The sequence below is a fragment of the Tasmannia lanceolata genome, unplaced genomic scaffold (genome assembly GCF_043159265.1).
Source record: "Tasmannia lanceolata isolate RefF3 unplaced genomic scaffold, GAP_Taslan_0.1 ptg000012l, whole genome shotgun sequence".
Classification (NCBI taxonomy): Eukaryota; Viridiplantae; Streptophyta; class Magnoliopsida; order Canellales; family Winteraceae; genus Tasmannia; species Tasmannia lanceolata.
Window position 1 is genome coordinate 48,152,957 of NW_027518689.1, and position 72,089 is coordinate 48,225,045.

A 72,089-nucleotide genomic window follows, 5' to 3' on the forward strand; every position below is an offset into this window, starting at 1 on the left:
AATCAGTAAAATATTATGTTCCCACGAAATTTCATTAATTTTAGAATCTGTTTGGTATATAATTTAATTTTTCTTCGTCAAAAGATGTTTTTTGAAGAGTTTTCCATTTTTAAAACACAATTTGCGGAAAAAATCAGAAAAATTCGGAAAAATACAGAAATATTTTGAGAACAATGCACCTACCTGTGGTGAAGATCTCCGCCCAATCCAAAAAAATATAAAAAATCCTGCCGCCGCCGATCCGCTCCGCCGTCTTTCGCTTTCTCTGGAGTGTTTAGAGGGAGTGATTGAGGGAGTGAAGAGATAATGGAAGAAGAATATTAGGGAGAGGGATGGAAGAATATATTGAGGAAAGGGATTGGAGGGAGTGATTAGAAGAGATAATGGAAGAGAAAGAGATAATGGAAGATAAATTTCTCTTTTCCCCTTTTTTTTATGGATGGGAAGGAAGATATATATAGGGAGAGAAAGAGAGAGAGAGAGATATGTTGGTGGAGAGCTCATCATGTTGTCCCTCTTAGTGGAGAATCCATCATTATTGTTCTTAGTGGAGGGCCCATCATGTTTCTTAGTGGAGAATCCATCATTATTGTTCTTAGTGGAGGGCCCATCATGTTTCTTAGTGGAGAATCCATCATTATTGTTCTTAGTGGAGGGCCCATCATGTTTCTTAGTGGAGAATCCATCATTATTGTTCTTAGTGGAGGGCCCATCATGTTGTCTTAGTGGAGAGCTACCATCATTGCTCTTCATAAGAGGCCTCACAAGAGGCCCCATTGAGGCCCCACAACGCGGGCCCCACAACGTGGGCCCCACATCGCGGGCCCCACAACGTGGGCCCCACAACATGGGCCCCACAATGTGGGCCCCCGGTTGATTCAATTTTAAACAAATGTTCAATGCGGGCCCACCAAACGGGTACAAATTCTCCCTTGCTCGGATTCTCACGAATAACCCTTCTCCGCACTTTAGCGGAAAAAATCAGAACAATGCAGAAATGACCAGAAAGATTTGAGAAAGCGTAAGGGACGAACACCGGAATAGAAAACATTGAAAAATTGACAGCGAAACCCTAATTTCTTTTTTAATCAAAGCAGAGCAAAATGGGGTGTCTACAAGTGCGTGTTTGGCGTACCGTTTAAAACACCGTTTGACATTTGAAACACCGTTTTGGGGCCGAACGGCCGTTTGGGAGTGTTTGGGTGCGCAACCACCGTTTGAAATGCCGTTTGAAACACCGTTTTGAACCCTCAAAACGGTGTTTTGCAAACGGAGGGGGGGAGGTCCGTTTGCAAAACGCCGTTTTGAACGGAGTTTTTAAGCTGTGGGTTTTTACATGTTTGCCCTCACCAAAACCCATTTTTACGTATATGCGCGTGATTTTATGCATTACGTCAAATACCAAAAAAGTGGGGGTGTTAATATCATTCTTGAGGACACAAATTTGTTAAATTGTTAATATATAATTCAAAACAAGGGGCGACTAATATCATTATATGATCTCTTAATTTTGATTTTCTAAAGACAAAACAATTAAAAGAACCCTAGTTTCTTACTTTCTTCATCTACTTTGCAAAATTGCAAACCCTCTCACGCCTCACTGCCTCAGCGCCTCCACTCGTCCGTCAAATCCGCCCCACTCGTCCGTCAAATCCGTCAAATCCGGCCATTGAGAAAAAGAAGGAGAAGAACCTCAAGGGTATAGCCATTTATTTTTTTGGCAGTGATGTTTAATTTTAATAGTGTTTGAATGAGATCCTAATGACCTTTTAATATTGGGCCTAATGAGAGAGTAGTTGAGTTACATTGAGGCCAACCAAACAATGCCCTTTTTGGTCATTTTACCACTAAAACTCCGTTTTGGGGCATTTGCAACCAAACACACAATACCTCCGTTTGCCGTTTATAACGCCGTTTTGATCTGGCCAACCAAACATGAAAACTCCGTTTGGCAAAATGCCGTTTTGCAAAACGGCATTTTAAACGCTATTTCAAACGGTACGCCAAACACACCCTTAATGTCCCAATTTTGTTCCTAGAATAGGTTAGGGTCTCATTGAGGTCCCCGTAAAATTTCATCCGAATCTGTCTCGGTTTGCCTAGCAAACGAGCGAAGTTTGTAGTATAGTGTGGTGTAGGAATAAGGGTGGCGATTTAGCCAGAAATGGGGGTGCGCTGGAACCTGGAAAACCAGTTCAAATTTTCCGTAATGGGCTGTCCAGGGAGATATAGGGGTATGCGGATTAGTGTGTAACATAATTATGGGGTGTATTATCTTGAACCCAGGGCAATTTCGTAATTTGCGAAGATGCTTTTCTTCCCCTCCAAGTCACCATTAGGCCCTAAGCTAGGTTAGTGAGAGGCTTAGGACTAGAATTAGTTAGAGGAGAATCTTAGGAAGCTTCCTTGAAGCTTCCTAGGTAGTTAGGCTTCCTTTGATCCCAGCCCTTAAACAAAAAGCTGATTTGAAGGGCTAGGATCAAGAGGAGGGAGATATTTTCCTTAAAATTTTCCCCCTTCATGTATGTTAGAAAATGTACAAAATGCACAGGTAGGGTCTGTCCAAAGGAGAAGAAAGAGGTATAATAAATCATTTTTCTCAAGACCATGTCTTACCCAAGGCACTCCCCCTACTGGTATAAAAAAGTTTTAAAAATACACTAGAATGGGCTGTCCAGTAAAGATAAAGGGAGGGTCGAATTTATTTTTTTTCCCCATTTTATAAAATCCCAACCGATTAGGGTTTTGAGGAGGATCTCATTTATTTTACAGAGAGAAAGAGAGAGAGGGAGAGAAAGCAGAGATTGAGAGGGAGCAAGGAGGAGGAGAAGAAGAAGAAGAGGAAAACCATTTTCTCCAGCCAATACCCTTGCCACCACCATCCTATTCGACCACCAACTGCCACCATCTTCCACCTCTGTAACCCACGGCCGAAACCCATCTTCTCCGACCTTTCGAACCTCTACCTCCACCTCCAATCAGAGATCCGACCACCAACCGCCACCTTCTTCTTCATCACAGCCACCACCTTGTTCTTCTTTTTCTTCATTTGCTTTTCTATTCCCAAAACCCATTTTGCCCAACCCCTTTTACCACCATCCTATCTGACCACCAACCGCCACCATCTTCCACCTCTGTAACCCACGGTCGAAACCCATCTTCTCCGACCTTTCGAACCTCTACCTCCACCTCCAATCGGAGATCCGACCACCAACCGCCACATTCTTCTTCATCACAGCCACCACCTTGTTCTCCTTTTTCTTCATTTGCTTTTCTATTCCCAAAACCCATTTTGCCCAACCCCTTTTACCACCATCAACCGACCAAACCCACATCCACCACCATTGATTTCGGCGAGAATCTTGCTGGAATCTGACCATAATCGTCTTCCCCCACCGACCCTGAGCGCCTCCGTCCGGTCAGTTGGAGATCCACATCGCCGACTGATGACTAGAATAGGATGCGTTAGTCCACCCTTTGTTTTCCTTAGGGCATACAACCTAGTTAGGGCATACAACCTAGTTACACGTAGGTTGTAGGAACCACCTGCATTAGCTTAGGGCTAACCTGCATTTAGTTACGGCATATAGGGTGTCATAAAATCCGCAATTCACTGAAATTTAAATAATCACGCAAGAAGTTTTAATAACTAGTCCGATCTTTTAGATCGAGTCTAGGATAGAGATCTAAGTGTCTTAGGCATCATAACTTAGAATAGGCTCGAAAAACTACGTTGCTCTGATTCTCGTGGAGGCGGGGATACGTAGGCTACTTTGGATGAACATCAGACCATCCGAGGACTCGGGCTCAATCGTTTAGAGTCTTAGGATTTGTTGTATTGTCATCTTGTTTATTTTGGTTTGTTCTCTTACTTTCATGCGCATACCGTATACCTTTAGCTGTAGCATGCATGCGTTTGAACACCAGAGCTTAGACACCATTTAGGCATGTCACTCATAACTTAGCTGTGTTTAGGTGACACGCTTCTTTAATTTATATTGTTTATGTTTATTATTTCATCCCCGAGTCATGCATGATTAGTTAGACGTCCACTCGGGGATATTTGTTCCCGTTTCACATGATTTTCGCCCAAAACTCTTTGAAGTTAATAATAAATGGCATAAGAGACCAAGTGCTTGCACTCGGACGAATTTGGGGGTACTCTTCGGACCTTCCCCATTCGTAATCAGGCACGGACCTTTGTATCTCTGGTTATCCGTTGCAAATAGAGTATTTGTTTTGGTTCCTTGGCGTATCCATGGACGGCGACTCTAAGTTATTTTTAGGTATATCTTGGTTTCGAGCCTTGGCTCCGGATCAAGATGTATCTCATTCGTTTTGTATCGCCACTCATGCTATGCTGTGAGAGTGGCACATATTTTGAGAGTTCCTTGGTAGAGCTCTCCTTCACATTGTGGAGATCTTTGAGGATTGCAGGGGGATCTCGTGTCCCTCGGCGCAGTCGTCCTCTCGGATTGGGGTCCCAACTACCCCAATCTACTTCATGTTTTGGATCATCAACTTTTTCGGCTACATTTCCATCATTCAATTTCACACGACAATTCTTTTGTATATACCCAAGTTTACCACATCGGTAACACTTGATACCCTTTCGATTTCCATTACCCATAACGGATGATCCTCCTTCATCTCCACCTTTACTTGGAATATTTTTCTTCTCTTTATATTTGTTGGAAGGCTTCTTGTTGCTTGAAAATAATGCTTCTCCTTCACTCCCGGATATTGAACAACCCGCCATTTGTCTAGCTAAAGACTCTTGTGAAGCAAGAAGATTTTTAAATTCTACCAAAGGTTGTCGATCCCACCCTTGAATCGACGTAACATAACGAATATAATATCTTTTCAACCCACGAATAATATGCCGCTTCATTTGTGCCTCCGAAATAGGCTCTTCCGAATCCAATAAAGAAATCTCCGAACAAAGATTCTTGATCTTCAAAAAGAATTGAGAAATAGAGAGACCACCTTGTGTAGTATTTGCCAACTCATTTTCCAACATTTGTAGACGAGCCATATTCTTCTTGTTGAGCAATCCGTCAAAAGTAGTCCAAATCTCACTTGCCGATTTACACCCAATGATGTGCTCAAACAAGTCATGCGAAATAGACCGCTTCAAAAGAAATTCGGCCTTAGCATTCTTCATCCTCCACGCCTTCTATACATCGGCATTTTCTTGTGTATCTTCCGGAGCTACAACGGCATTGCCACAAACAACCTCCCATAAATCTTCTACCACAAGATAAGACTCCATACATGTTCTCCATATCTTGTAGTTTGATTGATTTAGCAACTCAATGCCGAGTCCACTAACCCTTCCACTCATATCCATCTTCAAAGCACCGATTGAACTTCTTCACCAAGGATATCTTGACAAGCACCAACTACCACCCTTGTGGCTTTGATACCATATAGAGAAAGACGGATTTCACAACACCGGAAAATCCTCTTCTCAAATAGTGAAACCAAAGTTTACACTAGCCCAAGAACAAAACCAAAAGAGAAGAAGAACAATCACCACAAGATGTAATCCAATATATATATGATGGAAGAACACAATACATGACAAGAACAAAAAGAAGAAGAAGAAAGCTTCAAAACCAAGCTTGCACACAAGAGAGCTTCAATGGAGCTTCAATGGAGGTCTAGGTAGTGGAGAATCTCTACAAAAGTGAAGTAATGAGAATTAGGCTTTGTCAAGGAAAGTAAAGAGAAGATAGCTTAGGTAGGAAAGTAAAGAGAAGATAGCTTAGGTAAGTGATAGTGGGTATGGGAAAGTGGTGTCTTCAATGCTTAGGGAAGTAGTGGGTTTGGAGTTCCAAGTAAATGTTTGAATTTGAAATAGGTAGGTAGTGGGAAAAGATGGAGCAAACATGTGTGGCTCACATATGTGCAAGCTAGGCAAAAAGACCAACATGCCCATGGACACAAAAGCACATATTTGCCCTCACTACAACACTCAAAATAAAAATAAAATAAAGCTACCCAAAAAATACACTTTAAAATTTAACAATTTTGACAAATGGGAGAGCCCTTTACTCTCTTTTTTGCAAGGGCTCCTGCGAGTATAAAGAGAGTTTGTATTCCTCATGGATACAAACTAATTTTCATCACTAAATTTTTTTTTTTTTTTGGCAACAGATCTTTAGCAACGGTTTATAAATCCATCGTTAAAAAAGGGTGTTCCTAGTAGTGTCCTATTATGCATTGTGGTTTACAATACTAACAGAAGATGCATATAAAAGTAATAATTAGAAAAAAAAGTCAAACTAATCATGGAAAATGAATGAAACAAAAAAGTAACAAAAAAGCAAAATAGGAAAATTGATAGATAAACATATACTGAAGAAAAGTGCACATGTATAAAAGAAAATCCAACTATAGAAAACAAAAGAAAAAATAAATAAAACATGTCAAACACAACTATAAGAAATAAACGCAAAAATAAATGAAACATGCCATTTGGAAGCTGGAATAAAATAACAAAATCCCAAGCAGCGGCAGAGCCAGGAAATTGCTCGAGGAGGAAAGGGTGGGGAAACAATGGCTATGGGGCCCAACATTTTACAGTTCAAGTTTTGATATGTGTGGCCCACCACCTCCCCCTAAACCTATGCATGAGGTGAGGCCCACAATTTACAGCTCATATTTTGATATAGTGGGGTCCACTATTTACACCTCATTTTCAGATGGGTAGGGTACACTCAAGTATTTTTCAAAGACAAAATATGTACTATCGGCTCATTTCATAGGATGATCAAAACCTATCATTTGTTGGACCACAATGTAAATAGGTTACACCTCGTAAATCATCTCCAAAGGTTGAACCTAACCCTTCGAATAGGCAAATCCCATTGTAGATGAGGGGTTAGGATCATCTTATGGAAATGATTCATGGGGTACAACCCATTTACATTTGTGGCCGAACAAATAAACAGTTTGGATCATCCTATGAAATGGGCATGTAGTATGTTTTGAAAAATACTGGACTTTTGGTGAATACTCAACTCAATTCAACAAAGCCTTTGTCCAAAACTAGTTGGGGTCGGCTGAATGAATCCTTTAGAAAAATTTCATGAAGAAAGTGAATGGAATCTTCCCGGCTCTAATCCTGGCTCTAGTTGGGTTATTCTACGTGGATCATTTTCTTCCGTTCTATCCTATCCAAGGTCATGTTCTATGTTATGTACCTAGCTATCAAGTCTTTCCTCACTGTTTCTACCCAAGTTGTTTTCGATCTGCCTCTTCCTCTTCCTCTTCCTCTTTTGACTCCATCAACTTGGCACGAGTCACCTCTTCTCACTGTATCATTGAAAGGCCTATCCCATGGATAAAATGGAGCCCACAATATGTTGTATGCACAAAAAATCCTCCCACACCATTTATCAAAGGAATATTGCTCTATCAACTTAATTAGGTGGAACCATTCCCTTATCAATAACAGAGAGAGAGACAGAGAGGGACTTTATAAAAACCCCTATAATATAGGAACGAGACTTTATAAAAAACCCTATGAGTTAGGGACTTCACAGGAACAATTGCTACCATAACTAAAAATCTCGAATTCAGATGGGCAACTTTACGAAAAATAGCTAACTAAACTTATCGACTTGTAGGGTATTCTGAATTTCAAAGAGCAAGTGGAATTTCTAGGGGGGACAAGATTAAAAAAAAAAGGCAACTCAAACATATCGGAATGGGAAAATCCTTATTTTAGGGGTGGCAATTGCCCCCCCCCCCCCCCCCCGTCCCCCTCTAAGCCCAAGAGAAGAATTGTACAAGGTGGGGATCCGATTTCCACTTCTTCTTCCTCTTTCTTTCTGCTTCTCTTCATTTCTTCTAGCTATCAATCAATCGGTTGCAAGGACTAAAAACAACAAAAAATGACAAAATTTTTAATGAAAATAAAAATAAAATAGTAAAAAATTAGAAATATAAAATAAAATGAAATGACATCTTACCACTTCTTATTCTTGTTCCTTTTCAGGAGATGGGGTCCAAGGGGAAAGAGAGAATTTCGAAAATGGGGTTTCCCAAGTGTATATTTTTACAGGAATTCATACAATACCGTTGATATATTATAATTTTAGTGGTAATTTTTAATGACTATCATCAAAAATGAACATATACTGATAATTTTATTTGATCGTCAATATATTAATTTATTTATTTTTGGTGGTCAAATAAAACTACCATAAAACTAGAGTAGAAAGCCATGCAGAAAACTAGAGTGAGTAAAGTGGATTGAAAAAACCAAAAAAAGGAGTTTATTGATGTGAATAAGATCATCTGACAAATGACTCCTAAATGGGTTTAATAGAAGATAAGAGACAAATGTAAAATCTATAATCCCATTCAAATCTAAAAAAAAAATCTTTAATGGGAGGAGGGTGTAGGTAGGGGATAGGTTAGTCGTTTTGGACGTCGGAGAACGCCGGGGGACTTGATGAGCAAGGCCTTACTCCCAACCAAGTTTTGTAACTCACATCAAACACCTAAGTTACCCATGAGGTCCGGGATTTAGCTCAGGGACTCCCCCAAAAACCGATTTTCTGATTAGAATGCTCACTCGAGAATCCTTCTCAAACAGGTAGCATTTCAAAGTTTAAATTGGGTAGCTCCTTACCCTCAAGAAAAATGGATTATATACCCTTATCTCATGGAAAAATAAGAAAAAAAGATAACATAGAAAGATGATAAAAAGGAATGAACTGCCACTACTGTTATTTGAAAAAGTTATTGTTTTTAAAAGATCTTTACAAGATGTGATGACCACAGTTAGAAACCTTCTGTGAATACCCGAAAACCCCCAAAACTAAAATTTGTTTTTCCCTTTGGGGGAGGGGCGTTTTTGACCCTCTTGTGTTTTATTTAATTAGGGCTTCTCAAAGAAAGCATACAAATACATCTCTTGGGAGTTAATTAAAACCCTAAACACGTTTTCTAAAGCCCTAAGAGATGATTTTCGTGTGGGAAAAGAAGAAATCCAAGTTTTGGAATTAGAGAGTGAAGATCAAGGTAAAAACTATGTTCTTTATTGATTTATGTTATTATAAACCCTAAAATAAGAATTTTGTGATCTTAAAATGATGAAAGCGGAGTTTTGATTTCGTTTTAAATGTGCCTTAGGACTGATCTCGGGTTCCTTAGGATTCGCTTTGTTATGGAATCCCTAAAGAGCCCAAGATCGGATCATTTTGGTTTTTAAAAAAGTTTGTCTTGAAGGGTTGAACCAAAAAATTTAGATTATTTCTACAATAATTATATGTTTAATTTGAGTGTGAAATTGATTTAGATGGATTCCCCTCGTCGATACAAATTCAACGGATCCGACCACGCGTGAATCGGAGCTAAAATGAGAACTCCATAGAAGTTTTGGTAAAATCGATGACGAATGTGGAATTATCACAGAAATTTTGTGAAACTTCTTCATTTTTTGTCTATTTTTCGACGCTCTTGTACTTTACAGACTCTGTAATGATGATAATTCCAAAATACTAAAAAGTACCCAATGACGGTTTACCAATTCTTTTCCGATGGGGCACCAAATGGTGTCTTGTGTCTAAGGGTGGCAAAATCAACCGAACCGAACCGAACCGAAAATTTGGTTTCGGTTTGGTTTGGTTAACCAAACCGAATCAAATTTTGGTTCGGTTTCGGTTCGGTAGAACCAAACCGATGATCGGTTCGGTTCGGTTTCTGTTTCGGTTTCGGTTCGGTTCGGTTCGGTTTGGACAATGATAAATGTGCTTCTTTTCATAGGAAAAGGATAAATTTGCCCCTTTTTATCGGTTCGGTTTTAGTTCGGTTTGGAGTGAATGATCGGTTCGGTTTGGAGTATTTCGGTTTTGATTCGGTTCGGTTTGGTTTCGGTTTGGAGGTAAGAATGTTCGGTTCGGTTTCGGTTTGGGGGTGAAACCGAACCGAAACCGAACCGTTGCCACCCTTGTGTAAGTAGGAGGATATATATATATACCCTTGTGTAAGTAGGAGGATATATATATATATATATATATATATATATATATATATATATATATATATATATATATGCCTGATAAGATTGAAATTAATGGTGAAACTCATGGAGAATATTCATACTCTTGATTGTAGTTTGATTATGAAAAGGAAAGTAATTCGATATTAAGGTATGTAATTTCGTACTACTTTAGTGATATGATTCGCCATTGAATGATATGCCTTTTGATTTGTAACCCTCTAGTCTCTTTGAATATGTGAAACATGTGATATCTTAGCCTTTGATTTGGGTCTTGCATGCTTATCCTTTATTGAATACAATCTATTGAATTTTGTACTCATTGATAGCCAATGATTTTCGCATTGAATATGTGACCCTTTTGATATAAGAACCTTTGATCATTGTATACCCAACTACTCTGAAAAATCTTGTGGAACCAATGTGAAGCACAATCTTTGGAACTTTGTACGTATCTTTGGACCTTTTGTATATGTGGACACCTTTTGTGGAGGCTTAGATTTATATGTGAACTATAAGGACTCGCACCAATGGGGGTAATAAATTGGCTTTTGGGTCCCGTCAGTGGGTGCTATTCGTTGACCCTGTCGATAGGTATATAAACTCAGAAACTAGTTTTGAACCGTGGGTAGTCGGATAAATAACTTTCTTTTTGGGCTAAGCCGATGACCTTTGGATGATTTCGTACCTTTCTGATCGCTTTTAGTGATCTCTTAAGACTTTGTGACTTCTCATATTGAGACCTTCTTTGAATTGATACTTTGAAATATGACTTTGTAAGATTTGTTTCTCAGATATTCTATTTATATTAGTCACCTCATGTGTAGCTTTTACCATATTCGTTTACCTATTGACCCTCTCTATATAGCAGACTTTTGAACCCTCTTTTGTAGTGCGCTATTATGTACTGAGCTTTTCAACTGACTGTGGTTATATTAACATTTTTAGAGTTTGATCCTCGTGAGGTGAACGGGAAAGAAAAGCTTAGTTTTAAAAGCTGTAGGAGCTTGGAGATTTTATTTAACTTATTTGCTTTTATTTCAGACAGTGAGTATTGGTAAACAAATGTGTAAAACTACGTCTATACTTGTTCATTTTGGTTCATGGGAGAGTTGAGATTTGATTTGGCTATGTTGGGTCCACATTATTTGAGAATTTGATATTTTAGTTATGGAATGCTAGGTTTTTTTATATTATTGCTTTGTAGCCTTGTATGCTTGTGGGATTTATCTTGCAGGTATACGGTGCTGCCACGTCCTACGCCCAGGGTGGGGTTTGGGGCGTGACAGAAAAATGGTATCAGAGCCTACCCTTTAGGTCCTATGTATTAGAAATTTGAAAAGTGAGGTTGACTAGAAAATTTGGATGTTAGAACTGAAATCCCAGTTGGGCAACCAGGAGGGGGGGGGGGGTTGAATTGGTTATCTTATAAAAAAATTATCCTTTTAAAAAACTTTTGCAAGGTTAGTTTTCAAAAGTTTAAATAAATATTCTCTCTTAGACTTTTTGACAAACACTTGTTAGGTGACTTTTGAAAATCCTATTTGATTATTTCCTTTTAATCTTTTTAATCAAAATACTTGGTGGCTGATCGAAGATTACAAATAAAGTGCAAATCCCACAACAAGATAAAAGAATAAGATGAATGGTTTCTTTTGGGCTTTTTATCAAACACTTGGTAGAACCCTAGTTAATTTACTCTCTTCAGTTCTTTTGACAAACACTATGTGGATGATTCATGCAAGGAAAATTAAATAAGAACAAACACTACAACAAGATAAAGTAAAGTGAGTGAGAGAGAGAACATACATAAAAGAAACTTAGAGTGGTTCAAGAAGGAGAAGATTGCAAGTAAGATTTATAGTGGTTCGGCCTTCGATCCAAGGCCTACATCCACTCTCCTTGAGGTCGCACTCAAGGGTATCCACTATTCGAAAACCACACAACGCCCGGCTTCAACGCTCCTTACAAGTCAACTTTGATGCAAGAGGATGGCTCTGCGTCCTCCACACTCCCCGACAATCTCTCCTTAACGGCCAAGATTAAAGCCCTTCTCTTCAAGTCTTTAAACTTCCTAATGGTCGCGACCCTTCTTTTCAATGAGTGGAAAAGGAAGATGAAGTACTCTTTTGCCTATTTTGTAGGCTATTACAAAGATGATAGCTCACAAACTCTCTAAAAGATTAATACAATGGATACTTAAGGAGATCCTCTTCAAATAGATGTGCAAGTGTAAAGGTCTTTTTAGAATTCTAAGAAAAACTTGTAGATTTGAAAGTTAAGGCTCAACAACGGTGGCTCAAACTTGTAAGAGTTGTAAGAGATGTACAAGGTATGATTTAGGGTTTTTAGAGATATTTATATAGTTGTAGTTTAAGAAAAATCCTAATTTTTGGTCTTCACGGGCATCGTGGACGAAGTCCGGACGTCTGGCAAATATGACCAGTTGAATTTCAAAATCGCGGCTGGGTCTGTCACGGACGTCCGCTGGTTTCCTGGACATCTGGCGTCGGCTCGACTATTTTTATTATTTTCAGCCCATTTTGTAAAATTCATATCTCACTCGTTTCTTATCGGATTTTGACGCTCTTAGACTCGAATTGTATGGAAACGATGAGATCTATCTATTAAAAATATTGAAAAAATATTGAAAAATACTTTGGACCAATTGAAGTAGAAATAAAATCTGTTGTCCACTATGTAAGTGTTAGTTTGATGTCATTTCTCAACTTGACAATTGGGCTTTGGTTCTTGGGGTATGGGCTTTTGTTTTAACAATGTTTAAGACCTTTGAAAATGATTTTCCATGAAATTGAAATAGGTCTCTAGGTTGGTTTTGAAAAAGGTTTGAAAACACTTTGAAAAAGATCTCCAATACAATTTAGAAAAATATATGGTGCTTGAACTCCCTTGGTTGTCTTAGCTTCAAATATCTTCTTTATGCTCTTGAACTTGTAGGTGAACTCTTTTGAATGCTTTGACCATATGACTCTCCCTCTTGAATGGATTCTTCAACTTTGAGACATGAGAAGGTCACCAACACTTTGATCCTTAAGTCATGTGTTGTGATGTATTATGCTAATGTGCTAATTGCAATATGGCATGTGAAGTTTCTGTCTAAGTTACAACTCCAAGGCAACTCATTAGTCCATAAAGACTAATCAATTTAGGTCTGCTAGCATCAAAACAACAAGAAAAATGTGATTAGTGAACCCATGGGGAACCCTTGGGCTAACAATCTCCCCCTTTTTTATGATGGCAAACCAAATTGATTAGGAGGCAGGAGATATGGAAATAATAGACAGATAAACATCAAATGATATAGAGACAATGAAGTATTACTACTCCTCACTATATGCACATGTGTCGTATGATCAAATAAAAGCAAGATGCATATCGAACATGGACTATCTAATCAATTCCAGAATTCTCCCCCTTTTGCCAGCAACAAAAAGGGAGGGTTTAGAATTAAAATCTCAAAATATGATGCCAAGATGTACAATGAGCACTCCCCCTATCTACTTATCATGCATATAAGATGCTCAAGGTGAGAAATACATGATAAGAGTAAAGCAACCATGAAAATTTAATCAAACATCCATTTTTTATGTATGTAGGGATTTATAGTTTAGGCACAACTTAAGGGTTTTTATCACGATAAGAATTTCAAAGACAACCCTTTGAAGCATTTGAACACAAAAGATTTGACAGTTAAGCGATCCCCCCCCCCCCCTAAATTTTGTTATGCATACACATAGATCACTAGAAAATATGGCATAACAAACAAAATGATTGAAAATATATGACGTTTATGGTTTTACTAGGAAACTTATCATGAATATAGGGTAATCAACTTGAAATAAACATGATAAGTATAGAGAAACATAGAGATAGAATGAACAATGCAAGGCATTCCTATGTTTGATATTACATATCATTCTATAATGATTGGGGATAGGCAAAGGGTATAAAGTCAATACATAACTCTGTGACCAATGAAAACATGAGTGATATAAAATTTTAAGCTCCTCCTAATGCTTATCACAAGAGAGTTAACAAACAAAATCAACCACGGTTCATGTTAAGCAATTTTGTTTTGGTTTAGACTGTAAGATTTACATGTAAGCACAACTACAGGGGTAATAGACAATGTGAGCACATCATAATGGTCCATGTAAACACAAAAATGAGACAACTAGGCTCTTCCCCTAAGTATTTGTGATTAGCCTCGGGTAAAACCTAGGAGTCAAGGTGTAAGCCCAAGGGTTCCCATGGGTTCAATCATTCACCTTTACCTTCTTGTTTTGATGCTAGCAAACCAAAATTGATTAGTCTTTATCGACTAATGTGTTGTCTTTGAGTGTTGTGCCTTAGACATGAACTTGACATGTCATATCGCCTTTACACAACTCAACATAACACATGGCCTGAGGATCAACATGCACAATGGACCAAGGAGCATGCACATACTTTGAAGACATCATCCCTAGGAGATGTTCAAGTTCAAGAGCTCAAGTTGAAGATCCCACAAGCATGCCTATCAATGTGCCAGTAGAAGCTTGGAGTTGAACTAGCACCGGTGACCTTCTCATGAACCATTGAAGATATTCAAAGAATGGAGGAAGTCACAAGAGCCAAAGTAAGTCGAAGAGTTCAGTCGCAATTCAGAGATGTCCTCTTGTTATTTGTATTTGCACTTTCAAAAAGGGTTTTCAAAATGGTTTCATTAAAACATATTTGATTTTTTTAGAAACCATCAACACTCCCCAAAACATGTTTGAAAACCTTGGACAAAAGCCTAAAGACCATGGCCCAAAGTTCCTAAAATTTTAACTTTAAAATGAAATTTTAAACAGGGCCGGTTGACCGGGGTTCCCCGGGGGACCGCGGCAAGGTGGCTGAAAATCTAGCACTTGCCAAAACATAGCGGGCCGGTCGACCGGGGCTTCCCGGGCGACCGCGGATGTGTTTCTGAAAACTCAGAAACAATCTAGCATGGTTGGGCCGGTCGACCTCCATAGGGCCGGCCGACCGAAGATAGGGATCTGGACAAAAAAAAATGTCAAGGTTGCTCTCGGAGGGCGACCACGATATACCCGGTCGACCGCGGCGATAAGAAATTTCAAATTAAAAAGAGAGCGCCCGATAGGGTGGGCGACTGCGCCGGTAAGGAAAACTCCGTTGGGGCCTGCGTCGCTTGACTTTTTCAACCCAATTTTTTACGGTTTTGCCCCCAAACGGTCATATTTTCTATTGGGCTATTTATATCCTATCCTAGATCAACTAAGCAACCTTTTGGAGTATAACTTTCAAAACTCTTTGAGCTTACACCTTCAAATCTAAGGTTTTTAGTTTTCCTCTTCAATGCTTTAATTTGTGTATTTCCATTTAATAAGAGGACCTCCATATGGCTTTGATTTGCTTATCTTTTGGAAAGTATTTGTGAGCTATCTTTGTAATCCGCCTATTAAGAGGCTTGAGAGTTTTTCTTTTTCTTTCTTCATTTGTATTGAGGGTCTCCGATTCGGCCCGTTAAGAAAGGTGAATCTTGGAGTTGTGAGACGGGTTTTTACTTCGGCCTTAAAGAGAAGCTTGATAGTAAGAGGGTCTCCGATTCGGCCAATTAAGAAAGGAGAATCCGGAGTGAAGAGGGTTTGTCTCCTCGGAGCTGGAGAAGGCGTTTGTAACCAAGGGCTCATTGATCCAGCCCGTTAAAAGTGGAGGATCCCTTAGTGAAGTTTCAAGGAGGTCTTGAAGAGCGGACGTAGGGCTTAGACCCGAACCACTATAAAATCATTGTGTACCTCCTATTGACTCTTCCTCACTCTATCTCTCTCTCCCTTGGTGATTGGTAAATCTAACCCTCTTGTGTGTTTATGTTTTAATTGAACAAGGGTTAGTAAATTAATACTTGATAGTAATATCCAAACCCTAACTCTATTGTCTTAATTATTTGAACAAGGGTTAGATTAATTAGTGCGTAATTGGTAACTTGATTTTAATAATCCACCTATTTAAGCCAAGATTTTTAATTGACCAATTCACGCCCCCTCTTTGGTTGCCACACTTGTATTTCATTTGGTATCAGAGCATAGGCTCTTAAATAGGTTTTTAATTTAAAAATCTACAAGAGAAAAGATCCATGGTAACCCAAATGGATTTTGAGTTAGGCCGATCCACTCTAATTCCTCCGTATTTTGATGGAACAAATTATAGAGCTTGGACAATTCAAATGTTAGCCTATCTCAAATCCATAGATTGTGACATTTTAAATGTCATTGAAAAAGGCTATACTCGACCACACTCTATTTGCGATCAAACCATAACACCCACGATCACTCCACCTGGCCTTGATGATAGCTTTAATCAAAGCTCTGATACCACTTTCTTGACAAATTCGCCGGGCAAATCTGATCCTATCCCGCACAAATTAACGGAAAAGTAAAATAAACACATGCCAGACGATGAACATCAATATTTACTTGGCTCGGACAAGCCTACATCCACGGGCGAGAAACACGATCTTCTACTTGAGAAAACAATATACAAGAATTATAATGGATTAAATCCAAAACTCACAAACCCACAAACCTTTCCTTGCTTCTCAACCTAAGACTGTGCACTGATAGTAACTCAAGAGAAAACCCTGAGAAGAATACCCCAAGAGGAACCCAAGAAGAAACCCTCTTTCCTCTTCTCTCTTTCTCTCTCCCTCTTTCCCTTGTTCTCTCTCTTCTCTCTATTTCTCTCTCCCTCTCTTGTTTTGCCGCTTCCCATAAGAGAAAAATGATCTCTTTTTATATAAATTCTTCCGTATTTATGTTTACTACTAAATTTGGGAAACAAGGCAACTTTCCCAACATAACTAACAATCTCCTTCACGTTACATGGCACAGGGAGCGGTAGTTTTACCATTTTTATGTTTACTACTAAATTTGGGAAACAAGGCAACTTTCCCAACATAACTGAACAATCCCCTTCACGTTACATGGCACAGGGAGGGGTAGTTTTACCATTTTAACAAAAAAATAAAAAAAGTAAGATAAAGCCAAGTAGTTGTTTACGTGTGAAGATGGTATTTGGGGGTTCAATGCTCGATTCCCAACCCGTTTCCCATATCATTATTCATCAAACAATTATGCTTACAAACAATCAGTACTTTTAACTCCTACCCCGACAACCATACCATATTTTACTCATTCTACTATTTTGAGATTTCCTCAAACATAATATTATTGGAATCTTCATGAATGAGTAATTCAAACATTTTCATAAATATTCAAAAGAGATGTCATTATTTTCTATTTAGCACGTGTTTTATATTTGATTCCTTCACTGAAAAAGTATCAGTTAGCAACATACATAAGATACCAATAAAATCGGGATGCGACGACAAATTCTTAATGAATATTATCAGAAACAATAATTTACATTTGATACGAATACTTCTTGAACACGATTCTTAAAGTGATTTAGATTTCCCTAAAATAGAGATCAGGCAAATAAGAAATGTTTGCGATCAATGCCCTAATACTCTGGCTTATTCTGATCCTCATTTAGCCATATCGATCACAAATAGAATTTTGATCGGAATATTATCAAAGTCTAACTTCAAGGCAGTTTTGATCCGATAAAATAGCTGATACTCCATATTTTTCTCCTTCTTCTATTTAAACATTTCTATATTATTTTTGCAATATCTATGACAAATAAATAATGCTTGGGATTGATATCAGAATACTCCGACTAATTGAAATGGTCTAATGTGATCATATCAATCACAAATACAATTTCGATCGAAATATCATTTAAACTTCTTCGCAAATTACTCATTAGACTGGATAATATCTTTCATCATAAAATTACAATAAAGCCCAAAAAAAAAAAATTACAATAAATGAAGCAAAGAGTTCATTTTTAAACTTTATACTATTTATGCTTGATCGCTATCTTGAAAAAACAGCAAAAAATGAGGATTTGGATTACTTTTAAAGTTCATATTGGAATGCCCTTACGTGGGCGAAAGTCTAACAATCTTTCGCCCTTTCCTTGCTTCTCAACCTAAGACCATACACTGAGAGTAACTCGAGAGAAAACCCTGAGTAGAATACCCCAAGTGGAACCAGGAAGAAACCCTCTTTCTCCTTCCCTCTTTGTTTCTAGCTCTCTCTTTCTCTCTCTTCGCTCTTTCTCATTCCCTCTCTTGTTTTGCCGGATCCCACAAGAGAAAAACAATCTCTCTTTATATATATATTCTTCTCGATTTCTGTTTCCTTCAAAATTTGGAAAACAAGCTAACTTTCCCAATTGAACCAAACAAACCCTTACATGCTACATGGCATAGGAAGGGTTAGTTTTGCCATTTTAACAAAAAACGGGTAAAACTTAAGTAAGATAAAGCCAAGTAGCTGTTGACTTGTGGAGAGAGTATTTGTGGGTTCAATTTGGTTCCCAATTCATCAAACAAAGACGCTTACAAACAATAAATACTTTTAATTCCTATCCCGATGCCCATACCATATTTTACTCATTTTACTACATTGGGATTGCCTCAAACAAAATATTATCAGAATCTAAGTGAATTCTTAATTCAAACTTTTGCCTAAATATTCGAACGATATGTCATTATTTTCTATTTAGCATGTGTTTTATAATTGATTCCTTCATTGACAAAGTATCACTCAGGGATATTCAGTAGATAATAATAAAATTGGGATGCGGCGACAAATTCTTACTGCTTGCGGTATTGTATCCTGATTTCCTAGCTCAACCTAATCTTCTCATTTAAAGAATATTGTCAGAAACAATACTGATCCGAATATTACTTGAACACGATTCTTGAAGTGATTTTGATTTCCCTAAAGTAGATATGTCTTCCCTTTGTTTCATTAGTTGAACATTTTTTCTAGGTCGCCTGATTTGAGATTTGACAAATAACAAAGGCTTGCGATCAATGGCCATATACTCTAGCTTATTCTGATCATCATTTACTCATATCAATCACAAACAAAATTTTGATAGGAATATTATTAGAGTCTAACTTCAAAGCAATTTTGATCTGTTAAAAAAGCCGACACTCAATCTTTTGCCTCTTCTTTTATTTAAACATTTATATATAGTTTTTGCAGTATCTCTGACAAATAAATAATGCTCGGGATTGATATCAAAACACTCTGACGCATCCGAATGGTTTCATGTGATCATATCGGTCACTAATAGAATTTCGGTCAAAATGTCATTTAAACTTCTTCACAAATTACTCGTTAGGCCGAGGAATATCTTTTATTATAAAATTACAATAAATCAAGCATTGAGTTCTTTTTTCAACTTTATACTATTGATGCTCGATCGTTTTCTCAAAAAAAGAGCAAAAATGACCATTTCGATTACTTTCAAATCATGATAGAATGCCCTTACGTGGGCGAAAGCGAATGTTAGTCTTTTATTGGATACGAGGTCAATTCAGTACACGACAATAGAAACATTAGCTTCCAAGTTCTAATCATTAGCGTAACATAGACAAGACGAACTGTGACGATTCGTCGTATACGCCCATAGACCACTGAGAGTTTTTAGACGGCTTAGTCAGGCCCTACATCCAAGGAATATTGAGAATAACAGTACACAAACTCTCTCCGTAGTAAAACTAAAAATCAGTTATTTAATTTTATGTTGTTAGAAATTTTAATTAAATCATAGTTGAAAAGTCAAAGATGCTCTCTTCTTTGTGTTTAAAATTTAGAGGGAAGATTCAAATTAAAGTTTCCCTCTCTTGTCTTGAAAACAAAAGACTTTTGTATGAAATGGGACCTGAACCCAAGACCTTGGCGTGTGTGTTTGAAAAAGGAGCTCTCATCTACAAGCAAAAACAAATAGTCCTACATTGCTTCGGAAGAAAATTCTTCTCATCCAAATAAGATGGAGAGTTGGAGAAAGGCTTGGGCCTTCATGAGGCTTTAGAATTTGTTGCATCCTAGGCTTTTAGAAGAGCACAAGCCCATGTTCAAAATGTACGCGCGCGCTCGCCTCGCCTCGCTGGGCCCGTGGTCCGAGGTCCGGATCCGGGTTTGGGTTTGGATATAATTAAATTATCTTTTTAGTGCCCAAATCGTATTTAATTTTCCCATTAAATTTAAAGCGGTTTTTAATCTCCCCACGTTTTGGTATTGACACCCCTAATAAGTGTGCAAACCGTTTCATATCCAACAGTCATATTTGTGACACTTGGGAGAGAAACCTTTAAGACACTAATGGTGGGGATTAATCTTTTCCAACGGTCACTTCGTCATCTATAAAAAGGAGAGAGCAACACTGTTTGGAACACAAATCTGTATACAAGAATTTTGATTTTCAAACGCAAAAATACAAAGACGTTTGTTCTGTTTTTATCATCTCCTTCCTCCGATCCTTCTGTGTCTGAGCACTATTCCAAGGTGGTTCTGGGTGGACCAGTCAGCAAGTGCACGTGGACTAGAGCCAAACTTTGGCTGTTTTGTCTTGGAGTGTCGGTTCGCGGATCCCGATTGCACCGGTAGGGGGCAAATACGGTTCTTAAGGAGAGTGACTAGTGGCACGACTCAGCCTTCTTCTCAATCTATTTTTCAGAATCGTTTTCTACAAAACAGATAAGTGCTGGTTCATTTCGATTTCCAACAGAAAAAGCTTTTCCTTTCAAGTGACAGTTTTTCGCTTCATCTTGCACCTTTTGGGTTCGATTAAGTCATAGATCAGACCATAAATTCCAACAATCTTAAGAATCGTAACAAAACAGATCTGATCTTATGGCTTCTGATAATTCGAACCCAAGTTCTATTCTTCCCATCTCTGGTGAGAATTCCAATCCAAGTTCGGTTGTTCGTACTCCTGCTGTGAACAGAATTCTCAACACTGTTCCAGATTTTTCCAAAATCGAACGCCTTACTAGATTGAATTATAAATGGTGGAAACAACATATCTTCTTTGCTTTACAACAAATTGGGGTTATTTTTGTTCTTACTCAACCAAAACCTAATGAAGATGATGCTCATTTTGATAATTGGAATAGTGCCGAGTACATCTGCAAAAACTATCTTTTGAATGGGTTACCAAATGAATTATATAATGTTTACTATTCCTAGAACATGCTGCTGATCTTCAGAATGCTTTGGTAACTAAGTATGATTTAGAAGATACTGGTAATAGGAAATATGTCATAGGAAAATTTCTGGATTTTGTTATGGATGATGTAAAACCTATTTCTGACCAAATAGATGAGTATCAGTTTCTTGTGGGAGAATTGGCTAAGGAAGGTATGAAGTTACCTGATATATTCGTGGCGAGTTCTCTCATAGAGAAATTGTCATTGTCTTGGAAAGATTTTAAGATCGGAATGAAACACAAGACAAAGGAATGGACCTTAGACCAAGTAGTGGTTCGGGTTAATATAGAAGAGAAAAACAGACTCAAGGACAAGCAACAGAAAGCCAAAGAGTATACCTCTAAGGCAAACAAAGTTGAAACAAAAAATGATCGGTCTAAGAACTTGAAACCGAGAAGGAAAAGAATTTCAAGAAAAATGCACCTAAGAAGAAAGGAGTTTGTTTTGAATGTGGAAAACCCGGACACTACAAGAAAGACTGCCGACACCGAAAGACTGGTTTGTCCAGTGCTAAGGTTAATCTAACTAGGCGGATGTAATTGCAGCAATTGTGGCTGAGGTAAATCTGGTGGAAAATCGAAAGGAGTGGGTTCTGGATACTGGTGCTACCAAGCATATTTGTGGAGAGCGAAACTCCTACAACTATACCATAGTTAAGGAAGGGGATCAAGTTTTCATGGGGAATTCACAGACCTCAAAAGTCGTTGGTAAGGGCAAGGTCTTACTGAAGTTAACTTCAGGGAAAGTACTTGCACTTTAGGAGGTGCTGCATGTGCCGGATATACGGCGCAACTTGGTGTCAGGCGTGCTTTTGAACAAGAATGGACTGAAGCTCACTTTTGAAGCAGACAAAGCTATCCTTAGTAAAAATAATGTGTTTGTAGGAAAGGGCTATAATGCCAATGGTCTGTTTGTACTGAATGTACTTGAAATCTTGAATGAAAAATCATCAACTTCTTCTTCTTACATAGCTGAATCTTTTGATATTTGGCATGGTAGATTAGGACATAGAAGTGCACCTTACATTAAAAGACTCTGTAACTTAGGTTTAATAAAGGAAAATATTGAACCTAGTAAAGAAAAATGTGAAATATGTGTTGAAGCAAAATTCACGAAGAAACCTCACTTTAGGATTGAAAGAAAAATTGAATTATTAAAATTAATTCATAGTGATCTAGCTGATTTCAAAAATCTTGAATCCAAAGGAGGTAAAAGGTACTATGTAACCTTTATAGATGACTACTCTAGATACACTAAAATATACCTTCTTAGATCCAAAGATGAGGCTGAACAAGCCTTTGTAAAGTACAAAAATGAAGTAGAAAATCAATTAGACAAAAAGATAAAACGACTTAGAACAGATAGAGGTACAAAATACTCTATAAATAAGTTATGTGATGATAATAGTATTATCCATGAAACCACAGCCTCATACTAACCTGAATCAAATGGTATAGCAGAACGAATGGACAGAACTTTAAATTATATGTTCAATGCTATGTTGATTAGGTCTTGTTTACCCTTGAATTTGTGGGGGGGGAGCACTTTTATCGGCTTGTTATATATATAACAGGATACCTCCAAAGAAAAAGGGTCATATACCATACGAATTGTGGCATTACAAGATGCCTAGTTTATCTCACTTGAGAGTTTGGGGTTGCTTGGCTAAGGTTAGAATACCTGAACCTAAGAAAAGGAAACTAGGACCTAAAACTTGTGACTGTGTATTCATAGGATATGCTCAAAATAGTACTGCCTATAGATTTCTAGTTTTGAAATCAATTGAAAATATCATAGAATATAACACTATAATTGAATCTAGGGATGTTAAGTTCTTTGAACATCACTTCCCTATGAAGAAAGAAATTCCTTAAGAACCTAGTAATGATTCAAGAAATCAAACTGAAACTGAAAAGAAATTGGACCCTGAGTTTTAAGAACTCAGAAGAAGTAAAAGACAAAGGAAAGAAACAAATCTAGGAGATGGCATGTTCACTTATCTAATAGATAAAGATCCTGTAACTTACACTAAGCTGTAACATCTCTCGATGCTGTATTCTGGAAAGAAGCCATTAAAAGTGAATTAGATTCCATAATAGAAAACCACACATGGGAATTGGTGGACCTTCCACCTGAAACTAAACTACTAGATAGCAAGTGGATATTTAAAAAGAAGCTAAGACCTGATGGGACAATTGATAAGTTTAAAGCAAAGCTAGTAGCTAAAGGCTTTAGACAGAAAAAGAAGATAGACTACTTTTGATAGTTATTCTGCTGTTGTTAGGTTTCCACCATTAGGATATTATTAGCTGTAGCTTCTATTCATAAATTAGTAATACATCAAATGGATATAAAAAAAGCTTTCTTAAATAGAGATTTAGAAGAAGAAATTTACATTAAACAAGCTTAAGGATTCATTGTAACTGGACATGAAAATAAAGTTTGTAAATTAAATAAGTCACTATATGGCTTGAAACAAGCACCTAAACAGTGGAATGACAAATTTGATAGTGTCTTAATTACAAATGGCTATAAGATAAATGAATCTTATAAACGTGTTTATAGTAAGTTTAATGGTGATAAAGGTGTAATTATGTGTTTATATGTAGATGATATACTGATTATGGGTACTATTTTGGACATAATAAAATCTTCTAAGAGGTTTTTAATGTCAAACTTTGAAACCAAAGATATGGGTGAAGCTGATGTAATTTTAGGAATGAAGATCAAATAGAAAAGAAAATGAAATAATATTGTCACAGTCTCACTATGTAGAGAACATTCTTAGGAAGTTTGGACAATATGATAGTTCACCTGCAAAGACACCTTTAGATTGTCAGGTTCACCTAAAGTAAAACAAAGGTGAAATGGTATTCCAAAATGAATACTCAAGGATTATAGGTTCAGTGTCATATTTGATTAACTGTACTAGACCTGACATAGCACTAGCAGTTGAAAAACTTAGTCAACACACACATAGACCAGGACATGAACACTGGCAGGCTTTGACTAGGTTGTTGAGATACTTAAAAGGTACAATGAACTTTATACTGCATTTTAAGGGGTATCCTGCTGTTTTGGAAGGCTATAGTGATGCGAATTGGATCTCTGATTCAAGAGATTCAGTGTCTACTAGTGGATATGTATTCACCCTTGGTGGTGGTGCGATTTCTTAGAAATCGGTTAAACAAACATAGTACAAGTTCCACTATGGAAGTGAAATTTATAGCCTTAGCTCTACAGGAGCTAAAGCCGAATGGCTCAGGAATTTTATGACAGATGTGCCTTTATGGCCAAGGCCGGTTCCCTCAGTGTCTTTACACTGTGACTGTCAAGCTGCTTTAGCCAAGGCCAAAAGTAAGACCTATAATGGCAAAAGAAGGTATATTCGCCTGAGGCATAATTTGGTAAAGCAATACTTGAGTGAGGGAACAATAGCACTCAATTTTGTAAGGTCGGAGAGGAATCAAGCAGATCCTCTAACAAAGCCACAAATAAACAAGGTGGTTTATGAGACATCGCAAGGAATGGGGTTAAAGCTCGTGGCATGAACCATTAGTGATGGACACCCAACCTATGTGAAAGGAGATCCCTGGAATTAGGTTCAATGGGAACTAACAAGTCACCAGATGGTTTGTTAATACTATCACCCCCTACTTCTAGATGCAAAATAAATAAAGATAGTTGTCACTACAAATGAGGTAGGATGAGTTGTAGACTCTTAATCAGTTCATAACCTGTATTGGGTAGTATGTTAGTTGCAGTGCATACTTGATGACTGACCTAAGTGAATGTGGAGGTGAGGCCGCTTCCTATGAGAATTTAACGAGTAATTCTCCAGAACATTCATGAGAACCAAGAGGGGAACAAGGCCAAAATGTTCCAATACTGTGAATGAAACACCAAGGAATCGATAGTAGGGTGGGGTGACAGGTTAGTCGGTTACACCTGCGAGGAAAGGCTGAAGGAGTCTGACTAACTCTACCCATACTCGATAACGTAATCTGTTTATCCCAAATATCGGTTGAAGTCCAAAAGACACCGGTATGAATCCACTCTATTTTTCTGAAGTGCTCAGATACTTCCGTTTTCAAATTGCAACTGTATTTTGAATCTTATGGGGGATTGTTAGAAATTTTAATTAAATTGTAGTTGAAAAGTCAAAGATGCTCTCTTCTTTGTGTTTAAAATTTAGAGGGAAGATTCAAATTAAAGTTTTCCATTCTTATTTTGAAAACAAGAGACTTTTGTATGAATGGGGACTTGAATCCAAGACCTTGGTGTGTGTGTTTGAAAAGGGAGCTCTCATCTACAAGCAAAAACAAATAGTCCCACATTGCTTTGGAAGAAAATTCTTCTCATCCGTATAAGAGAGTTGGAGAAAGGCTTGGGCCTTCAAGGGGCTTTAGAATTTGTTGGATCCTAGGCTTTTAGAAGAGCACAAGCCCATGTTCAAAACACATGCGCGCGCTCGCCTCGTCTTGCCGAACCATGGTCCGAGGTCCGGGTCCCAGTCCGGGTTTGGGTACAATTAAAGTATCTTTCTAGTGCCCAAATCGTATTTAATTTTTTCCATTAAATTTAAATCGGTTTTTAATCTCCCCACCTTTTGGTATTGACACCCCTAATAAGTGTGCAAGCCGTTTCATATCCAACAGTATGACTGTTGGGAGAGAAACGTTTAAGACACTAATGGTGGTGATTAATCTCTTCCAACGGTCGCTTCCTCATCTATAAAAAGGAGAGAACAACACCGTTTGGAACACAGATCTATATACACGAATTCTGATTTCCAAACGCAAAAATACGAAGACGTTTGTTCTGTTTTTATCATCTGCTTCCTCCGATCCTTTTGTGTCTGAGCACTATTCCAAGGTGGTTCTGGGTGGACCAGTCAGCGAGTGCACGTTGACTGGAGCCAAACTTTGGCTGTTTTATCTTGGAGTGTCGGTTCGTGGATCCCGGTTGCACCGGTAGGGGGCGAATACGATTCTCAAGGAGAGTGACCAGTGGCACGACTCAGCCTTCTTCTTCTCAATCTGTTTTTTCAGAAACGTTTTCTACAAAACAGATAAGTACTGGTTCATTTCGATTTCCAACAAAAAAACCTTTTCCTTTCAAGTAACAGTTTCTCTCTTCATCTTGCACCTTTTGGGTTTGATTAAGTCACAAATCAGACCATAAATGCTAACATATATTTTTCTTTTTCCATCAAATTTGCATCACTTTCATCATGCTCAAAATGATTAAATAAGAAAAGAAAATAGATGGATTTTTATTTTTTTTTGTCTCTCCCCATTTTTTTTATCTTCTCTTTCATCAAACAATTCCCTTTAAACGTAATCATTGCTCTTTTTACGAAAGTATTCCATATTTGTTATGCCAGGGTTTTTTTCTGTCTATTTTTGTTAAATATGGTAGTACTACTAGAATTTACGTTACAAGGTGATGAGGAAGTATCATTGAATAGAAGACGTGTCCACCAACTTATAATGGTATGGAACCCACAAGAATCTAAGTAGCAGTCGTAAAATGGCAAAATTAACAATTTCCCACCCTACTTCCCTCATATGAGTATCCCTCCAATGACCAGCTCCTCATTGAACAGGAAAGAGCAGTCTCTCATGAGAAGTTTTCTCTATTAGCTCGGAGAGAAAGCTTTATGGGAAGAAACTGTAGCTTAGAAAAAGGTCGCATCTAAATCCTCCCTAGCTTCTTAGTTGTTTTTTTTTTTTTTTTTTCTGTTACATTCTTCCATCATTTCTTGATTTAATTAATCGGACTTTCTTTCGATATTTTTTTGTGAATATATGTTTTTCTTTTTTATGCTTTAATCTTTGCTCTTAGATTTCATTTCCTGTCAATATTTTACTATTGTAATATTTGGCTTCTTTTATATTTTACGAAGCTTAGACTCGGTGGCTTTTGATTTTCCGTAGGAATGATTCTTCTGTGGCATTCTTTTTTCTTCGATCCGATTGTCCGTAGGAATCTGTCCTCTTTTGTGATTCTCCATTGTGAATCTACCAACTGCAAGCTCTTCCATTTTTTTCTTGATATCTATTTGCATGTTTGATTAATGCTATGGGCACTTCTTTTATATATTCTGGTTATTGAATGCCTGCATGTGTTACAGAAATGTTCACATTTATTATATGCATTCTGTTTGGACTATTAATATCTATGCTGTTTGTGCTATTATTTTCTCCATTGTTGATTTTAGATATCAGATGCTAATGGTTCTTTTTTTCCAAAGGTTATTAAAAAAAATAAATAAATAAAATCTCTGGTGCCCACCCGGTTCAAAGATCCTTACCGTTCATCCATTGGGGCCCAATGTTAATCAGCTTGTCCAACAAAATAATCTCCGTACGATGATCCAAATCCTCTAATCAATCTCTAAGTGTTAGGATCATCATATGGAGATATTTTTGGGAAGGCCTATTTACATTTAGGCCAATGAAATGAACGGTTAATTTGGATATTGGAATAACGTGGGCCGCAATGAATTTTCAAATAAATATGTGTTATATGGTGTCTGTATGTAATTTATAAAAATCAGAGTGGGGCCCACCTTGTTCAACAATCTAAACCATTCAGTTGTTAGGCGCCAATGTAAATACATCACACGACGAAAATCATCTCCATTGGATGATCTAACTCTTCTATCTATAGAGGTTTATATATGATGCAGTTTATGATCATCCAATGAAGATGATTTTTGGGAGACAGCCTTCTAACAGTTGGGGTGTAACATTGGGGCCCAACAACTGAATAATTTGGATCTTCTAACAATGTGGGCTTCATTGTATTTTACAAAATATATGCTTACCTACTAACGGACGCATATACACTAGGGCACACCTATTTAAGGGCACGTATTTTGTACATCATAAAACACATCTTTTTTTTTTTTTAGAAAATTCATTGCGGCTGCTTTCTTCCAAAGCTTTCATTTGCTTAGCCTCAACGTAAATAAGACGTGTCCCAAAAATCAACTCCATTGGATGATCCCAGACATCTGATCTTATACGAAGACACCATATAAATATCTCTACAAATTGAAGAGTTAGTATCATCGAGATAAGTTTTAGGGCAAAGCATATTTACATTGGGTAGCAGCAAATGAATGGTTTGGATCTAAACCATTCATTGTTTGGCCCCACCAACTTAACACGAACAAGCATTTTTTCTTAAAAAATATACACTTTTTATGTTTTCCACCTTCTTCAAAGATATAAGCCATTCATTGTTAGGCACCACTTAGGGTTTCTCTTCAAAGAGAGGAGAGAGTACTGGTTGTGATAATAAGCGTATAGGTGGGGCCTAAAATTTTCAAAGATCTAAATTATTCAGTTGTTAGGCCCCACCAAAGGTTCACGGAGGGAGAGAAAGAGAGAGAGAGAGTTTGGCTTGAGAACGAGGAGAATTTATCCTTGAAGGGGTGCGAATTTGTCAGTCCTCTTTCTTATTTGTTGGATACATGCAGGGGCACGTAGGAATGACATTTATTTCAAATTTTTTATTACATTCATGGAATTCTGTGAGATATGAACTTCTTAATTGTTGGATACATACTTTTTGGCCTTATTTTTTTTTTCTTTTACATATTTTTTGCTCTCTTCCTATTTTATGTCATTCTCCTTGATGCAGTAGATGCTATTTCCAATGAATTCTTAGTTGTTAGATTTATATTTATATGGAAGGGATATTGATTTTCATTTCCTTAGATGATTCAACTGAAATAAACGGAAAATATAACACTTTTTTACAGAATACATCAGATTTTATCTGACACAATTTCTTCTCTGTTTGCAGGAGGGAGCTTGAATTGAGCAGGATTCGCAGAACGAAGCATCCCAAAAGTGGGAACTTGGGCTTGAAACTTTTGTCCATCATGGAGATGCATGATGAAATTGTGAGTATTGTGAATAATGATTTTCCATCTCTTCCTCCTGAGGAGTTTGACAAATTACGGGAAAATGAATCTCTTCCTTCCGAGGAATCTGTGAAGTTACCGGAGAATGAAGTTGACATCTCACTATTCAGCGACAACGAAAGAAGCGAAAAGATAGAAGTAGAACAACTAGAGAAGAGAATTAAGAAAGATAAAATTCTGCTACAACGCCTCAAGAACCTCAAGTATCAAAACAAAGGTAAGGAGGTCATTGTTGATTTAAGTAAGCAGAACCAATCTCAAGAAAAGGCGCGCAGAAAGAAGATGTCCCAGGCGCAGGACAAAATACTAAAATACATGCTTAAAATGATGAATGCCTGCAAGGCACAAGGGTTCGTCTATGGAATCATCCCTGAAAAGGGTAAGCCAGTGGGTGGGTCATCTGACAATCTACGAGCATGGTGGAAGGAAAAGGTGAAGTTTGATTGAAACAGTCCGGCGGCAGTCGCTAAGTATCTTGCACAGAATGGCATACCCGGCGCTATGAATGACGAAAGTAAGTTGGTTATTGTTTTTCCTCAAACTCTGCAGGGCTTGGAAGACAAAACTTTGGGTTAACTTCTATCAGCTCTGATGCAACATTGTGACCCTCCCCAAAGGAAGTTTCCATTGGAAAAGAGGGTTCCTCCGCCATGGTGGTCAACAGGCAATGAGGAGTGGTGGCCACAATTGGGTTATAAAAAAGACCTAGGTCCTCCACCTTACAGGAAGCCACATGATTTGAAGAAGTCATGAAAGATAGGCATCCTGACTGCGGTGATCAAGCATATGGCGCCAAACATGGCAAAGATTCGTAATGCGGTGATGCAGTCGAAATGCCTGCAGGATAAAATGTCAGCGAAGGAAAACGCCACATGGTTGGCCGTCATAAATCTAGAGCAATTGATGTGTAACAAGCTCAACCCAGCTTCTAGTCCTCCTCCTCCTCCTCCTCCCTCCATTGTAAGCAACGGATTTAACACTTTGAGCATTGACAGTGATTATGGTGTAGAAGATAACTCAACTGTTGATGGTGGGCGTATCAATTTGGGAAGTGGGCTTGTACCACCTACTACTTTCAATGCTGAATTGGCAGCTCGAACCGATTTCAGTAGGACGAGGAATCGGTCGGACGTGCTGGAGATGATGCCGGATCAGAGGAAATATACCCTTGGGTATGTTCAATGCCCTGATAACAACTACAACGTCGGCTTTCATGATGTCATTTCAAGGAACAACCATCAATTCGGAAGCCCATATGGTTCCAATTACTCTCCAGGGATTGAAATTTCGAGCTTCAATATCAATCAAGAAAACCAGACAACTTTCACTATGCCTTTTGGCCAGCCCAATCCAACAGTGTAGGAGTATCCGCCGCCTCCTCCCTTGAATCAACGTTCTATAAATCTCGATGGATTGGGAATTCCAGCAAATGGGGAGAAACCAATCAATAATCTCATGCCATTCTATGACACTAATCTTCAGCCAGGTATGGGCTCCAGTTCTGGAAGCATAAATTTTATCAATGATCCAATTCCATTGCAGCCAACTATTGAAAGGGATGACAACTTTTTCGGCCAAGGGCACCTGATGGGTGGTAGTCTCTTTGAAGAAGACAACTTCACCATCAACAATAATACACTCCTGTGAGATGAAATCTTTGATCATTCTAATTTGATGGGTCAACCATTGGACATCAACAACAATTTCGGACTTGGGTCCCCTTTGGAGCTGCCACCCCTTGAATTCTCTGACTTGCACAAAGTGGTGGACTGGTGGGTATGCAGCTGAAGTAGGAAGCATCCCACTGGTTTATCTTAATATAACGGTCGGCGATCTGATATTTGGAAGAAATGATTATTCAGTTACATAGACTATTCCCATTAAAACTTTATGTTAAAATTTCGTTCCAAAAAAGAATATGATTAGAGGCTATAAAAAAAAGGAGGGTTTTTATGGGTTCAAGCCGCAGGTGCAGGATCTCTGATCGAGAAATGGGAAGGTTATGATGTAGTCCTGCTTTGAAATGCTTATAAAAGTTTCAGTGTTGGTTACATTTTATTGGTTATAGTCATATAGTGTTTTCCTTCTATACCAAACAGATTCCAACTATTATACATGTTTGCAGCTTGTAAATGTATTTGTTTCTATTGGAATTTTATGTCAGTTAAAACCCATACAAGGAAATGGGTTTTAACTGCAATTGAGTAGTCGTTCAGTTTCAGCTACTCCATTTGATATAAGACCACTTTTAAACGGGTGTCTTCTCATTATTGTTAGGGAGTATTTTAAGCTTAATTTATTTATTTGTTATTATCTCTAGCTTCCTATGCAAACAGGCAAACAGGCCAAATTCCATAGATAAAGAACTACGAAAATCAAACGTTCCTATTCTGAATTCCATTTTCCGTGTGATTTAGAAGGAAAATACGGGCAGAAATTTAGGCCTCACCAAGGCCAATGTCGGAAGACACCTGAGACATCGATCAAGAAAAATGAGCTGGTTAGATAATTAATTACCCTCCTGTCAAACAGAGCACTCAGTGGAAGGGAAAATGACATCATTTTACTTTTCTTTCCTAAGGATTTTAAGATTTCCAGTGGCAATCAAGCAGACCCTAAACCCTAAAACGATCCCATGGATCTTGGGAATTCAAATCAAAGAAATTTTAGTTTCTTCCAAGGTGGGTTATTAATACCTTGAGCCACTGCTGATTCTTCCAAGCTTCCAATACGACGAAGTCCTTCACTTTTTTTTAGCATCGTATCGACTCAGAAACCACTTTCGCTCTCCTCTTCCTTCTCCTCCATATGCTGAATGGGAAACCTTTGCTTTTCACGTGAACTCACTCCAACAAGAGATGGAAAACAATAGAAAGAGGAAGAGGGACCAAAGGCCTTATTTATAGGCCAAGTGAGCTCTCATAAGGTTTTCCCAACTCATCCAAATTCGTTTGGCATCTTCGGCACAATATTAGCAAGTTCTTTAGTGCAAACTTGGAGCCAAAGAACCTTCATGTTGTCGCTGAAATCTACTCCGCCGCTTCAATAGAGGATCAATTTGTGCTCGTCCTGTGCTAAAAAAACACACGTTAGGGGCCGTGGAGTTTGGACTCTGCGAGAGGAGCAGGAAATCCAAGCAATAGAGGAGCAGAAAAGCAGTGCTTGCGAATTGTGGAAGATGTTGAAGATGCATACCATCGAGCGTGTGGGTGTTTTTATAGGAGAGGAGTCCAAGGCATTCTAGGATACTAGCCTTTTTGGAAGATTTCCTTATTGGTCGACTTCTCATGGAATTAATTTCCATGTTTATGTTACGTGCCACATAAATGTCTAAAGTGAATATCAGCCACATTGGGTTTGAGAAACTTTAGTAGTTGTTTTATCAATTGAGATTAGGTTGTTGCTAGTATTCAGGAGACTTCACAGTAGATTGAATGAAAGGTATTAGTAGTACAGGTGTGACACGATAGAGACAACCTATCGTGTCACACTTGTACTACTAATACGGACGTGACTATTGTTTCCTAATTTGTAGGTTTGCTTTCCTATTTTTTGGTAGTTAAGAGTCGATTATATATCAAGTTAATGTAGTTCTTGAGATTGGCCATTGAATGAAGAATTTTATCCTGTAAATTGTGTTTTGAGCACAAAGGAGGACCGGCCCTTCCCTCTAAGTGGGTCAAGAGGCCGATCTTCCCTCTAAGAAGATCAATCTCGTTGTGATCCGATCAGGTTCGTTACAAATTGGTATAAGAGCGAGGCATGGATGATCCAAACATCGGACGGTTGGAAGCTAAAGTGCGTTCTCTTGCAATGGAACAAGAGAGATTGATAAAGAAGAGGTAGGAGATGTTTTCTGCTATGAACGCTCGGTTCAACAAGATGGCAGCTTCACGTATGTGCGGCCAGGAGAAAATGTTTGAAATTTCACTTAGCAATCCAAGAGGGGGTGAATTGGGTTTCTTTTCAAATTTTAAGGATTTTGAAAACTAAGATTGCACTAGTTTTAGATTGAATAGGAAATCAAAAATAGTATTTAAAGCAATAGTAAAATGCTTACCACAAGAAAAGAGGTGAAGAGACAAAGAAGCTTTGACAAAAGGATTTTTATAGTGGTTCGGTCTTAGCTCAAGACCTACTTCACTCTTCTCAAGTTACTCTCCTTGAGGATTCCACTATCTTCTCCAAGGAACTTAAATACGACGTTCCTTCCGCCTTGTACAAATCGAGCTTCAAGCTCCAAGGGTCTACTACGGTGCCATTTGGTTTTAGCTTGCTTGCCTCTAAATAGGCTAATTACAAGTAAAACTCACTCACTCTCATAAGAAAATGATCAACAAATGAAAACCTAAAAGTCTCTCAAGAATAATCTAAGGGAAAGGCACAAGAGAGAGATGGAGAGTGAAAATCTTGAGGAGAAGGAGAATCAATGCCTTTTAGTGCTCTTAGAATGTTTTTTGAACTCCTTAGTTACTTCCCCAAAAGTCCCAAGGTTTATATTTATAGAGGGGAGAAAATACACCTTTTTTAAGCTCCCCAACGATCTTCTCGGACTCCAGGCTCGGAGCTCCGAGTGGGCCGAAATCCCTTTAAATTTAAACCTGGAACCATTCTCGGAGCTTCGAGAAGCCTATGCAGAGCAGTTTTTTTCTTATATTTTTGCTGACTTTGTTTGGGCTTTTGGAACTTTAATTTACCAAGTTAAATGGAATGTCATGAGGGTCCAACAATGTTGGGACACCACTATGAACATTCACAAACCCATTAAGTTCTACTTAGTTTGATTTTAACTCTCCTTTGTGCCATAGACCTAGAATATACATGAAGGACCATTTACATTTTAATTCTACTTGGTTTTCAATCTTGTTGGCACCTTGTAGAGGCTTTGACATGTCTTTACTCAGCTCCATTGATGCTTGAGCCAAGCTTGAACTTTTGAGTTGATTGCCATTCTTGTTAGGCTAGAGTTCAACCTTGTCTTTGAATACCTTTGAGATAGTGATGCCTTCTTCATGCCTTTGATATCACTTTGAGCTTGAATGATTTTCCATTTGTCATGCACTCTTGAGGATGCTACGCTATGAACACCATAACTTTGCCAATGGAAATCATTAGTGTATAAAACCTTTATTTTATAACAAATTGAGTTTGTTAATCATCAAAACATTTCAATGGGAGTACTTGTTGAACCCTTGGGCTAACAATCTCCCCATTTTTTATGATGACAAACATAATTTGTTTTAGGGTAGGAGCTCCCCCTTTAGGGATGAATAAAACAATTTGTGCTCCCCCTAAGAGTTTGATTTAATTGAACATTTAAGGCATTACTTTTAATGATGGAAATTTGATTGCAAAATTATAAGCATGGAGCTTTGCTCCCCCTTAATATATGCATATTATTATGACTTGGGAGCTCAAATATTCTCCCCCTTTTGTCATCACCAAAAAGGTGGAACAAAAGGAAAGAGGGTAGGTGAGAGCCAATGAGACAAGTGAATTGCAATGCAATAGAGAAAGCAGGCATAAGACAAGGTATGCGAGCAAAAAAATAGAACAGAGAAGTACACTGCACAGTAAACCAAAGAGATATATATATATATATATATATATATATATATATATATGGATGATGTGAAATGGCATACATAAAAGTGCATACAACCAGTCAAAGGACATAGCATCCACGACACATCATAACAGTGACAGAATTAGATAAACCGAATACATCCCAAAAAGATCCAACTGACTATAGAAGCATCTAGCTAAATAGGATCCATACAACCAACTTATAATCCAAAGACGACCGAGGCAAATAGAAACATATAGATAAGCCTAACATAAAAAGAAATCTGAGCAAAACGGGATCCATCATCAGAGAACGAGAGCCATCTACTGCTCCGGAGGAGGCGGTGGCTGATGAAAAGAATTGCCCGGCGCTTGGTCCCACTGGCCACTGGAGAGGTAGCGATAATAGGCGGCCCATTGGTCATCAACGTGGGCAGTCATGGTTTGAAAGCGAGTAGAAATCTCAGAGTCGACATAGGTAGACAGCCGCTCAAACTGTGAGGCCATGGATTGCTCAATGGCCTCCTGCATGTGAGCCAAATCCTGGCGAGTGCAGAACTGAGATGTATCTTGTGACGGCTGGGGTCCCGGTGCAGCCTGGTCCTCGGCTTCGTAGCCTCCTCCATCGTCAGAATCAATGTCAATTGCTGCTTGATTAAGAGCCATGCGGTTAAAGGTCTGATCATCAAACGAGGCAGTAGGAGTCATGGTCATCTCTTCATCCAAGATGATGCCAAATTGGCGGAAGACACGGGTGAGAATCATGCCATATGGCAAGGAAGAGCGGTAGTGGCCAGGGGTCTAAAACATGTAGCGAAACATGATATAAGGCAGACAAAGCTAGCGGCCCTCTAGGATGCTGTAGATAATATAGGCCTCTAAGGGTCTTAGGGCTTCACGCATCCCAGCACGAGGTATGAAGATGTGGTACATGAAGTTATGGAGCATGCGCGCAACCGGAATGAGGTCGGCAGATTGTACGGGCATATTAGGTTGGTAGCGCCGTGTAATCCGACCATAGACAGTGTCATGATCAATATCATCAAGTGAATGTGTCCCATCTTCCGGCCAAAAATAGTGTAAGAAGCCCTCATGGCTAATCTCAAGAAGTGTGGCAAAAGTGTGATAGGTGAGTTTGATGACAGTTTTCTTGATCTTAGATTCGATTTTGAAGAAGGAAGGGGAAATGGTGAGATTGGCATAGAAGAGACGCACCAATCGAGGGTAAACGGGTTCGTTGAGGTGAAGGATGGGTGTCCAATGAAGGGCATCAAATTTGGCCTTTAAATCAAAAATTTGAAGGACAGGGGGATCAATGTACCTACCGGTGAGGATGCCCCTAGTGCCGATGTCGGCCCAGAGTTTCTTGGCCTTATCCCCAGTGAAATAGGAGTTGGACACAACCTCGGCCGTCACAGCCTTGGCCTTCGCCTTCTTCCGTGAAGGCCCTTCTTCCTCAAGAACGTATTCGGGGTCTGCAACTTGGGAGGAGCCTCCAATGTTGAGATTTTTGATTTTAGGAGGCATGGTGAGAGGAAATGTGGGTAGAGAGAAAAATAATATGTTAAAAAAATAGAGAAATAGCCCTAAAATGGAGGAAAACAGGAGAAATAGAGAAAGAAAGAAAGAAAAAACAAAAAAGGGGTGAAATCCTAGGGTTTTAATGGAAAAAACTAGGGGGTTAGGAAGAAGAGAGGGATTTGGAAGGGAGAAGAGGGTTTTGGAGGAAGATGTAGGAGAAAAATGAAGAAAAAAAGAAGCAAAATGGAGTTAGGGTTTGAAGGAGAAGTGGAAGGAAGAGGGAAAAAAGAGAAGAAAAATAAGAAAAACAGAACCGGGTCCAGGGTTATAACGCTCCTGGTTCGATTCTCGGAGCTCTGAGAAAAACTCTCGGAGTTCCGAGAACACACGGATTTTTTTTATTTTCTACTGGCCCGAATCTCGGAGTTCCGAGAAATTTTCTCGGAGCTCCGAGGACCACTTGGACGAAATCTCGGAGTGCCGAGAACCTTTCCAGGTTCCCTCTGCCCCTATTCTTGGAGTTCCGAGAATTTAAGGAGGACATATTTACATATGCATATGGTGATATTTCAAATTCACTTACTTGTAACACTATACACACATACCCATAGATAGATATATATATAGGTGACATTGCAAGTTCAAACCATGATCCAATGTATGAATCACACATATGACTTACCGAAGGTTTAGATGATGGCACATGGCCAAAGTTTTAGGTATCTTAATTAAGGGTGATGGTACCGACTCCCCCTTGAAATGAAGTGGGCTATGGGTACCAATTGAGTGAGTTTTAGAGTTAGGGTTGGATCATCTAAAACCATGTAGTCACTATCAAAACAAGATATATATATATATATATATATATATATATATATATATATATATATATACAAGGAGAATTGTGTCTTCTATTCATGCTTCATGTACAAACTCTTTGACTTGATCCAAACTCCAAATGTTGAGTCCACTCCTAAGGTCATAAAATCGATCCTCATTAAGGGGTTTTGTGAAGATATCCGCCAATTGTTCATTGGTGTGGATGTACTTAATTTCAATATCCCCTTTTTGAGAATGATCTCTTAAGAAATGATGCCGTACCTCTATGTGCTTAGTTCTAGAATGTTGAATTGGTTTTTTTGTCAAGTTGATGGCACTTGTATTATCACAATGGATTGGAACATTACTAAATGCAAGATTGTAGTCCATTAGAGTGTTCTTCATCCATAGAATTTGTGTACAACAAGCGCCGGCCGCAATGTATTCTGCTTCAGTAGTAGAAAAGGCTATCGAGTTTTATTTTTTGCTAAACCAAGACACTAGAGACCTTCCTAGAAATTGACAAGTGTCACTTGTGCTTTTTCTATCAACTCTACAACCGGCAAAGTCGGCATCCGAAAATCCTACTAGGTTGAATTCATTCGATCGTTCATACCATAGAAGCCATAAGGATGCTACTTGCATTTGCATCCCATAAAAACTTTAAGTTGTATCAAATGGATGTAAAGAGTGCATTCCTAAATGGGTATACTATGGAGGAAGTTTATGTTGAACAACCTCCCGGTTTTGAGGATTTCAAATACCCTAATCACGTATATAGGTTGGACAAAGCCTTGTATGGTTTAAAGCAAGCTTCTAGAGCTTGGTATGAGAGGCTTAGCTCCTTCCTATTAGAGAGTGGCTTTCAAATGGGCACGGTTGACAAAACCTTGTTCATTGAAAGAAAAGGAAAAGATATGCTTATTATTCAAGTCTATGTAGATGATACAATATTTGGTGCTACTAATGATAAGATGTGTGAAGAATTCGCACAATCCATGCAAAAAGAGTTTGAGATGAGTATGATGGGAGAGCTTACCTATTTCCTAGGACTTCATAATCAAACAATGTAAAAATGAAATTTTCATCAACCAAGAGAAGTATACTAGGAAACTCCTTAAGAAATTTGGCATGGATAGCTCACAAATCAAGCCAACTCCTATGAGCACTTCCACCAAATTAGAAAATGATGAAATTGGCAAACTGGTTGATGAGAAGAAGTTTAGAGGAATGATAGATAGTCTATTATATTTGACCGCTAGTCGACAGGATATAATGTTTAGCGTGTGTATTTGTGCTAGGTTTCAATCGGCTCCTAAAGAGTCTCATTTGAGAGCCGTTAAGAGGATATTCAAATATCTCAAAGGAACTCCTTCTTTAGGTTTATGGTATGAACGATCGAATGAATTCAACATAGTAGGATTTTCGGATGCCGACTTTGCCGGTTGTAGAATTGATAAAAAAAAAGCACAAGTGGCACTTGTCAATTTCTAGGAAGGTCTCTAGTGTCTTGGTTTAGCAAAAAATAAAATTCAGTAGCCTTGTCTACTACTGAAGCAGAATACATTGCGGCCGGCGCTTATTGTGCACAAGGATCAAGCACAAATCCTTGTGCACAACCAAAATCCTTAGTGATGGAGGTAGAGCTTATGGCCTCTATTAGACATGTAATTAAAGATCAATTAATTCTTATCTTACCAAGCTCAAAGAAGAAAAACAGAAAAAGTCACAAAAGAAAGTAGTTTATCAGTATTGTCAATTCGGACAAGGTCGTCGCCGAAAAATCCGTCATTCTTCTCAACATATCAAACGCCATCAAGAAGATCCTCATTCACGACCATCTGTACCTCGAAATCATAATTGTTCCAAAAAGGCACGACGATGGAGCTTTGATGAAAAACATGATTATATCGGTTTGAAAATGGAGTTGCCTCAACACTTCTTATTGACTAATCGCAAGACGAAGAGAAGAAAGGGTTAAAGGGTTTTAGGTTTAAGCAAAGGTTGCTTAAAGCAATACACCCTAGGTATCTAGTTTAGAATACCTAGACTGTTGCCTCCAGCCCCTATATATAGGTATACACTAGGTTTAAAACAAGTTAATGGGCTCTAGCCCATGTAGGCCCACTACACCGGTCCATTATCCATGTGGGCTTATATTAGAACATAATTAGGGTTATATTATATACCCAAGAATCTCCTCCTATGTTCTACATATAGCACAAACCAATGGATAGATAATGTAATGTCCAAACAAAATATTGAATCATCTATATCACAATATCAAAAAAGATCTGTAATCAAACAGAAAAGAAGAATACTTTTAAGAATAACCAAGAGTTTTAGAAATAATCTAAACTCAAACAAAGAAGTTTCACTTGTAAGTGAACCATTTATTCAACTGAAAAGAAAATAATAGTTCCCTCATGGCTCTAGAGGGATTCATTCATCAAGTAAATCATCCTCATCAAGATCCAAATCGAGACAAGCTCCTTCGTTTTCACCAATTCCTGTAAATTACCAAATATGAATTTCATGAAAATGAATCTAAACATTTGTGTAAAACACTAAAGTATCTAGTTCTACCAGAAGAAGTTAGTACAATATCATATTGACTAAAAAAACAAATATCAATAAGCATCAACGTCAAGTTTCAATACAAGAACAAGGCCTAAATAGTTTTTTTTGCAAAGAACCATTCCATGTTTTCATTTGGAATGTTACAGTCATCATATCCAAATTTGAGTTAAGTTGTATCATCAAGTTTGGAATGAAACAACTTTTTCAAAAAGGACATGTCATCAAATGTGGAATGACACAAAACAACTGTAAACATCATTGAAACATATCAAGTGCTTATCTTAGCCAAGAGAGGGAGATTCAAAAAATTAAAAATAACATGGATGTAGGTTAATACTTGTCTTGGTTAATATCTGTCTAAACAGTCTTTAACCTATCTCCCCCACAGTTTTGAATATTTTGTCTTTGTTTAGTCCCTTTGTGAGAGCATCGGCCATATTAGCCTTTGATCACACATCAACCAAAGTGATTATACCTTATTCTATATGATAATTCAGCATAGCATGTTTCAGCCTGAGATGTCTCCTCTTATCATTAAAGAGTGAGTTCTTTACAACCGTAATTGTAGCTTGATTATCACAGAACACACTTAAAGAATTAATCTTTAAACGGGTCAGTGGAATGTCCATGATCAGATCTCTTATCCACTCTGCTTTATCTCCTGCAGAAGCTAGAGCATAAAGTTCTGATTACATAGATGACAGAGCAATGCAAGTATGTCTCTTTGACTTCCACGCAACAGCTGTTCCACCCAGTGTAAATATATAACCACTGGTAGATTTGCTGTCACCTAATTCTGAGCCCCATGATGCATCAGAATATCCTTCCAGGATAGGAGGATGGCCACTATAACATAGAGCATAATGTAGAGTATCCTTAGGGTATCTCATCAGCCTCATAAGGGCATTCCAGTGCTCATGGCCAGGATTACTAGTGAAACGACTCAGCATGCCTACTGTAAAGGCTATGTCTGGTCTAGTGCAACTCATCTCATACATGAGACTACTAATCAATTTAGAATAATCCAATTGATTCACGCTGTCTCCTTCATTAGGTCTCAGCTTTTTGGTACAATCAAATGGTGTCTCAATCGGTTTACACTCACTGTATCCCCATGTAGAAAGTAGTTTCTCAATGTAATGAGCTTGGGTAAGAGTGATCCCTTGCCTATCAAAACTTACTTTCATACTAAGAATGGTGTCTACCACACCAAGGTCTTTCATGTCAAATTCTTTAGCCAATGTTGATTTCACATCACTCACTACAGAATGATCGGAACAAGAATCAACATGTCGTCTACATACAAGCAAATAATTATAACCTTATTCGATACAGAACGAAAGCAAAGGCATTTATCGGAGTAACTAGTCTGAAAACCAAAGCTCTTTAGTATCTTGTCGAATTTTTGATGCCACATTTTAGGTGCTTGTTTAAGACCATACAAAGATTTGTTTAACTTGCAAACTTTGTTCTCCAAACCTTCTATGACAAACCCTTCAGGTTGGTTCATGTAGATTTCATATGTGAGGTCTCCATTAAGGAAAGCCATCTTTACATTCATTTGATGCACAACATACTGCTTAATAGATGCCAAAGCAAGAAGAATTCTTATCGTAGACAAATGACAGACCGGTGATTAAACATCAAAGTAGTCTATCCCACTGACTTGAGTATAGCTCTTAGCTACTAAACGTGCTTTATACCGAGCTAAGTATCCGTCAGGATTAAGTTTCTTCTTTAAAATCCATTTACAACCCACAGTCTTAGCCCCTTTTGGCAAATCAACTAGCTGCCAGTTGTGATTTTGTAACAGAGAGCTCATTTCATCATCAATGGCTTCTGCCCATAACATAGAGTCCCTTAATCTCATCGCTTCCTTATAGGTTGATGGATCATTCTCTAAATGGTAGGTCACAAAGTCCTCACCAAAGTTCTTGGGTACTCAATCTCGTGTGGATATTCTTAAAGATTCTTATTCAGAAATCAGTGTGGGATGAGTATCAGAAGTATTCTGATCAGACTCTACAGGCGATTCGGTAACCATCTCTGTATAGCCTGGTATGGTCAAACCATGATCTCTGAGAAATTTATTCTCAAAGAATACTGCATCTCTAGATTCTATAACCATATTGGTAGATAGATCCAAAAACTGATCAGCAACACTGTCTTCTGCACCACCTAGATAGACATAAGTGTTGGTTCTAAGCCCCACTTTAGATCTCATAGGGTCTTGTATCCTCACATAAGCAATACATCCCCAGGTCTTAAGAGTGTCATATGTACAAGGATGTTTATGCCATAACTCATAAGTAGTCGAGGTCAATTTAGAGTGTGGCACTCTATTCAGGATGTGATTGGCAGTCAAGCTACTTCTCCCCAATAACAAGTAGGCATGACAGCTGTCAAAACATAGAGTTTAACATTTCTGTTAATATCATGTTCTTACATTCAGCGATACCATTAGATTGAGGCGAGTAAGAAGTAGTAGTTTAAAGTATTATGCTCTGAGTGGCACATAATTCCTTAAACTCTGTCATAGTGTATTCTCCTCCTCTGTCACTCCTAAATCTCTTAATTTTCAAGTTCAATTGATTTTCAACACGATTCTTGAAAATTTTAAATTTATCAAAAGCTTCATCTTTCGATTTTAACAGATAAATATGACAATATCTTGAAAAATAAAAGTGATTAAATACTTCCGATCACCTCTAGTAGTGAAAATTTTAAAATCACAGAGGTCAGAATGAATTAATTCAAGAAGTTGTGTGCTTCTAGAAACAGAACCAAAATATTTTCTAGTGATCTTGGTTTGTGCACACAGTTCACATTTGTCAAATTTAATCAACGTATTTAAAGGGATATTATGAGTTTTACCAAGTTGTACCATTTTTCTATAGTTCACATGTCTCAATCTATTGTGTAACAATTTAGGATCAATAAGAGTTGAACTAACCTGACTAATTGTTTCATTTGCTAAACTCAATCTATACATACCATCGATCAAGAATCCGCAGCCAAACTAATAAGAGTTAACAGATAAGATTACTCTACCACCCAAAACAGAAGTGCACATACCAGCATTGTCTAAAAGATTAATGGAAATTATATTCTTTTGAAGAGAAGGAACTACTTTAACATTTTTCAGAGTTAGTAGTTTACCTGAAGAAAGGACCAAGTTCACAGTTCCAGTGTGAGTCACCTCCGCCTCTGCTCCACTAGCCACTGTAACAGTCTCTTCCGCTTCAACAGCATCAACAAGTAGTTTATTGTTGTTGCAAACATGACACGTGGCTCTTGTATCTAACCACCAGTCTGAAGAAGTACTGGCCTTACTGTTGCCCAACATAGCAACAAAACTATTAGGCTTAGCCTTGTCCAACAGCATATGAGCTTCCTTCAATGGTGTGTCAGATTTAGTCTTCTTAGGTAGCCTACAATCTGCTGCAAAGTAACCCAATTTTCCGCACTTGTGGCATTTGCCCTTTTTTTTTAGAGATAGTCTTTTCGGCCTCCAACTTGGGTTCACTTTTAGGTAACTTGGATTTCTGAGGAAATTTCTTGGGATTTATAACCACGTTAGCAGCAGACTGTTGCTGTCTAACCATCTCCAAGTTATTCTTGGCTCGATTCTCATCTTCGATTCGAATGAATCAGTTGAGATCATTCAATCCCACTTGCACCTTTTTCCTATACATTTCAGTTTTAAAAGAGTGCCATGCAGATGGTAACTTATATATGATTGCACCCATAAGAAAATGATCACTGACAACAATTTGCTCATTGTTTAATTTAGATCTCAAATTCTCAAGATCAGTCACTTGAGGAGTGATTTCCTTGTCTTCTTGAAACTTGAAATCCATGAATTTGTATACAATATGAGTCTTGGACAATTCCTCCTCCTTTTTTAATTGAGCATCTAAATTATCCAAAATTTCTTTAGCAGTGTTAAATTTGCTTTAGGTGCAAGACAGTATGAAAGACAATTTAAAAAATAGGCTTTGCAGAAATCCTCATCCTAAGCCATTGAGTTTCATCAACATCTTCAACCGTATCAGCAAAGGTACTAAAATCGGTGTAGAAACAATTCAAATATTTGAGACCGAATTCAGTCTTTCGCTTCCATGAATTAAATTCAGATCTACCAAAGGATTGAAGTTTGATCATCTCAAACGGAATTGCATTCTTGTCCATTGAATAATTTAGATGATAGTAAAATTTGGAAAGAGTGCACCTATTGCGAATCGCGAGAATCGAATCCGAGAACTGAATCACGAACCAAATCCGAGAATCGAATCGTGTACCAATTCCGAGAGCAGAATCACGTACCAATTCCGAGAACCGAATCGTGTACCAATTCCGAGAACCGAATCGTGTACCAAATTCAAGAACCGAATCGAACCGTGAAGAACGATCGCGAAAAATAGCGAGAACTGGCGGTGAAAGACTCAACCGACGGCAAGAGGGAATGCCGGCGGCAAGAGGCCGACGTCTTCACTTATTTCTCACCCTTTTCTTTTTTTTATTATTGTTGTAAATCCCCTTCCCCACGAGAACCGGCGGCTATGTATTAACAGAAAGCGTGTGAGAGAGGGCTGCTCGGTTTAAATCTACACGAGGTTACGAGGACAAAACGTTTCTCCACATGATTCTTAAGCTCTGCTCGTCTTCAGATCTGTACGATCGAATTTCAAACCGTACTTTTCTGAACCAGAGGCTGTTGGAGTTATGTCGCCGTTAATGGAGGCTGATCACTCATATTCACCGGAGAGGGCGTTCACCATGATATTAAGCCGGAAAACATTCTCTGTGACGGTGGAATAAGCTCAAACTGGCCGATTTTGGATCGACCAATTGTTTCAACGAGCGATCTGTGCGAGGAAAAGTCAGAACGCCTTACTACGTCTAGCCCAAAAAATGAATTCGAGGGAGAGAAAAATCATCCAAAATGATTTTTAATCCAACGACCCTTGTATTGCTTTAAGATTGTTAAAGGGTTTTAGGTTTAAGCAAAGGTTGCTTAAAGCAATACACCCTAGGTATCTAGTTTGGAATACTTAGACTGCTGCCTCCAGCCCCTATATATAGAGATACACAAGGGTTAAAACAAGTTAATGGGCTCTAGCCCATGTAGGCCCACTACACCGGTTCATTATCCATGTGGGCTTATATTAGAACATAATTAGGGTTATATTTATACCCAACAGAAGGAAGGGAGCGAGGAAGAAAAAGAAAAAGAGAATATAGAAGAATTTTGGAAGGTTTAATTCACCAAAGGGCCAGTGCTTAATCTCCAACCTTGAGGAGAAGGTTGATTTGAAGGTGGGTGGAATGTTACGTGCCATATAAATCTTTAATGAGAATATCAGCAATGTTGGCATGATAAGCTTTAGCAGTTGTTTTATCAATTGAGGTTAGGTTGTTGCTATTATTTAGAAGATTTCTAAGTAGATTGAATAAAAGGTATTACTAGGATAAGTGTGGCACGATAGGTTGTTGCTGGAAGTGAATATTGTTTCCTAATTTGTAGGTTTGATTTCCTATTTTTTTGGTAGTTAAGAGTCCATTATAAATGTAGTTAATATAGTTCTTGAGATTGGTCAATGAATGAAGAATTTTATCCTGTAAATAGTGTTTTCAGCACAAAGGAGGACCGACCCTTCCCTCGAAGTGGGTCAAGAGGCTGATCTTCCCCCTAAGAGGATCAATCACGTTGCGATCCGAATCAGGCTAATAACAGTTTATCTTGATAACTACCAGGTTTCCTCGTGGGAGCTGGTTTCTATAGTGGACAACTGAATTTCTAGGTGAGTTGCCGTACTACGTTTGGTCTTTCCCCTAGGGCACTTTCCATTTTATTCAAGGTTGCTGATCGTGGAGATGGGGAGTTTTTCTTGCCCTTGCTATCTTAGGAGTCAAGTTCGATTACTTAATTGGGCTAGGTGCCACGTGTCTTGTATTTAGTCGGTGGATGAATTTTACCCCTAGCATATATTTTCATTGGTAAGCTGGGTACCCCTAGCATATTGCCCCCACTTCCTTGAGCCATTTTTTGGTCGAGGAAGTAGTTTCAGGAGTTAAGGGTTCATCCTCTTCCTATTGCCGATCTATCAAGCTTTGCAAATCATTACAACATCTCTATCTTGGATGAACTGCGAGAAACTTTGAGGAGATATTGAAGCTCGGAGAGGACATGAGCGAGTTTGAAGCTTGGTCCGATGTTCCTAGTTCGGCCGAACTTCTAAATAGGTGGAGGCTTGCTAATGCACGCTCAGCAGAGTTGGATACTTCGCAAAATTTTAAAATTTTTCTGGTGGGAAGACGAATAGTCATTGAGCTTTGGAGATAGAAAGTAAGAAATTTTTGGGAAAATAAGATGGTGCTTTGAAAGATGAAATGACACAATCCCATTAATGACAAATTTAATCCCGTCATTACGAGCGTCGTTTCCGGAGATGAACCAGAGAGCACCACATGGTAGGGGTCCCGTAATACAAAGCGATGGGACTGCTCCCCCGTGTGGGCGGTAACTTGTCTATAAAAGAGGGTTTCTCCCTCATTTATCTCCTATTTGCACTTTGAGAGAAATCTCGACCAACTTAGAGGTTTCTAGCGTCCCCACTTCTTTTCTGGCGAGCCACCTTCTTCTTCGGCTGGTTTTTTCATTTTCGCTGAACGTGCGACGAAGAAAGCCCTTGTCTCCTTCCTTTTTGCAGAAAGTCTCTTCAATTTCCCTTCTCTTCTTATATCTTTTTTCATTTATTTCTTCTATTTTTCATTTTTTATTTTCAATTCGATTTTGGCATGTACGCGGCCACCGACTCCAAAAATCTGAAATCTAATTGTGGGTATGAGTATGAACCCTCTCCACCGTCACCGGTGGTGGTGGAGAGTAGTGATACGGAAATGGTGGAGGAAGAAGAAAAGGAGGATGAAGAAATGGAGGAAGGAGAGGAAGAGGAGGAGGGGGATTCTGTGGCCATGCCTAGTGGTTCTACAATCCCAACTCCAGAGCCTTCCCCAGCTTAATACCATGGCTCGGATAAGGAGTCGGGGCTGTCTCACACCCAGGCCCAAAGGAGGCCTAGCTAGCAAGTTCTTAGAGTAGGGGGATTGGCGACCGAGCTTCTCACACAATCTAGAAATAACGAGGACCATCTTCACATTAGTAATGTTCTTAGGGTTCCAACCCGAACTACCACTTCAGATGATAGAGAAGTAGTTCATCTGGATGGCGTTCTGGCAGCACGATACCATTTAGATGAAAGATATATGGATGAGATGAGGAGAGAGTATCATATACCTGATAAATCGAACTTTTGCTTCCTAGGGCCAATGAGAGAGCATGCGAAAGCTCGGTAGCAGGGGGGAGTTTCTTTTTATGTGGAGGCCTTTAGGTCTAACATTCGATTTCCGCTACCGGAGTCTATCACTTGGGCGCTGGAATTCTATGGGGTAACCTTTACGCAGATAGCGCTTAATGTATGGCAAACTGTTCTTGGCGTCGTGGTTAAAATGGACAAGCACGATTGTTATGCCTCAAAGGATGTGTTTCGGAGGTGCTTTATGTTAAAGAAACATGAGGAGGAAGGGTATACTTCAGCCACGGGAGAAAGATAAAAGTAGTGCTGGCCCGACCTCCATCAATTAGGAGATGGAAGAATGTGTTGGAAAATTGTAATATTCTGCTATAGCAGAAACAGAGAAACAGATTGAAAAGAGAACAAAAAACAGAGAGCTTTTACTACTGCTGAAAAAAGAAAATTCAAATGGCTACATACTGACTATTATTGACTGCCTTTTAAAGAAGAAAAGATGCACTACGTGGGCTCATAGATGTGGAGTTAGTTTCCACTTTTTATGCCCATTACAAAACCAAACACTAAACCACTAAACCACTATCCTATGACAACTTAACCACTAGCACTACTTGACCACAAACAGTTTCCACTAACCCAAACAGTTTTGACTCATTCAACCTTTGCACAAAATTAGAAATTGTGCATCACACTTCATCACTCCCCCTTGATGCAAATCCGGATACACCAAGAAGAGATCTGAATCTCGCAAACTTTGGATATGAAAGCGCTTTAGTAAAGCCATTAGCAACTTGCTCATTGGTTGAACAATACATCATTGTGATCATGCTTTCAGCAACAATGTCTCTGATAAAATGATGACGAAGCTCAATGTGCTTGGTCCTCCCATGGCAGACAGGGTTCTTTGTCATTGAGATTGTTGCCTTGTTGTCACAATAAATCTTTCTCGTGTGCCCTTGTACTTGTTGCAAGTCTTCCAAAATTCTCCTCATCCAAACAGTTGATGTCGCGGCAATATATTCAGCTTCAAATGATGACAACGCCGTAGTAGCTTGTTTCTTGGAACTCCATGAGACAGCACCTGAACCAAGATTGAAAATATATCCACTTGTGCTTTTCCTGTCATCTACAAAACCAGCCCAATCGCTGTCAGTAAAACCAACTAATTAAAAATTAGGAACCGGTTCATACCAAATCCCGTAATTGCTCGTTCCTCGTATGTATCGACGAATCCGTTTGGTTGCTCCAAGATGATGCATTGAAGGATTTTGGATGAGTCTTGAGACTAAGTTGACAGGAAACATGATATCTGGATGAGTGTTAGTTAAATACATCAACCCACCAATAATACTTCTAAATAGCTTCTCATTAACCTTTGCCGTTCCATCATCCATGCTCAACTTTTCATTTGTGTTCATGGGAGTAGAAGCAACCTTACAATTCAACATATTATACTTCTTAAGAAAGTCTAAAGCATACTTCTCTTGTGAAATAAAAATAACATTATCTGTTTGCTGAATTTGAAGACCAAGAAAATAATGCAACAACCCCAAATCTATCATATCAAATTCACGCATCATGCTGTCCTTGAATTCTCTAATAAGACTATTAGAGGAACCCGTGTATATAATATCATCCACATAAATTCAAACTATGAGCACATCATTATCTTTCACTTTTACATATAAGGTGGGATCACTTCCGCTCTGGTGAAAATTATTTTGAAGGAGGTAGGAGTCAAGTCTATTGTACCATGCTCTCGGTGCTTGCTTGAGACCGTAAAGAGCCTTCTTCAACTTGTAGACTTTCTCCTCTTTGCCATTGAAAACAAATCCTTGTGGCTGATCAACATACACATCTTCATCCAAAGAACCATTTAAAAATGCGGACTCTTAACATCAAATTGGAAGATATTCCATCTCATTTGAGCTGCTAAAGCCAAAATTATTCTAACGGTTTAGAATCTAGCAACGGGAGAAAAAGTTTCAAAATAATCAATTCCATTCTTTTGTACATACCCTTTGACGACCAACCTTGCCTTGTATTTTTGCACGCTTCCAACAGGATTACACTTTATCCTGTAAACCCATTTCACGCCAATAGCATCCTTTCCTGCTGGCAAGTTCACAAGCTCCCATGTATTGTTCTTTTCAATGGCGGTCATTCCCTCCTTCATGGAATTCTCCCACTCTTCTTTTCCACAAGCTTCATCATAACTTGTAGGTTCTGCAATCATAAGAGCAAAGGTAGATTCATAAATTTCTTGTAAAGAATGAAATTTCCTTGGTGGAGTTGTACTATCTTGGGATGATTCACCACTACTTCTACCTGGATTGCTAAAACCTCTAGAAGAAGTTTGGACGAATGTTGGACTTTGTACTTGAGAAATCTGAAGTGACACTGCATCATCCACCTGTACTTCTGTCATATCTTCTCCAAGGGGTAAGTGCGAATTTTTTTCGCCATTCCATTGCCAAATACTGTTTTCGTCAAAAATAACATCTCGACGAATGATTAGCTTCTTAGTTATAGGATTATACAACCAATAACCTTTTGTCTCATCACTATAACCAACAAAAATACATTTCTCACTCTTTTTATCCAACTTAGCACGATCTGTAGAATCAATTAAGGCATATGCAATACAACCAAAAATTTTCAAACCACTTACATTGGTCTTGATTTTCCACCATGCTTCATAAGGTGTCATATTCCTTACTGCCTTTGTTAGAGATATATTGAAAAGATGTACTGATGTTGCCACTGCCACAGCCCAAAAATCATTTGGAAGTTTCTTCTCATTTAGCATGCTTCGTGCCATTTCCACAACCGTCCGATTTTTTCTTTCTACAACGCCATTCTGTTCTGGAGTTTTTCTTATTGTCAGCTGCCTGCAGATGCCATTTTCCTTGCAAAAGGAATTGAACTCATTGGACAAAAATTCTCCCCCTCTGTCTGTTCTGAGAGTCTTGATTACACAGCCACTTTGTTTCTATGCCAAAGCTTTGAATTCCTTAAATTTTTCAAATGCCTCTGATTTCTGAACAAGAAAAAACACCCAACTCGTACGAGTAAAATCATCAGTAAATAATAGTAAATATTTACTCTTGTTCAAAGACAATGTATACTTTGGTCCACAAATATCTGCATGAACCAATTCCAAAGGCATCTTGGCTCTCCAAGCTTTCCCAACCGAAAAGGGCAGGCGATGTTGCTTTCCATAAACACAACTTTCACAAACACTATCAACACAGATAATAGATGGCAGCCCAGACACCGTACTTTTCTGACTCAACAATTTCATCCCATTAAAATCCAAATGCCCATACCTCAAGTGCATAAGCCTAGAGTCATTATTAACATTAGCAACCAATGCACAATCATCCAAACATGATAGCTCAAGAGGGAACATTTTGTTTTCAGCCATGTGGATCTTAATGATAGTCTTCTCAAATTTTTTACTTTTAATTTCACACACATCATCATGAAACAAAACCAAATATCCTTTTTGTATCAACTGACCCACACTAAGCAAGTTATGTGCCAAACCAGGAATAAAGTAAACATCATGGATTATTCTTTCAATACCTGACTTAGTCTTAACTGCAATGGTCCATTTACCTTCAATTTTAACTAACATGCCATCACCAAGCCGAACTTGCAATTGAACTGACTTGTCAATAGTGCGAAAAAGATCCTTCTGTCCAGTCATATGGTTGCTGCAACCACTATCTAAAAACTAGACATCAGTCTAACTTATAATAGGATTCAAATAAGTAAGAAATAAACTACCTTCCTCTTGCTTTTCTTCAGCAAAGTTGGCTTGCTGCTTTGCTTTTTCCCAGCAATTTGCTTCGATATGCCCATAGTTCTTACAAAAATAGCATTGCTTCCCTCTGTAGTTCTGCCTTTGGTTACTTTTGTCACCATTCTCATGCCTTTGATGTCCCATATCAGTCCTTCCTCGACCTCTTCCAAGACCACGATAGCCACCTCTACCATAGCCACCTCTACCTCGGCCTCTTTCTGCTTGCCATTGACCAAAAGAGCCTTCACCATTTTTTTCTTTGCTCAAGATCTCCACCTTGGATCGAAAAGAATGCTCAAGATTCTTCTCCGTCGACCTGTTTATTCTCTCTTCATGTGCTAAAAGAGAACCCATAAGTTCATTAAGAGAAAAAACAGATAAGTTTTTAGACTCTTCAATAGTTGTAACAACGTGATCAAATTTACTTGGAAGGCTTCTCAAAACTTTCTCTACAACTTTCTGATCTGAGACATTCTCTCCAAAAGTTTTCATCGGATTTATGATAACAGAAATTCTACTAAAGAAATCTTGAACAGACTCATTACCTTTCATGAAAAGTGTTTCAAAATCTCTACGGAGTGTTTGCAATTTTACCACGATTACCTTGGAATCCCCATGAAACTCCTGCCTCAAGATGGTCCAAGCTTGTTTTGAACTAGTGGCACTGGCAATCCTTGGAAAGATAGACTCCGCTACAGCTTGTTGCAAAACAAGCAAGGCTTTCGCATCCTTTTTACGAAGCTCCCTCACATTTGTTGCAGTTTCTGCAAAACCATTCTAAACCAATTCCCATAGTTCTTGTGCAGTAAAAAAGGTCTCTATTTTAATACTCCAAAACTCATATTTTCTCCACTAAAGATAGGAATCAAGGATTGAGAGAGATTGAGGGTATTCATACCATTTGACATGATTGAAACTCACAAAGAACTTTTATCAAACAGTTTGTGTGCAGTGTAAACTTACCCAAAGAACTTTGCTACAGCAAACAACCTTCGCAAAGAGACACGCCCAGCTTCAACCAAACCAAGCTTTGATACCATAAAATGTTGGAAAATTGTAATATTCTGCTACAGCAGAAATACAGAAACAGATTGGAAAGAGAACAAAAAACAGAGAGCTTTTACTTTTGCTGAAAAAAGCAAATACAAATGGCATACATACTGACTCATATTGACTGCCTTTAAAAGAAGAAAAGACGCACTACGTGGGCTCATAGATGTGGAGTTAGTTTCCACTTTTTATGCCCATTACAAAACCAAACACTAAACCACTAAACTACTATCCTATGACAACTCAACCGCTAGCACTACTTGACCACAAACAGTTTCCACTAACCCAAACAATTTTGACTCTTTCAACCTTTGTACAAAATTAGGAATTGTGCATCACACTTCATGAGAATGAATTCTTTAATATTAAGTCCTTAGAGGGAAAACCCCCGTCAGACCTCTTGGTAAACACTGAATATCGACAGACGTACCTCAATGCTAATGCGGAAACCTTTAGACACATTGGGGACACCCCCCCTGTAAAGATCAAGGAGTTTAAAACTGAGGAAGTACCGGTAGAGTTCAAATTAAGTTTCACGATACTTATATCCAAAAATAGGAAGGTTGGCAGTGAAGTGGTGGAGCTCATTGATGGGGCGGAGCCTAGTGGAAACTCTCCTAAGCTCACCAACCTTTAATTCTATTTTCTTTGGTGTGATTTCCCTAACATTATGATCTTCCTTCTGTAGATTGGCCGAACTTCCTGATGATATATTGGCCGTTGCCGTGGAGAGTTCGGCAGCAGCCAAAAAGGCAAAGACGGTGGCCAAGGGCAAGGAGAAGGTCCAGGAGAAGCTAAAATATCTCCCAGAGGACAAGAAACCTCCAGCTAAAAAGTCCATGTTCGAGGCAACCATAGGCACGGGAGCCCTAGCAGATCCGACGGTCGATGGGGGGGACTTCGGCAAAAATGCCTTCCCCAATGATCACCGTGTGCGGACGAGCGGAAATGATCCTTAGGAGGGTCAGAATGGAGCCTTGCCAGAGGGATATGGTTGAACCTGTATTCAACTCTGGCTGGGCGGTTGGGACAGGATACTACGGTTTGAAGAATCTACATGTGGCTGTGGAAACGGGGCTAATGGGAGTGCTCCCTCTTGATCAAAAGGAAATGGGCGACCTTTCTGTGAGTGGCATAGCCGAGGAGTACTCCTTCCCTTCCTATTGCATAAGTGTATCTACATTTTCAATTATTTAGTTTCTTAACTTGGATTCCGCCTCTTACTCTGATCTTTTCATTTGCAGGCTCAAACCTACAGGAGTGCTACAGTTGCCAAGATGCTGGACCTGGCCTAGGACAACACCACTCTGACGCACGACACTTGTGAGTTGAAGAATATGAATGACGGGCTAACAACAAACCTGTCCAACGAAAAGGCTAGGGTCGACGCCATGGAGGCCAAACTTAACGAAGTTCGGGTGGCACGGGCAAAGGTGGAGACTGCGGCGACAAGGGAGGCCATATCTGCAAAGGCACTGAGGAAGGGTTGGCTGATGAAGAAAAATAGAGATGTAGAAAAATACAAAGAGCCGAGAGACTTTCTGATTGATGCTGCCGTCTACAGCATCCCCTTCAAGGTCGAAGGCTTCTGCAAATGCTAGCAACGGTTTTGCAGATCCAACCAGACTTCAGACTTCCCGGTAGTATGACTCATGGCTCCTCCCTGCATAGATGAAGATGATGAAGAAGAACAATATGAGAAAGAGGAAAGGGAAAAGGAATCTGAGAAAACCAACCCTACAATGGAGGTTAGGTTGAAAGCTCGGTTAGATGGGTGCTAACTTAAAGAAGTCAGCCAGGGTCGGTGACCTTTACGTCCTGGGTGTAGGGCTGAAATCCAATTTAGCAACCTAAGACAGGGGTGAATTAGGTATTATTTAAAATCTTATAAACTGCTTTTAAGTTAAAGCAATTTAACAATTAATGTAAATCTGAATAAGGAAGAAGATTACCACCACTGAAGTGGAGGATAACAAGGAAGAAGAGAAGCTTGCATACACAGATTTATAGTGGTTCCGTCTTCAACCCAAGACCTACTCCAGTCTTCTCAAGTTTGTCTCCTTGAGGAATCCACTAAAACCGATCCTCCTCAATGGACGGATCTTAGACAATTATAACCGAGATTCAACCGCTCTAAGGGATTTGAATATGCTACCCATTCCACCTCTTTACATTATTGAAGAATAACAAGAAAAGAATACACCTGACTTTGCCTCTTGAAGGTTGATAAAATGTTGAAGAAGAATCTCTAATTTTATATCAAGATTGCAAATCTTTAGCCTAATCCGAACTCCCAAATTACTTCTCAAGTTCAAGGCACAATTGGGTTTTGAAAGGGAGATTTTTATGCCAAATAGAGTTCTCAGGTTAGTATAAAGCATAATTGAGTTCAAAGAGCATTAATGTTGAGAATAAATGCATAACAACCACACACACACACTACTCACACACACACACATACATATATATATATATATATATATATATATATATATATATATATATATATATATATATATATATATATATATATGAGAAAACGGTTCCTACACATGTGTAGAGAGTTCTCTACACACTATATATATAGCAATCTAAAAATTAGCCGTTTTGGACTCCCGACGGCTCTGTCAATAGACCCACGGTGGCCCACCCAACTAGCCGTTGGGCAGCTTGGGCTTCTATAAAGGCCAAACTTATTGGGCACGACAGACCACGGCCTCTTGGTGGACCGGGCGCGATAGACCGTGCAGGGGACGGTAGACTGCTAAGCAGATTCTGTTCCATTTTTATTTTCTAGCGTATAACTTCCCGGTCGACCGACGAATAGAATACTTCAATTTTTTTATTTAAAGAAAGTGATATGATTTTCAAAGTTTGAGCACAGGGTTTTAAGTTAATTTTTGAAAACTTTGCAGTGGTAGAATTGCCTTGAACCTAAGAAAATCTAAGGGAGAATAGGATTTAAAATCTACATAAAAGACTCCCGTTTTTACTTCACTTCTTCACATGTGATGCTCCTCCTTGGTTCTTAGCCTTGCTTGAGGTTCTCTTCAATTTGCTTGACGTTGTGATATCATCGAAGTGTTGAATTCCTCCAATTTGGTTTGGGAATGTGTTACCTTCCAGTGTTGGTCTTTAAGCTTGGCTATGGTTCATTGCAAGTTGATGATTTCACTAATGACAACATACGCCAAACGAATTTCCATGAGTTAGGAAAGCTTTATGAGAGCTCTCTTGGCTTATAAATAAGGCTTTTGGTCCATCTTCCTCTTTCTATGATTTTCCAATTTTCTATCTCTTGTTGGAGTGAGTTCATGTCAAAAGAAAAGGTTTCCTATTAACCGTACAGAGAGTAGAAGGAAGAGAAAAGCAAATGGCGTTTCTGAGTAGATACGGAAACCTGGAAAAGAAAGGACTTCATTGGACTAGTAGCTTGGAAGAATTGGCAATGGCACAAGGTATTACTAGCCCACTTTGGAAGAAACTAAAATTTTCTTTGATTTGAATGCCCAATATCCAAGGGATCATTTTAAGAAATGCTAATTTAGCATTTGGTATCAGAGCAAAGGTTGCTGGCATTGGAATATGAAGAAATTCGATATTTTAATATAAAAAATACTAAAATTGCATGTCGCCAGAAAACTGCTTGTTGCTGACGATTGGCGAAGTTTTCCGGCGAGTGGGTTGTACAATTTTGTTCCTCTCTGACCGACGAGTCATCCCCTAAAGTTTCAAGTTGGTCCGATGGTCGAATAGGAAGAATTGAGCTTTCAAAGTTGAGTGGCACAACTACAATATTTCTAGCTCACTAGTTTTGGAAACCTTCTGCCAAGCCAGAATGACGACTGATAAGTCTAGGTTGGATCCGGACACTCGAATCGACAAAAGTTATCCGCCTACAATTAATTTTTTTTACGGCGTCAAAGTAGCACCGTCGCAAATCACGGTGACGCAAACGTCTTGGTGCAAATGGGTTATAAAGGGGGGCAACTGTTTTTCGCACTAAATAACCGGCGCCGGCCGATTTTGGACCAAATGGGTCTGGATGGTCTTGTGGCCGGTTCGGCTACTTTCTGGCCTGTTCTTGGCCCTTTAAAACTTGTTCTGGGTCCCTCTTGGTCCCCTCTATTTTTCATGATGATTTGAGAGGCCCAACATCCTAGTTTCACTAAAATCTGCATTTTTTAAGTGTTTATGGGTCCCTTCTTGATGGATTTTTACCCCTTTTGAGTTCCAATTCTTGGGTTTTGTGGTGGATTCTTAATTGGCCATACTGTTATATCAGCCCTGTTTGGTAATGACTACATGGTTAAGAAGTTAAACCCTAAATGCTAAAAGCTTACTCAATTGGTCCTCTTGGCCATCTCATTACCAATGGGAGAGACAATATCGTCACCTTTTAATTAACCTCATTTGGCGATATGCCATAATCCAAACCATGAACAGGCCGGTGTACATTACCTTATTATTTATCTACATATGAAAAAATTCTCAGGGGAGTGTACTTGTCAAATTTTTATCCTCACCATGCATTTGTGTTGGTCATTCATACGTTTTTAGACATGTAATGATGCACCTCACCCTTTTTGGTGATGCCTAAAGGGGGAGAATCAATGGTATACTTGATTATGAGCTATATATTCAACATTTTATAGTATTGTGCTGACACACTCCATGTTCACATGTGCACTGATTCGCCCTTTCAGGAGGAGCATGCTAAATCTAGATAGATTTATCATATATATGCGTTAACTATACCATATATTCTAGATTTGGTTACCCCTTAAAAGTGAAATTTACTTGAGCATAGATTGTGGGAGAACATGATTTGTTTACATCTAGCTGATAGGGAGGAGCTCCTACCTCATAATCAATTCATGTTTGTCATCATAAAAAAAGGGGGACTTTGTTAGCCCAAGGATTCAACATTTCCCTATGTTTTGATGACTCACAGACCCAAATTGATTATTAGACTAATTATGCACTTTGCATGTATCAAGTTCTTTAGTGGAAACTTGGAGCTCAAGAACCTTCCCAAATGCATATAATTAGTTTCCAACTTGAACGGTTGCCTTAATGCAAGGTAACAAATAAGGTTAACATGTTTCAAAGATCAAAACTTGTAACAATAACCAAATGGTTGACCGAGTCAACACTTAGCAATATGACTGCACAATTGGCCGTGTGTCTCTCTTGGATTTGCTGGCAGCTGACATGGATAGTGGATTGCAAGGGTCGATTCTTGTATGTCTTATTTTCTAAATATTGGCAGTAAAATCCTCAACAAAATTTACATAAAATCCCAAAAGAAATGGGTATTAATTGGCACTCGTCGTTAATGAAAGACAGATCTTTAGTTAGATAAACACAACATTGTGATTTATTGAACACGAAAATATCTTTTCATTTAGAATGCGCTTACGTGGCTGAAGGACGACGTTCGTCATTTGTTGAATACAAGGTCAATTCAGTACACGACAGTGGAAACACTAGCTTCCAAATTCTAATCATCAGCGCACCAGACAAACGGTCACAATTCGTCCCATATGTCCATGAACCACTGAGATTTTCTAGATGGCTTAGTAGGGCCATACATCCGAGGAATACTGAGACAAACCGTACACAAACTGTGTCGGCATATAAATGTTTTCAAAATTGGCAGTAAAAATATAAAATTTAAAATGATTTTTTTTTAAATTAAAAATTAGTTATTTAATTTTCTTTTCTTTTTCTATTAAATTTCTATTGCTTTCTTCATGATAAAAATGAATAAAGGAAAATGACCAAACAATGGACTTTTTCCGGAAATATCGTGTCGGAGGAGGTGTTTTCGAAATGACCAAAGAAGTGTAAATCGTACCGACAAGTGCCGCCTGAGGACAGAAATGCCCTTATGTCTTATTAAAGTCATCTTCAAGCATCATGTCACTTTTTCTTTACGTTTTACACAAGGAAGTGATATGTTTGCCCCCTTTTTTACTTGGGACAGCCCCCTCTAGTGTATTTTTGAACTCTTTACAATATATGTGGCTGTCCCAAGTGAAAATAGGGGGCAGACATATCATTTCATTTTTTATTTACGGTTTACACTATGAAGTGATATATTCGCCCCCTTTTTTGCTTGGGACAACCCCTCTAGTATATTTATGAATTCTCTTTTACACTATAGGGGCTGTCCCAAGTGAAAATAGGGGGGCGAATGTATCATGTAACTTTAACTTTACATTAAATGTATGTGATATATTTGCCCCCTTTTTTATTTGGGAAAACCCCCTCTAGTGTATTTATGAATTTTCCTTTACACTATAGGGTGTTGTTCCAAGTAGAACCAAGGGGTGAATATATCATTTCTCTTTTATGGTGGACAGTGATATATTCGCCTCCTTTTTTACTTGGAACAGCCCCTTCTAGCATATTTATCATTTTGTGCCAGTTTGAACAACTATTGGACCCTCTGATCCACTAATTTATAGTTTTGTGCCAGTTTGAACCACTATTGGACCCTATGAACCACTCTTCTCTTGCATCAAGTAGTATCACTATCTGAGTTGTAAAATCACAATTAGACCCATTTGAACCACTATTGGTCCCTTTGAACCACTAATTTATCGTTTTTTGCCAGTTTGAACCACTATTGGATCCTTTGAACCACTACTCTCTTGCATCAAGAGTTTGAACCACTATTTAGACAGTTGAATCAATATTTAGACAATTGAACCACTATTTATTGTCTATGAACTACTATTAGACCCATTTAAACAATTTGAACCAGTATTTAGACAGTTTGAACCAATATTTAAACAGTTGAACCACTGTTTGGAGCCTCTGAACTACTGTTTGGACCTATTCAAACAGTTTGCACCACTATTTAGACAATTGAATAAATATTTAGACCATCTGAGCCACTATTAGACCTATTCAGTCAGTTTGAACCACTATTTAGTTAGTTTGAACCATTATTTGGAGCCTACGAACCACTATTAGACCTATTTAGACAGTGGTTCAAACTAACTAAATAGAAGTTCAGAGGCTCTAAATAGTGGTTCAAACTAACTAAATAGTGGTTCAACTGTCTGAATAGGTGTTAGCCCAAGGTTTCCCATGGGTTCAACTAATCACCTTTACTTTGTTTTGACGCTAGAAAATCCAAATTGATTAGGCTTTATGGACTAATGTGTTGCTTTGTAGTATTGTTCCTTAGACAAGAAACTCACATGTCAATTCAAAGTTAGCACATCTATCACAATACAACTCAACACATGGCTTGTGGATCAACATGCACAATGAACCAAACGAGCTTCTACATACGTTGGAGACATCATCCTTGGAAGATGTTCAATTCAAGAGATCAAGTCAAAAATCTCACAAGCATGCCTAGTAAAGTGTCAAGAGAAGTATGGAGATGAACCAGCATGGTGACCTTCTTATACACCATTGAAGATGTTCAAAGAATGGAGAAAGTCACAAGGACCAAAGCAAGTTGAAGAGTTCACTCACAAGTTGAAGATGTCCAAGAAAGTGCTAAGGAGCCAAGACAATCCAAGAGCATCAAGGTTCTATATTTTATAGATTGTATTGGAGTCCTCATGTTAAATGGTTTTCACTTTCAAATGCTTTTCAAATGATTTTCAAAAAACAAACTTGACATCTTTGAAAACCACCTACACACACCTTAAAATGTGTTCGAAAATCTTGGACAAAAGCCCAAAGACAATGGCCCAAAGCCTCGAGCAAAATATTTTTAAAACTCAATTTTTACGATAGGACGGTCGACCGCGGCACCCCGGTCGACTACGGGAAAGTGCTGGAATCCCAACACCTATCCAAATTGTGAGGGCCGATCGACCGTGACATACTTGTAGAAAACCATTTTGATCGAACCTTAAAAATCCCAAAATTGAATAAAATCTGAATATGTTGGGGTGTAGTCTATATTGGTTTGTTTTCAATTCCGGGCATAAGATTTCAATTCAAAAGTTAATCCCCACTAGGTTCTAGACTGACATAGGCCCTGTTGTTTCGTCCCTTCTCTTTGGAATGATATCAGTACAACTATGTTTGGTAGATGTACAAATTCAGCTCTTTTCTCTTACCATTGTTCCGTGAGCAGCAACAATTTGCTTTTGCTATGATGGTTTGACAAGTGACGATTTCCAATCTGTTTACTCTCAAGATTCCAAGGTGCCATATAGGTCTTGGATATTTGGTACGATCATGGTGGGCAGTAGGTTTCTTCTAACTCTCCTACTCAACTAAACAATGTTGCTTTATTGGATAGGCTTTGCTACCTGGTTGTTTTTACAAAGTCAGTTTGGGGACATAACTATTGACGCCTCTGATATCTGCACCACTCCTTCTTGATGATTGACGATGATGCAACTCATGATTTTCATTTTTGACAGATTGTGACGATATTAACCATAGAATAAGAGCAGGTTGATTGAAGTGGAAGCATGCTTCAGGATTTCTATGTGACCGTAAAATACCTACCAAGTTGAAGGGAAAATTTTATAAGACAGCTATGAGGCCAGCCATGCTGTACGGTTCAGAATGTTGGGCCACCAAGAAGCAGCATGTGCATAAGATGAGTGTAGTGGAGATGCGAATACTTAAATGAATGTGCGGCCACACAAGGTTAGAACGAATTAAAAATGAAGACATCCGTAAAAAGGTGGGGGTGGCACAAATTGAAGAGAAGATGAGAGAGCACCGCTTAAGATGGTTTGGGCATATCCAAGGTAGGGCTTTGGATGCTCCAGTGAGAAAAAGTTACTCATGCCAAGTTGATGGAGTAAGAACAGGTAGGGGCAGACCGAGAAGAACTTGGGTAGAAACAGTGGGGAAAGACCTGAGGGCTAGGAACATAACAGAGAACATGACCTTGTGTAAGCCCAATGGTTCCCACCTTGGCAATCTTCTATGTTTTGATGATTCCAAACACAAGTTGATTTGTGTTGTATTTCTAATGTGTTTGATGTTTAAGTGCATGTGTGGAGATTCAAGCAATCAAACACAAAAGTCAAGGACATTTGCATCGATCGTGGCATGAACCAAATAGAGAAGATCATTTGAAGCCAAAGGAAGATGAAGGCTTGGAGAATTTCATGAAGACCTTGTGAAGCCAAATGAATGGAAGAGATGATCCATGGTGACAATGAAGACTTGAAGAGATGAAGATATTGAAGAAATTGAGTGTTTGTCAAGTCTTAGAATGTAAAAGTCTAATCCTTAGCTTAGTACCTATGAGAGGACCAAGTAGCACTTAACAAGGTTTAAATATACTCAATTAGGGTCCTAAAATATGATAAATATCTTGGGACAAGCCTTAAAGAACACACCGAAAAGATAGACATCAATGGGACTTGATTAGTAGTTCATTTAGTGATCACAGACCTTAATCTGATAATAATTGGTCCTAAAATTTTTCAAATATTTTTGAAAATATTTTTAACAGAAAGATTTCATCGTTTTCATTCAAATAGAATATAATAAAGTCAAAATCCGATAAGAAACGAAGGAGATATGAATTTTGCAAAACGGGCTGAAAAACTATTTTTTGCTGAAATTCCAGCAGGCCTACGGCGGGCTTCCGGCCCACCGCGGTCGACCGGCCCGGTCGAATGGCGCTAGTACACTGAAAATAACCGTTGAGGAGCAATGGCTAGTAGTAAAAGCTGCGCAGAATTACAATTTTGCCCCAGTAACGGCTAGTTTTGACCATAGGCTATATATATGAGTTTCCTGACCCTCCAAACTAGTTTTTTCACACACCAAAACTTCATTGGAACATATCTAAGTGTGAGGAAACCTCCTTGAGCTATTTGTTAAGGATTGAGCGTAGGACTTCATTGTATATCTTTGAGAATTGTTTTGTAAGCACTTGAGAGATTGATCTTGCCTTTGAAGAGGCATTTGTATTTTCATTTTCTTTTGATTATACTTGTAAACGGTGAGTGGTGGAAGAGATGCAGAGCCATCTCTCCAGTGACTGTAGGAGACACAGAGCCTTCTCCAGAGCATGTGTTGGAGACGCGGAGCTTTCTCCGAATTGTAATTGGGTTGATTCCCCTCCGTTAAGGGAACCGGATTAGTGAAGCCACCAAGATTCTTGGTGGAGTGGACGTAGGCCTTGGTGTGGATCCTTGGATCGAACCACTTAAAAATCTGGTGCACTCTTTCTATCTCTTCTCTATCTTTGTGCATTGTATTTTTATCTTCTATGTGCTTGAATGTTTATATTTGCCATTGTCTTTTAGCTTCCTCATTCATTTTTGGCAAAAGTTTTTCAAACCCAATTCACCCCCCCTCTTAGGTTGCCATCCCCTTGGGTTTTCACCTTGGATAGGATGGAATGGAAGAAAATGATCCATGTAGACGAACCCAACTAGTGTCAGGATCAGACTTAGTCAATTTGAGCCGGATAGATACTTTCACCTTCTTCATGAATTTTTTTCTAAAGGATTCATTAGCTGACCCCAACTAGGTTGGGACAAAGGCTTAGTTGAGTTGAGTTGAGTTGAGTTGTATATATATATATATATATATATATATATATATATATGAGAATAGTGTTCCTGCGCAGCTGCTCAGATAGCTTATCTGAGAAGCTGCTTCAAAAACTCATGTGGCCCACATTTTTTGGGTGATCCAAAGCATTCATTTGAAAGGCCCTTCCATGGATAGGGTGTGTGCCAAAAATCAGCCCTATAGGATCATCCTAACCCATCAAAGCTGGAGGGGAAAAATGGACAGACACTGTTTCTGACCATTTTTTCCCTCCACAAATGGCAGGGTTAGGATGATCCTAAATGGCTCATTTTTTGTACACACCCTATCCATGGAAGGGCCTTCCAAATGAATGCTTTGGATCACCCCAAAAATGTGGGGCCACATGAGTTTTTAAAGCAGTTGCTCAGAGAAGCTATCTGAGCAGCTGCGCAGGAACGCTTTTCTCAATGTGTCTATATATATATATATATATAAAGAGAGAGAGAGAGAGAGAACGGTTCCTACACACTTGTGTAGATAAGTTATCTCACACTAGCCTAAAATACAGTGGGGCCCACATTGTTTGGGTGATCCAAACCATTCGTTTGAAACGCCCTCACATATATAGGGTGTCCACAAAAAATCAGATCCATAGGATCATCCTAACCATTCGAACTGTGGGGGCACAAAATGGACTAATTTGTGAAGGTTTATACACGTCCATTTTACCTCCATAAATCGTAGGGTTGGGATGATCCTATGGTTCTGATTTTTTGTGGACACCCTATCTATGTGAGGTCCTTTCAAATAATGGTTTAGATCACCCAAACAATGTGGCCCCCACTGTATTTAATCTAGTGCATAGATAACTTATCTACACAAGTGTGTAGGAACCGTTTTCTCATATATATATATATATATATATATATATATATATATATATATATCTTGCAATATCTCTGACAAATACCCAAGGCTCGGGATTGATGTCACAATACTCTGACTCATCCGAATGGTGTCATGTAATCATATCAATTAGAAATAGAATTTTGATCGAAATATCCTTTAAACATCTCCACAAATTACTCATTGGACCAGGGAATATCTTTCATCATAAAATTACAATAAATGAAGCATTGAGTTCGTTTTTCAACTTTATACTATTTATGCTCGATCGCTATCTAGACAAAAGAGCAAAAATGAGTATTTCAATTACTTTCAAGCATCATATTAGGAAGTCCTTATGTGGGTGAAAGCGCACGGTAGTGTAGACACACCATTTTGACCGAACCCTAATAACTTGGTTTGAATAAAAACTTTAGCAAACAAGTGATTTAGAGTCCCAAATTGTCCCTTAAGGTAGGGTAGGATACCATGTAGGTCCCCCTAAAATTTCATCAAAATCCGTTGAGATTTACTAAATAAGACGAGCATAGTGCGTAACATAGTGTAAAAATAGGGTAGCAGAAGGGGAGTGAAATATCCAGTAAGCCAGCCAATTTTTACACTAGAGCAGAAATGGGGGGTGTATTACCCCTGTAATGTCGCCCATGAAAAATTTTACTTGAAATTATCCATTTTTTAGTCAAAGTACAAAATATACATGAAAGATGACTGTTTGAAAAAACGTATGGGGGTAAAAAATTAACACATTTTTTCTATAAATAGGAGATCAGGGGCCCACATTTGGGGATCTCTCTTTTAAATCTAGGGTTTGTGCTTAAGAGAGAGAGCTTTCTAGAGAGAGAGAGAAAGCTTTCTAAAGAGAGAGAAGATTCTAGAAAGAGAGAGAATTCTAGATTGAGAAAGAGTTTTAGAGAGAAAAATAATGAGATCTAGAGAGAGAAAGAAGGAGGAGAAGAAGCTTTCAAGGATCCAAGACAAGAGCACAAGGTTAGTAGATTTTAAGTTTATTTTGAGTTTTCTTTGAAAATCTAGCCTAAAATAGGAAATCTAAGTGGAAAATGACTAAAAATGGTTAGATTTAATGTATGCCCAATAGTTCCAACCTTAGCATTACCTTCTTGTTTTGATGATTCCATACACAAGTGATTTTATATCACTAATGTGCTTTTGATTGTCTAAGTTATAGATCTCATTACTGTGCAATCAAGGAAGCTTGGATCAAGGCATTTAAGCTAAATTGGAATGCATTTGGAGTGCCAAAGCTAGGATGATCCAAGATGCATGCAGGACTTGAAGCCTTGAAGATAAAGAGAAGATGGTAGTGCTTTTTCAAGTCAATAGAGTTTGTACTTCTCTCCTTGTGTTTTTAGAGATGTCAAAGGCACTAAACATAGGTTAAAATGTATTTAAATCTGTAGGACTAAATCCCAAAGACCATGGCCCAAAAGCCCCTGAAGTTTTTAAAGTAAAAAAAGAATTTCATATAGGGCCGGTCGACCGGGCTATGACGGGCGACTGTGAGATGGAACCTGAAATTCTAAGCATCTCGAAATTATCGAGCTGGTCGACCGGGGTAGTCCCGGACGACCGCGGATATGTTTCTGTTTTGGCAAAAACAATCCAGCATGGTTGGGGCGGACGACCGCCAAGTGTCGGTCGACCGCGAAAAAGGTTTTTGAATTTAAATTTTGAGCAAACAGGTAGTCCTTGCCGGACGATCGCCATTGGGTCGGTCGACCTCAACGGCAGAGATTTTGAAAATAAAAAAGGCGCCCGATAAAGGGCGGGCGACCGCTGTGGCCTAGCAAAAGAGCCGTTGGGGCTTTTTCTCATTGACTTTTTCAACTCCGTTTTTTACAGTTTTACCTCCAAACGGTCATATTTTCAAATGAGCTATACGTACACTATCTAAACCTTTCTTAAATATCTTTTTGCATTATCTTGAACATCTAAAAGATCAAACCAAAGTGTTTTTAGTGCCTCTCTGATCTCTAACCAATGAAGTGGATTAGGCTTATATTTGTACATCTTCATCCATCCTCTGTAACCCTTGTAAAGGGATTTTTAGTTTTCTTTCTTTGAAGAAGATTATATTTTGGCAAGTGCGAAGAGACGCGTAGCCATCTCAAGAGCGAGTGTTGGAGACGCGGAGCTTTCTCCGGTTCGTGGCGAGTCTTGACAGGTGGAGCCGAACCTTTGTAATTGGGTTGATTCCCCGCCATTAAGGGAATCCGTAGTGAAATCACCAAGAGGTCTTGGTGGAGTGGAGTAGGGCCTTGAGTGACGGAACCACTATAAATCTCGGATGCACTCTCTCTATTTCTCTCACTCTCTTTATTTTGTGATTGTGCATTTGTGGTTTATTTTTATTTGTGTTTAAAGTTTTAATTTGCCATTTAGTTTTTCATTTCCACAATATTTTTGGCAAAGTTTATAAAACCCAATTCACCCCCCCTCTTGGGTTGCCATCTACCCTGGGATTTCACTTGGTATCAAAGCACAAGGCTCTTATATAGGTTTTTGAAAATTTCAAAAATAGAAGAGAAAAAGATAATGGTAACCCCATCCGGATATGTTGAAGGACAATCCGTTTCTAGACCCCCTTACTTTAATGGTTCAAATTATGGGTATTGAAAAACCCGGATGGATTCTTTTTACAATCCTTAGACTTTGAAATGTGGGAGTTAATTGAAGATGGACACATTCCTCCTCACAAGTGATAGAAGTGAGTGGTCGGTTGCTCAAAAGAAGAGAGCCGCATTGAATGGTAAAGGAGTGAACGCAATCTTTTGTGCTCTATCTCCCGTCGAATTCAATCGGGTGTCTACTTTTAAAACGGCTAAGGATATATGGACAATCCTTGAAACTACTCATGAGAGGACTTCACAAGTCAAAAAGTCTGAAGTTAGTCTTCTTGTTAGTGATCTAGAAGCTTTTAAAATGAACGAAAATGAATACATTTTCGAAATGTATTCTCATTTTACTAATATTGTTAATGAGCTTGAAGGTTTAGGTAAAACTTATGCAAATTTGGAATTGGTGACGAGGCTTCTCCGGTGTCTTCCATTTAGTTGGGACCCCAAGGTCATGGCGATCGAAGAATCTAAAGATCTTGACAATGTGAAGTTAGATGACTTAGTTGGATCCCTCATTACACATGAAATGAAGATGAAGAGAAGGGAAACCAACAAGCCGAGGCTTCAAAACTCAAGGAGAAAGACAAAGAAAAATCCATTGCCTTCACCGCCAAATCATCATCTTCTTTCTCAAGTTTCGATAGCGATGAATTGGAAGCTTTCAAGAAGTTTAAGAATATGTGGAAGGACAAAGGAAGAAAAGATAAGAAGAAAAAGGAGGAAAATAAGGAGGAGGACCCAATAAAATGCTATGAATGTGGCAAACCCGGACACATAAAACCGGAATGCCCTCTCCTCAAGAACAAGAGAAGAAATATGGGAAGAAGTTTAGAGCACAGGTGGCAAATTGGGATGGGCTTAGTGATAGCACTAGTTCATCATCAAGTAAGAGCTCTAAGGAAGAAAAATCAAACTTCTGTATCTCTGCCCATGTTGAACCTACCATATGTCTTATGGCCAACATCGAAGAAGATAAAAATGAGGTATGCTCCCATCCATCTTCTAGTTCAAGTTCTAATGATAATGAAATGTCTTATAATGAAGTTTGTGAAACCTTGGATTTGCAAATGTCAAAAAATAAAGCTTTAAAGAAAAATATTTCTCATATTCAGAAAGAACTTGAATCTTTAAATAAAAACTTTTCTTCTAAGTTTCAAGCCTAAGCCAAAATGGAAGAAGATTTAAAGCTTGAAAATGAGACCCTTAGGGGTCGCTTGAGTGAACTTGAGACTTATGTGTTGAGCTTTCAAAACATGGCAAGTTCATCCAAGTCTTTTGAAGATGAAAGATTTGAGTTTTCAAACCATTTAAATCATCTTCAAAATAAAAATGAGAGGCTAAGGATGTGTCTCTATGGCTTTATGAATGGAGATAAGATCATAGACATAATCCTTAAAAAGGCTAGTGTAAGATCTAGAAATGAATATCATAATTTAACTAGCCTAGCTAACCCCTCAATTCGATGCCATTATTGCGACCTTCATGGGCATTATCAATTCCAATGTGCATCAAAATTGAATAGGGATAGCATTGGGACCAAAAAATCTTGGGTTCCCAAAGCCCCAACTTAATTTCATTTTAAAATTGGTTTAGTATTAGGGGCTTGTGCTAAATCTTGAATATCCATTGCATTTAATGATTTAAAGCCCAAGGTTCAAATGTATTCTTGGTTATTTGCTTACCTTGGCATGTTTTGTTTTATCAAAAAAAAAATCCCTCTTGTTTTGAGTGTTTGTCTTTGATAGGGGGAGTTATTTTCATAAAAGGGGAGAGATTTAAACTTAGTTTGTATATCTTTTTTCTACAATTCCTCATTTATTATATTTGTCAATCAAATAGGGAGAGTTGTATGTTTGCATGTTTTCCTTGATTTAAGAATAGTTTCCATATTGCATATCTTTTGCCTTGTTTTTCTCTCTTGCCTCATCTTTTTGTTGATGCCATAGGGGGAGAGAAATGTATGTGCTTATTGAAAATCTCTTGTGAATGTCATCATAAAAAAGGGGGAGAATTTAAGCCCAATAGTTCCAACCTTGGCATTACCTTCTTGTTTTGATGATTCCATACACAAGTGATTTTATATCACTAATGTGCTTTTGATTGTCTAAGTTATAGATCTCATTACTGTGCAATCAAGGAAGCTTGGATCAAGGCATTTAAGCTAAATTGGAATGCATTTGGAGTGCCGAAGCTAGGATGATCCAAGATGCATGGAGTACTTGAAGTCTTGAAGATCAAGAGAAGATGGTAGTGCTTTTTCAAGTCAATAGAGTTTGTACTCCTCGCATTGTGTTTTTAGAGATGTCAAAGGCACTAAACATAGGTTAAAATGTATTTAAAAAGATATTTGAAAATGTAAGAATAAATCCCAAAGACCATGGCCCAAAAGTCCGTAAAGTTTTTAAAGTAAAAAAGGAATTTCATACAGGGCCATAGCCCGGTCGACCACGAGATGGAACCTGAAATTTCAGGCATCTTGAAATTTATCGGGCCGGTCGACCGGGGTAGTCCCGGACGACCGCAGATATGTTTCTATTTTGGCAGAAACAATCCAGCATGGTTGGGGCAGACGACCGCCAAGTGTCGATCGACCGCGAAAAGGTTTTTGAATTTAAATTTTGAGCAAACAGGTAGTCCTTGCCGGACGACCGCCATTGGGTCGGTCGACCTCGACGGCAGAGATTTTGAAAATAAAAAAGGCGCCCGATAAAGGGCGGGCGACCGCTGTGGCCCGGTCGACTGCCGCGGCCTTGCAAAAGAGCCGTTGGGGCTTTTTCTCATTGACTTTTTCAACTCCATTTTTTACAGTTTTACCCCCAAACGGTCATATTTTCAAAAGGGCCATAGATACACTATCTAAACCTTTCTTAAATATCTTTTTGCATTATCTTGAACATCTAAAAGATCAAACCAAAGTGTTTTTAGTACCTCTCTCATCTCTAACCAAGGAAGTGAATTAGGCTTATATTTGTACATCTTCATCCATCATTTGTAACCCTTGTAAAGGGATTTTAAGTTTTCTTTCTTCGAAGAACATTGTATTTTGGCGAGTGTGAAGAGATGCGTAGCCATCTCAAGAGCGAGTGTTGGAGACGCAGAGCTTTCTCCGGTTCGTGGCGAGTCTTGCGAGGTGGAGCCGAACCTTTGTAATTGGGTTGATTCCCTGCCATTAAGGGAATCCGTAGTGAAATCACCAAGAGGGCTTGGTGGAGTGGAGTAGGTCCTTGAGTGACCAAAACATTATAAATCTCGGGTGCACTCTCTCTATTTCTCCCACTCTCTTTATTTTGTGATTGTGGATTTGTGGTTTATTTTCATCTGTGTTTAAAGTTTTAATTTGCCATTTAGTTTTTCATTTCCACAATATTTTTGGCAAAGTTTTTAAAACCCAATTCACCCCCCCTCTTGGGTTGCCATCTACTCTGGGATTTCATCTAGCAACCTAGAGCTAAGATCTACCAAAATATGTTTAAGAACATGTCTCATATAAAGATCTAACGCAATTTACCTCAGATTTTGAGTTCAAGTTGAATTTCGATGTGAAAAAGGCAAAACTAACTGCTATCCAGCCTCATTTTTACCATTTTCATCAATTTGCAGTTGGAATTCGTAGCAATTTCTCGCGTGACGGTGTAGAGCTCGTTGAAATCTTTGATTTGGCGTATAAGGACCCAAAATCGGCAAAGAAACAGAGAAGTTATACAAATTTTAAAATTTCAGCTGAAAATTTGGGTTAAAATGGTGAATTATTGGATTATTTTTGTGAAAAGCTTTAGATATAATGTATTAGGCTTTAGAATTCAAAAACATATGTGTTATTATGTGTGTGATGTGAATATCTAGTGAAAACAGTTATAGATCTAGGGTTTTGATGTGGAATGCTTTTGTAAAATGATGAAAACCTTAAAATACATGTTGTTCAGATTTGTATTTGTGCTTTTTTGCTCTACCTTTCTGTTTACGTTCTACAATTTCCTTTACAAAGTAAGGTACGAGGTGGTGAAATAAGATCTCCGCCTTTTTGGCCCCATATCTAATGATATAAACCCCTTAACCTTTCTTTTACTTTTTGTACTGTCTTTTTCTGTTTGATTGAGGTGGCCTACTTGGGATCAGTTGCATTTCCCTCGTTGGGTTTGTAACATATGGTCTCAAGTAGGATCGAGCCGAAACCGCTTATTTTAGATTTCTTTTGTAAATTCATTTTATTTACATTATAGAATTAAAAATAACTCAAATAAAGGATAAAAAGATAAATTATCTCGTTTCAATTCTTCGAAAAATGCCAATCTAAGTTAGGAGAAAGGATTAGTCCGGGCGAGAGGGGTACCTAACACCTTCCCCGATTGTATCGATAACCCTTACCCAGATATCTGTAAGGACCATGCCTTAAACAGAGCAAAATATAAGGTTCAAAGGCCTAGAGCAAAAGAACCCCTTTGGTTACTGTTCTTACAACGAAATTCGAGTACCACTACTCATTTCATTGGAAGAACAAACACGAGTCCTAGGCCCTAACCTAGGTGGCGACTTTGAATTTCTCTAACTTACGAAGTTAGGACTACGGTCCCGAGTCCACACGTAGCGCAAATCAAATAAACACTCCCTTTAGAACCTGATGAGGTGATCCCCTGCCGTCCTAGGCAGCACGGGAAAAAACCAAATACCACTAGCTAGCGACTCTGCTGGGGATAACTTTTGTTTTCCTTTCAGCAGACTTGTTAGTAAAAATAAAAAAGGTTATTACTCTGCATTAACCTACTTGGCATTCTCGAAGAATTCAACCAAATAATTTGGCCTTTTCTCTCTTATTAGGGTTATCCATAACCCGATGTAGCCTTTAGGGGTATTCGCAAGCTGCGAACAATTAACAAGTTGCAAATGCTCCTAACGAGCAAGATAAAATAAGTGTTAGACTTACTTTCCAGTATTATACACTTGTCAACTTCTTCTCCAGGGATTGCTAAGAGTCAATGCTCAAAATTGCTGCTAAATTGTGCGGAAATGCCCCGGGAGGCACCTAGGCTACCCATTTTTTTATTTTTCATACACACCATTTGGGATTTCATCACCCGCTTGCATACCTATTTACCCTCGGGAGTGACTAGCACTTGGAATAGATTTGGTACCACTTGGGATTTCATCACCCAAAGTGCAACTGATCTCACCTCCATTTGATGTGAAAGCACCACCTCTTTGTACGTCACCCTTATGGTGGCGTTAAAATGATCTTGTATTGAAGTTCCCGCCGCGCTGGGCAACATCTGGCAAGGGTTGTTTGATCACTTCGGCAAGAGGAACCTTCAAGCCTTCATCTCCTGCATAAACCCTGCATACGTACTTAGATGTTACCATGCCCGCATAGGGCATGCTGAGCTTAGAGTTAGGCAAAGCCTATCAGTTACTCTTGAGAGATGTGAGCGTCTTCCAAAATCAGGATACACTAAACCTTTAGCCCACCTCGGGCATGTCGAGAGAGTCTAGAAAGGTGTCCCTGGGTTGCCACTTCTTGCGAGGGATGTCATTCCCCTAGCCTGATGAGCAAATGGTCGCAGTTTACCTTTATCCAAGATTAGAGGTTACTTCTAAACCTTTAGTTTTGTCCAAAGTCATGTTTGCAAACCCATATCATCACATTCTTTGGATAAGCAACCATTGTACCCTGGAGGAATGTCCGTCTTGCGGTTAACACGATTAACCAAAAGACCCTCATTCTGGTCCCATCTTTCAAACGATTATTGCAATCCCTCAATCATCTTCTTGTCCAGACCGTCCTGGTCTCAGCCAAATCCGGCTCTACTTCTTTTTCATGCTTCCATCCATCCTAACTCTCATTATAGTTAAGAAGGCGGCAGAGCACTGTTCGAAAAAAGTCTATCTCTCCTTAGACTCATCCTGACCACCCTGGACAAGTCCCTTTCTTTTTTAAGTTGTCATTCTCACACAGAGATAGACCTTCCCTGACCTATGTCATGGTCAAGGGCGGCGAAGCTCTACCCAAACAAACCCTTCTTCTTATACGAAGATAATCTTCTTAAGACCATTGTTATGGTCACAGTACCCGAGCTTTGCTCAAATTTCAAGTCGGTCTTTCCAAAAGATTAGACTCATCCCGACCACCCCAGTCAAATTCCCTTTTGAAGTTGTCATTCTCACACAGAGATAGACCTTACTCGATCCCTGTATGGTCAAGACAGCGACAAAAATCTGCCCGATTTGTCTTCATCTTCCTCTAGAAAGATCCCCTTTTCTGACCAATGTCTAGTCTATAATTCAGAAGTCATACTCAGGTCCAGTTGTCTTCGCTTC

At 38.6% G+C, this 72,089-nt stretch overlaps 1 pseudogene; it reads left to right on the plus strand.

Annotated features, from left to right (window-relative positions):
- The first annotated feature begins 20,796 nt into the window (after window positions 1-20,796).
- On the plus strand, window positions 20,797-30,879 carry LOC143888900 (protein ETHYLENE-INSENSITIVE 3-like 1a; annotated as a pseudogene).
- The last annotated feature ends 41,210 nt before the right edge of the window (window positions 30,880-72,089 follow it).